Source organism: Rattus norvegicus, chromosome 9 (genome assembly GCF_036323735.1).
Source record: "Rattus norvegicus strain BN/NHsdMcwi chromosome 9, GRCr8, whole genome shotgun sequence".
In the NCBI taxonomy this organism is placed as follows: domain Eukaryota; kingdom Metazoa; phylum Chordata; class Mammalia; order Rodentia; family Muridae; genus Rattus; species Rattus norvegicus.
Window position 1 is genome coordinate 61429661 of NC_086027.1, and position 72089 is coordinate 61501749.

The 72089-nt window shown below is 36.9% G+C and overlaps 1 long non-coding RNA gene across 2 annotated transcripts; it reads left to right on the top strand.

Annotated features, from left to right (window-relative positions):
* The first annotated feature begins 2240 nt into the window (after positions 1 to 2240).
* LOC120094847 (uncharacterized) lies at positions 2241 to 58563 on the top strand. Of its 2 annotated transcripts, none has more exons than XR_010054660.1 (5): positions 2241 to 2297; positions 2491 to 2672; positions 23256 to 23330; positions 53495 to 53591; positions 58357 to 58563. It is a non-coding gene; the product is annotated as an uncharacterized LOC120094847 (long non-coding RNA). The 2 variants fall into 2 exon arrangements; XR_005489543.2 differs by lacking the exon at positions 2241 to 2297 and adding an exon at positions 55699 to 55979 and having other exon boundaries at positions 2309 to 2672.
* Positions 58564 to 72089: the final 13526 nt, after the last annotated feature.

A 72089-nucleotide genomic window follows, 5' to 3' on the forward strand; every position in this document is an offset into this window, starting at 1 on the left:
TAGGATACAGTCGTTAACCGTTAATTGCATTTTAGTTTCCCCCCACCCTTAACAAACCTTCTTAGTTTAAATAAGACATGTTTTAACATTGCAAGTTTGAATAAAGTGGTGTATTATTACTATTGTATTGAGTCAAATATTTAATTATGAGAATATTCCTTTTGTTATTGAGTATTTATAATGTTGCTACCTATGGGAAAAATAATCTTTATTATACCTCAATTAAATACTTTTACAATACAAAACACTCACAGGAAGATAATCAACTCACTTCTGATAGATATACCTTGCACTTTATTTTAAGAAAATATGGCTCTAACTTAGATGCAACTGATGGGACCAATTAGTTTGGTAAAATGCATATTGCAATAGCCTCAGTTCAAGGTTATTTCCTTCCCTCTATCCTTTGCATCTTCCTTTACCTGGGAAGAGAATGAAAAGGCATTCTATGATTAGCTGGTATGTCTTTGTCTGTGTGTGTGTGTGTGTGTGTGTGTGTGTGTGTGTGTGTGTGTGTGTTGCTTTTTATCCGTGGATCCAAGGGAATCTGTGTGGGAGCTTGTAGCAAGCTCTGTCCAGAACTTAAAGCAGGGTAGCAAAAACTACACGCTACAAGGTAGGTCTGCTGTGGATTGCCCTTTGCTTTCAAGTTTTAAAATCCTACTATGTGAAAATATTCTTTTTCTTTGCTAAAAACTTCTTATTCTTCTGAATGCCTTTTTTGAAATCTGCATTGCCTAGAAAAACCCTTCAAAAGCTAAACAGTGACGCAGGCAGTTGGTATCTTTACTTTCTCTCACATGTTGATTAGGGGCTGAGAATGGGGCAATTTGTTACATCGTCTTCTTTAAAGTGCACAAAATATATAGTAATTAAACTGTGTCTTATTCTTTTTGTATTACTTTAATCATCACTAGTTTCTCAAAGATAAGAAAGAGAAACTAGCTTACTATATTGCAAACTATTATTATTGTTTTATATAATGCACTCTTAATTTATTTCCTCCTGGAGTTTTTTTTTTAAGTTTTTTGTCTATTATCCCGAAGATGTTCTACTGTACTAAATGTGCCATTGTGTTTTATCTGACCATTTAAAACACTCTGAGATGCCATTTGAGAAAATTTTAAGCGCACAAACATTAGTTTGTTAACAGAACATTTTATCTCATACTTTAGCTATTAAACATTGTCTTCTTAAAAGTTTTCAGTCTTATTGAGCCCCCATTTAGACTATATTAACACTGTCTTGATGTTTTCAAAGCATATACCAAATAATTTTATTGAAAGAGTGTTATTTCAGTAACAAAAACTTACTTCCTTGTATTTTACTTTTTCTGCCTTGTTTGAGAAATTTACAGTCAGATGCTGATAAATATCATGCTTTATAAATAAAAACAGGCTAAAAGTCTATAGAGAAATGACACACCTTACTGGCCAAAGTGTTTTTATTTCAATTAAAAGTAAATGTTTTTCAAAGAATGAGTTTTCCAAACTTCCTGGCTCTATCAAACTGCTGAGTTTTCCTAATGGTTACACTACATGTATCACTTGTGAAAAGCCTTGAGTTTTAATATTCATTCCGTAAGTAAAGTATTATATTTTATTTTTCAGAATTGTTTTGCTTCTTTTTTCTGCTGAATTTCTTTTCCATACTCAAAGAAACTTCCCATCCTCTCGAAAGAAATGTCCCATTGGCACGTACAGTGAAGGTGCTCTCCTGTTGCTTGGCTTTGCTTTATTTCTGTCCTGAATGCTTCTTGTGAACAAACTGAACGATTTATACTTTGTGGATATTGTGTTTATCTTTGCTTATATTTATTCTTTCATTATTTTTGATATAGTTTTACAGTTGCCATTGAAGTTTTTGATTCATCTGAGTGATAGAGCATAAACTGGTAAGATGAGGCAAGATGTTTTATTCACATGTTCTACTCTCTTCTTTGTATGCTGCATTTTTGTCTTGCTGGTGTGTGTGTGTGTGTGTGTGTGTGTGTGTGTGTGTGTGTGTGCCTGCACATGTGCATGTGTGGTGTGTATGTGTATTCTAAGAAAAATATTTATTTTTCCATGTGAGTTATAATTCAATTCCTTTGTAGACTCTTGCGTTAAATAACCACAGAGAACATTGGCCCAGTCAGGACTTGCCCTGTGCTATAAAGGGAGAGAATGAAAGCTCTCAACTCTCTGTTCCGTAGCCACACTCAGAGGATTCTAAACATTCTACAAAGGACAAGTGATGGTCTTTTGGAAGGTAGAACACCAGGTTGGAATCAAGGGAGACATTACCAACACTCTCAAGTAAATGCTGAATCAAGACTTCAACACAACCAACAAAACATCATAGAGCTGAGACTCTGAACCAGTTGGTTCTGTATAGCACACCTGCTAACAGAGAGTCACTCATTTATTGATCACAATGGCAAACACTGATTATAGATGTTCTTCTGCTGGCATCAATGAGAAGAACCAATTATGCTTCTTTATTTTTCAGATCACCAGAGACATGACATTTTCAGAGGACTGAATCTTCCTCAGCCATGACCCAGAGACATCTGTGGCTAGAAAACAGAAACTTACTAGGGAGTTAAAGGTTACCCTTTCTCACTGGATGAAGGCAGATATCTGTTCAAGAAGTGAATATTTTTAAAAAATTGCCTGAATGAAGTTTAAATTGTAAGTTTTGTTTACATATTTTATTTGGCAATATATTCTTTACATGTGTGAATCATCTCTTCATAATCTCAGACTGTGTGTACTGCTCAGATGTATATATTTGAAAAGATAGGTAATTTTTAACATTTTACTTCAACTATAACTTTATGCTAACCCTTATTATATGTTAATGTATATATGGTATGTGTCACATATATCATTATATAATATATATTTCTATTTCTATGTGAATGTAAATATGATATATGCATAATTCTACACATATGCATAAAATTTAACTTTCATATTTTCTGACTTGCTCTTTTTATATTTCTTGTATTCTTATCCTTTATTTTTGTTTATTTTAAAAGTAACTGATCCAAAATATTGTATAATATCCAAGTTATTTATCTCAATAATGTTGACATTGGAGGTTATTTAAGATCTTATTAGGGAAGGGATAAGATTAACCTATATTTAAATACATGCAAAATAAAGTAAATGGTCTTCAATAATATGGGATTTAATTAAAGCACAGTTATAGATGTTTTAAATTGGAGTTTCTCCCCTCCATCTTTCTCCACTTTTTCATACACATTTATACACATAAATAATATATTCTATCACACATAATTATATTGCATCTAAGTATTATACTGATTTCATAATTCTTATTAGCTTTTGATTTTTAATGTAATATTTAGTGGTCCTTATGTAAAAGCTCACTTGGATATTCTATTAGGACAAATTTATATTTAATAAAGTCATTTTTGTTGATATTTAGATATATCACATAATTACAAGTCTAAATATATTGAGAGAATATCTTACTGTTGGTTTGAAAGGATTGTTTCTCTTTTGGCTCTCATATTTCTAATTTCTAACTTGCAGCTTATCAATTTTGGCATTGTCTTCAGGTTTATTTTTTTCTGTTCAAACCGAGCTCCAGATGTGTAATGGTATTGGACATGTGGTACCGTTAGCCACCATGTTGTTGATGTGTATAACCCACATCTTTGCTCCTAGACTTCCTCTGAGCTGCACAGTTATATACAGTGAAAAACTGCAGCAACTTCAAGAGTCCAGTTATAGGATGCTGTTTTTTCCACCCACTCCACCTTTTTCAGTTTTCAGCTTCAGCCATTTCAGTGTTAGTGTTCCTCCTTCTAAGATTAGATGTCTGGCTAGAAAGCTTAGAGGACTCAAATGTTCAACTGGCCTTACTATTTACAAACCTGATTTAGAAGCATCTTCATACTCCAGCCTTTGCTGAACTCTGGTCATACCTTTTCCATAATCAACATGATCCATGAGCTATGTCTGGCCGCCCTGGGATTTATTTCATTATTTGTAATGTAGCTCAGAAACACTACCTCAGAAACAGATGATTATGAAATGAGTATCACTGACATACTCAAAATGAGTTAAAATGAATGCATAATAAGTAAATAAACGAACATGATCACATTTGCACTTTATAGTTGTTAAGAGAGAGGATGATGGGATACAGTAGGGAGTGAGAAATCATTATAATTTGACAGCTACATAGGATATGTTTTACTCTGGTGTGTTTAAAGAAGAATTAGTGCAGAATGTGGGATTTATGAGCTATGTGAAGCAGTGAAAAAGAGGAATGGAAGGATGATAAGAAAGCAGAGCTCCTTTTACTATATTTACTGTTTATATTAGTATATATTTATTATGTAGCTTTGTAAAAGTTTGCTATGTGAAGATTTGCTTAGGTAGGTATTTCTGAAGTTATAAAGCCTGTATTTTGACAATGGGAAAAATGTTTTTTCTAAATTAGAGATTTGGACTTGTTTTATAGTAATTGATTTTCTTTTCCTACTTCCAAAGAAAAGACTGGAAATACTATCTAGGATGAGACATTTATATCATATTGATATTAGCACCTTCCAGAGAAAATTAAAAGAGATGTCATTCACACCCTTCAGACTTGGAAATAAATGCTTTCTAAGCATTAGGTTGTCATGAAACCATTATAAACTTATTAGTTATGAGAAGATAAAAGCAAACAATAAGCATCTTATATATCGTTGTCTTTGTATTCCTATTTTCTCCAGAAATATGTACCTCCTGAAAGTAGAGAAGGTTAAATATTTGACAGAATGAAAAGTTGCATGACTGATTCTTCCGGTTTTCATCTGCACTCAGGGCTAACCCTGTGCCACAACTCTTTGCACCCCAATCCAGTCCAGAGAGAGCTTGATGCCCAGGACTGCTGACACACCTAAGATCACAGGCTCACAGGCTCATAGACTCACAAGAGGGACAGGCTCCAGTCAGAGACAGCAAGACCAGATAACAACAGATAACCAGGTGGCTAGGGGCAAGCTTAAGAAGGAATCAGAGAAAGGACTGAGAGAGCTGAAGGGGCTTGAGACCCCATATGAACAACAATGCCAACCAACCAGAGCTTCCAGGGACTAAGCCACTACCCAAAGACTATACATGGACTGACCCTGGGCTCCAGCTGCATAGGTAACAATGAATAGCCTAGTAAGGGCACCAGTGGAAGGGATAGCCCTTGACCCTGCCAAGGCTGGACCGCCAGTGAACGGGATTCTTGGGGGGAGGGTGGTAATGGGGGAGGATGGGGAGGGGAACACATATATTGAAGGAGAGGGGGAGTTAGGGAGATGTTGGCCTGGAAACCAGGAAAGGGAATAACATTTGAAATGTAAATAAGAAGTACTCAATTAAATAAAGATGAAAAAAAATAAGCTACAGAAGCCAAGGCTGCTTGACATTCTCAGAACCTATCACAGCAAGCCCCTGGATACCACAACACTCCTGAATGCCTCCAAAAAAAAAAAAAAAACAACCAACCAAACAAACAAACAAAAAACCTGGAGAGAGCATACACTACCAACACATCTGGTAGTTTTAGAACAAAAGGAAGAAAATACTCCCAAGAGGAGTAGATGGCAGGAAATAATCCAACTCAGGACTGGAATCAATCAAGTAGAAACAAAGAACTATACAAAGAATCAACAAAACTAGGACAAAACTGTCAACAGGACAAAATGGCAACCTACAGATTTGGAGAAGATCATTAACAACCCCACATCCAAGAGAGGACAATATACTATATATACAAAGAACTCAAGTAGTTGAACCTCTAACATGTCCAGAATCACGGGTGAGGAGGCCACAACTTCCGCCCCAACAACCAGAATAACTGAGACCCCTGGGATCCAGGGACACTGGAACCCTTGCCCAGCCAGTGACAAGGGTTCCTTCCAGTTTGAACCTGCACTCAGAGCAGACCTGGGGTACTGGTTCTGTATCCAGTCCTATAACACCAGAGGGAGCCTGACTCCCACGTGCTCTAACATACTAAGGATCACAGGAGAGGCCACAATATCTACCCCAACACCTGGAGTAACTGGATGGCCCAGCATACAGGAAGTCAAGGGCATAGGTTCCTTCTGGTCTAAATCTGCACCCTGAGCAGACTTGGGCTGCAACCTCTGCATCCACTCTTACAACATCCAGAGAAAACCAGACTCCCAGGTGCTCCAAAATGCCCAGAATCATAGGACCACAGGCTTACAGTGGAAGCTCAATTCCCAAAAGATTGGACACATCCAGGAGCACTGGAGCTCTGACACATTCAAAATCACAGTTGAGGTCACAACATATTTCCCAACACCCAGAGTAATGGGGATCCCCACAGGAACCAGGGAAACACCATCTGCCAAGCCAGAGCACAGGTTCCTTCTAGCTTGCACCTTTGCCAGGAGCAAACGCAGGCCTCTGACTCCCCATCCAGTCCTGTAAAACACAAAGAAAGTTTGACTCCTAGGAGTTAAGACACACACAGAATCTCAGGATCACAGGATACCAGAATCACAGTATAACAGAAACAACTGGACTCGAAGGTATTCTGACACAATCAGCATCACAAGAGGGACAGGCTCCAGTGAGAGACAGTGAGGGTAGGTAGCACTAGATATAACCAGATATGTGGCATCATCAAAACCCAGTTTTCCCAGTACAGCAAGTCCTGGATACACCATCACATCAGAAGAGCAAGATTCAGTGTTAAAATCACATATCATGATGAAGATAGAGGACTTTAGGAAGGACATAAATAACTCCCTTAAAGAAATACCAGAGAACATAGGTAAATAGATAGAAGCCGTTAAAGAAACACAAACATCTTTAAAGAATTACAGGAAAGCACAACAAGACAAGTGAAAGAATTGAACAAAACCATCCACAATCTAAATATGCAAATAAAATCAATAAAGGACTCAAAGGAAGACAAAATACTGGAGACAGAAAATCTGGGGAAGAGATCAGGAGTCATAGATGCAAGCATCACCAACAGAATACAAGAGATAGAAGAGAGAATCTCATGTGCAAATACTATAGAAAACATTGACACAGCAGTCAAAAAAAATGAAAAATGCAAACGATCCTAACCTTAAATATTAAAGAAATCCAGGACACAATGAGAAGATTAAACCTAAAGATGATTGGTACAGAAGAGAGGGAAGATTCCCAACTTAAAGTGCCAGTAAATATCTTCAACAAAATTATAGATCGCTCCTGAGAGACACAGCCAGAATACAGCAAACACAGAGGTGAATGCCAGCAGCAAACCACTGAACTGAGAATAGGACCCCCGTTGAAGGAATCAGAGAAAGAACTGGAAGAGCTTGAAGGGGCTCGAGACCCCATATGTACAACAATGCCAAGCAACCAGAGCTTCCAGGGACTAAGCCACTACCCAAAGACTATACATGGACTGACCCTGGACTCTGACCTCATAGGTAGCAATGAATATCCTAGTAAGAGCACCAGTGGAAGGGGAAGCCCTAGGTCCTGCTAAGACTGAACCCCCAGTGAACTAGATTGTTGGGGAGAGGGCAGCAATGGGGGGAGGATGGGGAGGGGAACACCCATAAGGAAGGGGAGGGGGAGGGGGATGTTTGCCCGGAATCCGGGAAAGGGAATAACTCTGGAAATGTATATAAGAAATACTCAAGTTAATAAAAAAAATTATAGAAGAAAATTTCACTAACCTTAAGAAAGAGATAACTATAAACATACAAGAAGCCTATAGAACTCCAAATACACTGGAACAGAAAAGAAACTCCTCCTATCACATAATAATAAAAACACTAAATGCACAAAACAAAGACAGAATATTAAAAGCAGTAAGGAAAAATGATGAAGTAAAATAAAAAGGCAGACCTATCAGAATTACACGAGATTTCTCACTAAAGACTCTAAAATAAGACCCTGAGCAGATGTCACACAGACCCTACGAGAACACAAATGCCAGCCCAGGGCTACTATACCCTCCAACACTCTCAACTAACATAGATGGACAAACCAAGGTATCACATGAAAAAAATTTACACAATATCTTTCCACAAATCCAGCCACACAGAGGGTAATAGATAGAAACCTCCAACACAAAGAGAGGAACAACACACAAGAGAAAGCAAAAAAGTAATCTCCTTTCAACAACCCCCCCCAAAAATATAGCTACGCAAGCATAATTTCACGTCTAACAACAAAAAAACGAAAAGCAACAATCACTTTTCCTTAATATTTCTTAATATCAATAGACTCAACTCTCCAATAAACATAGCTTAACTGACTGGATACATACACAGGACCAAGCATTTTGCTGCATACAGGAAATGCACCACAGTGACAAAGACAGACATTACCTCAGAGTAAAAGGCTGGAAAAATTTTCCAAGCAAATGATGCTAAGAAACGAGCCAGAGAATCCATTCTAATACTGAATAAAATCGACTTTTAAGCGAAAGTTATTTTAAAAAAGATAAAGAAGAACACAATGCTCAACAAAGGAAAAATCTACAAAGAAGAACTCTCAATTTGGGACATCTATGCTCCAAATGCAAGGGCACTCACATTCATTAAAAAAACTTCACTACGGTTCACAGCACACATTGCACCTCACACAACAATAATGGGAAACTTCAACACATCACTCTCTCTGATGGACAGACCAATGAAACACGAATTAAACAGAGATACAGTGAAACTAACAGAAGTTATGAACCCAATGGATTTAACAGATATCTATACAAAAATTCATCCTAAAACAAAAGAATATACATTTTTCTCAGCACCACATGCACCATCTTCAAAATTGACATAAAATTGGTCACAAAACTGGCCATAACAGATACAAGGTGATACAAATAATCCCATGTATGCTATCAGATCACCACAGACTAAGGCTGGTCTTCAATAACAATAAAAACAACAGAAAGCCCTCATATACATGGAAGCTGAACAATGCTCTACTCAATGATAATTTTCTCAAGGAAGAAATAAAGAAAAAAAAGAAACTTTTAGAATTTAATGAAAATGAAGGTAAAATATAACCAAACTTATGGGACACAATGAAAGCAATGATAAGAGGAAAACTCATAGCTCTGAGTGCCCCCAGAAGAAACTGGAGAGAACATACACTAACAGGTTGACAGAAACCCTGAAAGCTCAAGAACAAAAAGAAACAAATACACACCCAAGAGGAACAAAAGTCAGGAAATAATCAAGCTGAGGGGTGAAATCAACCAGGTCGAAACAAAAAGAACTATACAAAGAATCAACAAAACATAGAGCATGTTCTTTGAAAAAAGTCAACAAAATAGATAAACACTTAGCCAGATTAACCAGAGGGGACATTGAAAGTTTCAAAATTAACAAAATCAGAAATGAAAATGGAGACATAAAAAGAGAAACTGGGGAAATTCAAAAAGTTACCAGATCCTACTACAAAAGCCTTAACTCAACAAAACTGTAAAATCTGGAGGAAATGGATCACTTTCTAGACAGATACCTGGTACTAAAGTTAAATCAGGATCATATAAGCCATCTAAATAGTCCCATAACCCCTAAAGAAATAGAAGCAGTCATTAAAAGTCTCCCAACCAAAAATAGCCCAAGACTAGATGGGTTTAGTGGAGAATTCTATGAGACATTCAAAGGAGACCTAACAACAATATTCTTGTAAACTATTCCACAAAATAGAAACAGAAGGAACACTACCCAATGTGTTATATGCACCCTCAATTAAGCTTCTTCCTAAACCACACAAAGACCCTACAAAGAAAGAGAATTTCAGACCAATTTCCCTTATGAATATTGATGTAAAAATACTCAATAAAAGTGTCACAAACCAAATTCAAGAACACCTCAAAAGTATCATCTGTCATAATCAAGTAGACTTCATCTCAGCAATGTCCAGATGGTTTAATAAAAGGAAATCCATTAACATAGTCCACTGTATAAAAAAACTCAAAAAAAGAAAAAGAAAGGGGTTGGGGATTTAGCTCAGTGGTAGAGCGCTTGCCTAGCAAGCGCAAGGCCCTGGGTTCTGTCCCCAGCTCCGGAAAAAAAAAAAGAAAAGAAAAAGAAAGAAGAAAGAAGAAAAGTACATGTTCATCTCATTAGATGCTCAGAAAGCATTTCAAGAAATGTTTTCACCCCTTCATGGTGAAAGTCTTGAAAAAATTAGGAATTCAAGGCCCATACTTAAATATAATAAAAGCAATTTACAGCAAACCAGTAGCCAACATCAAACCAAATGGAGAGAAACTTGAAACAATCCCACTAAAATCAGGGACTAGAAAATGCTGCCCACTCTTTCCAGAACTATTCATTATAGTACTCAAAGTCCTATCCAAATCAATTTGATAACAAAAGGAGGCCAAATGGATATAAATTGGAAAGGGAGAAGTCAAAATATCACTATTTGTAAATGATATGATACTAAAAATACCCCCAAAATTCCACTGTAGAAACCCTAAATCTGATAAAGAACTACTGAAAAGTGGCTGGATATAAAATTAACTCACACAAATTAGTAGCCTTCCTCTACTCAAAGGATAAACAGGCTGAGAAAGAAATTAGGGAAATGACACCCTTCATAATAGTCACAAATATCATAAAACACCTTGGTGTGACCCTAAGCAAGAAAGTGAAATATCTGTATGACAAGAACTTCAGTTCTCTGAAGAAAAAAATTGAAGAAGGTCTCAGAAGATGAAAAGATCTCTCATGTTCACTGATTGGCAGGATTATTATAGTAAAAGTGACCATCTTGCTGAAAGCAATCTACAGACTCAGTGCAATACCCATCAAGATTCCAAATCAATTCTTCAAAGAGCTTGAAAGAGAAATTTGCAAATTCATTTGGAATAGTAAAAAACACAGGAAAGCAAAAGCTAGCCTCAACAGTAAAAGAACTTCTTGGGGTATCCTAACCCCAAGCTGTGTAACAGAGCAACAGTGATAAAAACTGTATGGTATTGGCACAGAGACAGGCAGGTAGATTAATAAAATAAAATTGAAGATCCAGAAACGAACCCACACACCTATGGTCACTTGATCTTTGACAAAGGAGTTAAAAAGTGGAAAAAAGATCACATTTTCAACAAATGGTGCTGATTCAACTGGTAGACAGTATGTAGAGAAATGCAGATTGATCCATTCTTACCTCCTTGTAGAAAGCTCAAATCCAAGTGGATCAAAAACCTCCACATAAAACCAGATATTCTGAAACTAATGGGAAAAAAAGTGGGGAAGAGCCTGAAACACATGAGCACTGGGGAAAATTTCCTGAACAGAACACATATACTTTATGCTTTAAGATCAACAATAGGCAAATTGGGACCTCATAAATTTGCAAAGCTTCTGTAAGGCAAAAGACACAGTCAATAGGACAAAATGGTAACCAGAAGACTGGGAAAAGATCATTACCAATCCTACTACAGATGGAGGGCTAATATCCAATATATACAAAGAACTCAAGAAGTTAAACTCCAAAGAATCAAACAACCCTATATAAAATATGGGCTACAGAGCTAATAAAGAATTATCAGCTGAGGAATATTGAATGGTTGAGAAGCACCTAAAGAAATGTTCAACATCCTTTGTCATCAGGGAAATACAAATCAAAACAACCCTGAGATTCCACATCATACAAGTCAGAATGGCTAAGATCAATACCACAGGTGACAGAAGATTTTGGCAAGGATGTGGAGAAAGAGAAACACTCCTCCATTGTTGGTGGAATTGCAGACTGGTACAACCATTCTGGAAATCAGTCTGGAGGTTCCTCAGAAAATTGGACATAGTACTACTTGAGAACCCAGCTACACCACTCCTGGACATATACCCAAAGATTCTCCAACATATAACACCTGCTCCTCTATGTTCATAGCAGCCTTATTTATAATAGCCAGAAGCTGGAAAGAACCCAGATGTCCTTTAACTGAGGAATGATACAGAAAATGTGGTACATTTACACATGGAATATTACTCAGCTATTAAAAACAATGACTACGTGAAATTCTTAAGCAAATGTATGGAACTAGAAAATATCATTGTGAGTGAGGTAACCCAGTCACAAAAGAACACACATGGTATGTATTAAGTGGGTATTAGCTTAAAAGCTTGGAATACCTAAGAAATAATTCACAGATCATACGAAGCCCAAAATGACAGAAGACCAAAATGTGGATGCTTCATTCCTTCATAGAAAGGAGAACAAAATATTCATGGGAGGAAATACAAGGACAAAGAGTGGAGCAGGGACTGAAGAAAAGGTCTTCCAGAGACTGCCTACCTGAGTACGCAGTCACCAAACCTAGTCACTACTGCTGATGCCAAGAAATGCTTGCTGACACTAGCCAGATATGGGTGTCCCCTGAGAAGCTCTGCCAGGTCGCTAATGATACAGAGAAGGATGTTTGCTGCTAACCTTTGACTGAACAAGGGGATCCCAATGGAGGAGTTAGATAAAATACTCAAGGAGCTGAAGGTGTTTGCATGGATGGTCCCATGACTTCAGTGACATACGTAGCAGAGGATGGCATTGTCCAGCATCGATAGGAGGAAAAGCCCTTTGTCCTGTGAAGGCTCATTTCCCCAATGTAGGGGAATGCCAGGGCATTGAGGTAGGAGTGGGTGGGTGGGAGTAGGAGCATTGTCATAGAAGAAGGGGGAGGCAGTATGGGAGAGGAGGAAAAGGGGATAGCATTTGAAATGTAAATACATAAAATATCCAAGGAAACTAAAATTTAAAAATGAAGAACCACTATAGAAATCAATCTGGCAGTTCCTCAGATTATTGGACATAGTTCTATCTGAGGGCCTAGCTTTTCTACTCTTGGTCATATACCCAAATGATGTACCAACATATATCAAGGACAGATGCTCCTGAACATGATATGCTAATATCAGTCTTGTTTATAATAGCCAGACCATAGAAACAGCCCAGATGTTCCCCAACAGAAGACTGGACACAGAAAATGTCCTACATTTAGACAATAGAGTAGTACTCAGATATTAAAAACAGTGGCTTCATGAAATTTGCAGACAAATGGATGGAACTAGAAAATGTCATTCTGACTGAGGTAACCCAGTCACAAAAGAACACACATGGTATGTACTCACTGATAAATAGATATTAAGCAAAAAGCTCTGAATACCTATGATAAAATTCACAGACCATATGAAGTTCAAGAAAAGGGAAGACCAAAGTGTCGCTGTTTCAGTCCTACTTAGTAGGGGGGTCAAAACAATTTCAAGAGGTAGACTTGGGAAGATGAAAAGAGGGGGAGGGGAAAAAGAGAGGCAGGATCATGTGTGGGAGGAGACAGGGGAGATCTACAGAGGGTCAGGAAACTGAACAGATGATTATATCAATGATGTATGGAGAACTGATGGTAGCCTCCAGATAGTCCAATATGCCAGGAAAGCAAGAGTTTTTCAGGACCCAATGTGCATGACATTATCTGAAATATCCAACAAAGGAGAGGAAGAACCTGAAGAGACTATATCCAAAAGTTAGTCATAGCAATGATTGAGTGATGGGGCCACCCACCCATCTCAAAAATTTTAACCCAGAATTGCTCCATTCTAAAGGAAATACAGGGACAAAGAATGGAGCAGAGACTGAAGGAATTTCCATCTAGAGACTGCCCCAGCTGGGGACCTATCCCATATGTAGACATCAAACCCTGACACTATTGCTGATGCCAAAAGTACTTGCTGACAGAATCCCGATAGAGCTTTCTCAGAGGTTATCAGAGCCTGACCAATACAAATTCCAATGCTCACAGTCAACCATTGGACTGAGACCAGGGACCCCAATAGATGAATTAGTGGAAACACTGAAGGAACTGAAGGGGTTTGAAACCCTTTAAGAAGAATGACAACAGCAACTACCCAGACCCCACAGAGCTCCCAGGGACTAAACCACCAACCAAAGAGTGCATATGGAATGACGAATGGCACTAGCTTCATATGTAGCTAAGGATGGCTTTATCTAGAATCAATGCAAGGGATGGCCTTTGGTCCTGTGAAGACTCCATGCCCCATTGTAGGGGAGTGCTAGGGTGTTGAGGCAGGAGTTGGTGAGTGGACGGGGGAACTCCCTCAAAGGGCAGGTGAGATGGGATAGGGAGTTTGTGGAAGGAAAATATGTAAATAAATAAGATAACCAATAAAAAATAAATTAAAAATTCAGAAAAAAACTTTCATGGCTTAGATATTGAAACGGACATCAAAAGGATGACTTAATTAGATAGTAATGAATCTATAAATCCATGACATCATATGACACTTTGAAGGATCAGACCTTGTAATGAGGTAGGAAGAATAAGAGATTTTAAATTGTGCTGCACTGATTTTATTCCTCGTGTTGAGTAGTTACTGTACAAACCCCAAATCAGTGCAGCTCCGTCTTCTATAAAGCTTGCTTCTCTGTATATATGAATACTGAGGAAAACAAAGGTATCATTATTAATTATTAAATTTGTTTATATTTCAGACTCATACAAAACCAAGCTTAATTTAATGTTATGAATTGGTCCATGAAAGTTATTAGGAGTAGAAATAAATTTTATAGATTATAAAAGACATTGGGAGAAAATCATTTAGTGAACATATAGATGGTTGAAGACTTCTCAGTTCTGGTACAAAGGGAAAAAAAATCTTAGCTAACATTACCCATTGTTCTAACAAGGAAAACAATCTGAGCAAGCTATCCTTCAGCTACAGAAAATTAATGTCATGGAGCAAACTAGCCAAAACTAGACAGAGAAATGTAGGCAGAGACCCAGCTTTTATCTGGAGCAGAAGCTAATGAAAATTATGGAAGAGTTGGTATTGGAAAAAACCCACATCCAAAACACAAAATAATGTATTACTGTGGATTCAGGGAAAAGTGGAATAAAATTCTGAAAAGATCCAGAGTATGGGGAACGCATAATGTTCTTACTTTTCACATCAGAAAATTTAATGGGCTTTCTACAGCAATAATAGAGAAGAATACTTTCACACTCTGGTGTATGGGAAGGAAATATGATCATTAAAAACAGTATCCAGGGCTGTCTCTTCTCTCTAGCACAACTAGCCTCAGGGAAACAATTTGATTAGAAACTAACCTATTGAGGGTGTTTTTTTCCCACAGACTAAGCAAACTAAAAAATAGAAAATGTACAATTTGAACTCATTTTAAATTAACCTTAAAGACCAGAGTCCACCCTCATCTCCATACACTAACAGCATATCAGGAGAGCACCAGGATAGTAACACAACTTTGGGGTTAAAGATGCAGAGACACTTGAGGAAAACCCCAAGACAGCAGTATAGCAGTATAGTCACAAACACACACACACACACACACACACACACACACACACACACACACAAAATCATAGGCTGTTACAGAAAACCTGCAGTAATCAGCAGAGTCATTTCTACCCAAATAAAGGAAAGCTTCACATGGCAAAACTATTCTCATTCATCTACATAACTTAGAATTATAAATACAGGGTAAGTCAATCACTTTAAATGCAAATCCTCTAAACATATCAAAGAACATGGACTCATAGTATACAGAGTCACGTTTAACTATAAATTTTCTAGAAAAAATGTAGAGCTCAAAGTATGAAAGGAAAACTTCATTTCTTAATATTTCTCTTATTAGCTAATGAGAGATACAATAACTCAACTACAGATATGTCATGCCATCCACTAAAACCTCCAGTGTAAAGAATAAGCTTGTTGAATCATTGGACAAGGGGTCTCATGGAAAGTTTCTGTCAAAGATCATAGGCTATTTTCAAGGCTACTGATTGCTTTTCACATCCTAAGGTTGGGCTCAATGACAAAGGCAACACTTACTTATGTCACCAAATACAAAGAAGTTAAACTAATGCCTAACTACAATAACAGATGAGGGTTGAGTGAAATGCTGATCAATAGATATTGGAATATACCATCATTTTTCTTGCTATACTCCTTTATCACTAAAACAGTAATAGTATTTCCTTCAGGCCAATCAGGTGCCTAACTTTAAGACCTTGACAAGCATTCATGATATTGGAAGATCCTTATCAATATCATCCAGCTGCAAGCACTATAACCTATGATAATGACCTTCCTAAGATATAATAGTAGATTTTCCAGTACAATAGTGACACAGATGCAATGGTAGTAACTAATCACTACAGTTGAATTTAAGGTCTACATCATGTGACACTGCAAAAGTGACCAAGATCTTAAAATTAGGCACATGATTGACCTAAGGGAATCTTATTACTATTTTACTGATAAAGGAATATAGCAAGAAAATGATGGCATTTTGCAATATTTATTGATCAGTATTTCACTTAACCCTCATTAGAAAAGATTCTTCTTGCAGTAGGTTAAGAATTACACAAAAACCCGCAACATGCCAATGTACAGGGAATGATCAACTAGGAATTCTCCATACCAAATGGGATGTCTTTATCAAAACTCTTAAGGATCAGTTATCTCCATAGAGAAGAAGGCAGAAAGATCATAAGAGCTAGGAGTGAGGGACAGATGACTTGGAGCAGTGTCTCCTAAATACAATAAAACTGATGCATATATAAACTCACAAACACTATGGCAGCATAAACAAGACTTGCAGAGATTCAAATATATTTGCAACTGACAACTGTTTGCAAAGGAAAAATCAGTTTTCTCCAGTAGAAGGTCAAGTAACCTTTAATCTTCTCCTTCCAATACCAATCCATGAGTATTATCCCCAATTATGTATGAAAGAACTTGCTGTAGCTGCTCCTTTCTCTCTATTCACATTCCTAGGGGTTATTAAATATCCTGGTGGCATACCTAGCTTTCTTCCCTCTTGAAGACATCTCAAGCTCTGTTCTAGACAACTCCACTCCTTAGTGTCAGCTCCTAATGCCTAGAAACACATTACACTTATGACTCCCAGTGAAACAGAAGCAGTAATTAAAAATCTCCCTATCAAAATAAAATTCCAGTGCTAGCTGTTTTAACACAGAATTCTACCAGACTTTCAACAAATAGTTAACATCAATACTTCACAAAGCATTCAATAAAATATAAACAGAAGGAATCTTCTCAAATACTTTTTGTAAGGACAGAACTACACTGATAGTTCAACCACATAAAGACCCCCATAAGAAAGAGAATTACAGATCAATTTCCCTTGTGAACATAGATGTAAAAATAAATAAAAACAATAAATATAACCTATCATATAAAAAGACTGAAATAGAAAAACACATGATCATCTCAAGAAAAGCACAACAGGATTTTGAAAAACTCCAATGCACTACATATAAAAGTCTAGGAGAGATTAGGCATATAGGTGAATTGTATAATAAAGGCAATTTATAGCAAGAACATATCTAACGTTATGGAGAGAAACTCAAAACATTAACCCTAAAATCAGAAAAAAAGGCAAGGTTGTGCTCTTGCTCCATACTTAATCCATATAGTATTTGAAGTCTTAGCTGGAGCAATAAGACAACAAAAGGAGATAAAGTGTATAGAAATAGAGAGGGAAAAAGTCAACATACCTTATTTAAAGAGGATGTGATTGTATACATATGTGACTCTAACATTTCTACTTGGAAATATCTACAGCTGATAAATGTTCAGCATTGTACCAGAAAAAAAGTCAACAAACAATATTGATAGCCTTCCTATAGTACAGTCAAATGACTAAATTAAAAATAAGAGCAACAACACATTTTAAAATAGTCTTGCTTATTATAAAATATCTTGGGGGTAACTCAAATCAAACAAATAAACCTCTTGCATGATAGAAATTAAAAGACATTGAATTCAAGAATATATCAGAAGATGAAAAGTTTTCCCGTGGAAAGTTTTCCCATACACATGGATTATTTGAATTAATATAGGAAAAATGGCCATACTACCAAAAGCAATATACAAATCAATGAAATCCCTATCAAAATTCCAACACAATTAATCACAGAATTTGAGAAAACAATTTTCCATTTCATATAAGGACACACACACACACACACACACACACACATAGACACACACACACCTGGGTAGATAAAACATGCTTAAATAATAAAAAGAGGGGCTGGAGAGATAGCTCAGCAATTAAAAGTACTGACTGCTCTTCCAGAGGTCCTGAGTTCAATTCCCAGCAACCACATGGTGGCTCACAACCATCATTAATGGGATTTGAAGCCCTATTCTGGTGTGTCTGAAGACAAGAGACAGTGTACTCACATACATAAAATGAATAAATAAATAAATATTTAAAAAATAAAAAAACAGCAGGAGGTATCACTGTCCCTGCTAGTAAATTATACTACGGAGAAATAATAATTAAAAACAGTGAGGTATTGACACAAGAACAGCCATATTTAATAGTGGAATCCAACTGAAACCTGGACATAAGTCTACTCACCTATGGACAATAAATTTTAATAAAGAAATCAGACAAACACGCTGGAAAAATACAGCATCATCAACAAATGGTGCTTGTCAAACTGGATGACTTCATGTAGAAATATGTAAATAGATTAATACCTATCCATCACCCCACACAAACTCCAAATGGATCAAAGGCCTAAACAAAAAACTAGAGATACTGAACCAGATAAAAGAGAAATTGGACAACAGTCTCCATTACATTGGTACATGAACAAAATACTAATAGTGTAGGTACAAATATTACCTACTAATAAATGGAATTTCATTAAACTGAAAAGCTTCTGTAAGGCAAAGAATACCATCATTAATACAAAGTGGAATGCTACAGAATGAGAAAAGATTTCTGACAATTATATATTTGATAGGCAGCTAATATATATGTATCATATATAATATATATGTATTATATATAATATATATGTATTATATAATGCATATATTTCACAGATAAGCAAGATATAATCCACAAAGCCAGAGATTAATATAGAGTAAGAGATAATTTTGTGGAGAGGGATGGATATCCCTAGGAAGGGTTGAATAGACAGTTAAGAATGGATGGGTGTGAGGGCTACAGGTATGGGAAGATCAAATCAGAGTGGGAAAGAGTGGAGCACATGAATGAAACTAAAGGCCATTTAAGAGGTTTTGTTGAAACATAAATCAGTAGAAACTTTCTAAAATAGATGCCTATCTTAAGTTAATCTAAATGAAATCACCTAATAAGAGGGGCAGTATGTAAATAAGAAATACTCAAGTTAATAAAAAAAAAAAAGAGGGGCGGTAGATCTCCAACTGGACATCTCTCATCTCCAAATGAAGCTTCCTACAATTACATCTAAAGGAGTTGTTGCCAAAGTGGTTTCATGAACCTTCCTCACCAAAACAAACAAAGCCAATGGTGTTAGTTCTTCTCCAAAAATGTGTAAGACCTTATTGTTGAAGATAACATCTGTGCAACTCATTGACAAAGAGAACTTGACTAGTGCTTACGTAGAGTCTTTTCCTCTATGGACTAATGTTCCTGGTAATGGACAGTACACTGTATGCTTTCAGCCATTAAAGATAAATACTGACCCAACTGCAGACTCTTCAATCTACAATGATGGCCGCCATCTGCAAGACGTACTAGTGTAATAGTGCCACAGAGATGGTGTGTCTACCTAACCATGATCTGATTTGACTGAGGCCCACTTCATGAGATGGAACTCATACCCAATACTGCTTGGGTGGCCAAAAACTTGAGACCAAATAAGCCAAGGACCTAGGGGAAAACAAATGCTGCTGTTCTGCTAAAGGCAATTAGCAACAGAATTATTCCTAATGATACTCTACAATACTCATCAGTGCCTTGCTCAGCCATCATCAGACTTCTCTCCTGCAACAGATGGGAACAAATACAGACACACAGCTGAACACTGCGGAGAATGTGAGTAACTTTGGAGCACTCAAAACTAAATGGAATGTCTCCATCAAATCCTTCCTCTCATCACTTAGGTAACCCTGTAGATGAGGGTGAGAAAATACTGTAAGATTCATAGGGGATGAAGAACACCAAGGAAATGCAGTCTTTTAAACACAGCAGGACTCACAGAGACTGTGGCAGCAGCATGCATAGGGCCCACTCAGGTCTGTGACAGATGAGGTCTCAGTGCTGAGAGATATGAACACACACTCCTAACTCTAACTCTGAAGTTATCTCCAGTTGATAACCACTCACAAAATAATTATTTCTCTCCAGCATATTCTCACTGAGGATGCAAATCACACTTAAGGGCAGGACTCATGCCCAGGAATAAATAGTGAACACAAACCAAACTCAATGACCTCTTTAGAAGTCCTTTGTCTCATAATGTTTGCCCAGGGCATTTTTTTAACCTTACACTTCTGTTACATACAGATTGTAGCCTGTATTTTTGTGTTTTTATTGTATTTCTACGTATGAATGTGTAAGACTCCATATCTATATATGTTTCTTGGGCTTTTGTGGGGGGATCCTTTTGTTCTGTTTTGTATGTGTTTGTCTTATTCTGATTTGCTTTGCTTTTTTATTTATCTTATTTCATAATTATTCCTTAGATGTCTGTTTGGTTTTTTTATTGAGTGACAACAGGGGTGTGGATCGAGATATGAGGGGAGAAAGAGAGGATCTTGGAGCAGTTTGGGAGATGAATCCATAATCAGAATATTTTTCTGAAAAAAAAACTATTTTTCCAAAACAATAAAAATAGAAAAATGATTTAAATATTTAAATGTTAGAACTTCATCTACCTGAGTGATTACATAAACAATGACATGAGAGAAGACTAAGGGACACTAACCATCCTTTTATTAACTACTCCTGTGAGAAATCAATATGAGTTTAAATGAGAAGATACACAAAATCAAGGGTACTCCTCAAAATTTTCTTAATATCTAATTTTTGCCATCAGCAAATGAATAGCTTTCATCAGTATTTTAGTATAATACTGCCATGTGTGCTGTTAAAGTTATATTAATAATAATAAAGCTTCACAAACAAAATGTGAAGAACAATTATAAGCAATTAAAACAATAGAAACATCTCTTGACATTTTTAGAATAAGAATCATGTTTTCATCCTCTTCTCCATTTTCATACAAAGAAGTTAAATCAGATTGGTTACTACACTTCAGAGATGGTTAATTAAAACATCTTGCAAAAGCAAAAATAGACAAATATATATGAAAAGAAAAATGGAAGGTAAACATGTTTTGTCATCTATATTCTTTGATCAAATTAATTGACTTCTTAGAAGACCTTCTTTGTACCTAAAAGGAAGGAGAACCTGGTTTTATACTCTAGACCTCCACCATTAAGGGGGGAGGGAGAAAAAGTTAGTTAAACAAAATATCCTGAAAACTCTTTAACTCAGAATAATACCCAGATATATGAAAAATGTGTATCCTTCCCAAAGCCTGTGTTGCCTAAGCATATATAAACTTTGGAGAAAAAACAACATTTTACTTCAAACAGTTATGTTATCAAAAATTTTTAAATAACCAAATCTTTCCTATGAGGATATGATGTAAAAGACTTGCTGGTTCTTTGCATACGTGTTGAGAATTAAACTCCATTCCTCAGGCTTATAAGGCAAACATTTTACTGACAGAGCTACCTTCCTAGTCATTCTGTCTTTGTATTTTATTCCTGGCTTCTGAATAAATCCTAGCAGTGGCAACAATTTAAGTTTTAGAAATTTATATTTAATATTCAATATATTATAACTAGTGTTTAGCTTCCAAGACCTTAGTCTATGTCTTACAAAGATCTCAAACTAGATTTCGATTGCTCATTGAGAGTTTGGACTTAGTGATTGCCAGTGGTCTGGACACAGGATATAATTTATTGTTTCACAGAGAGCACCATGGGTGCTGTTTTCTTCATTTATACTCTCTCCTACTCTCAATTATTTTAATAGTTGCCCTCTATGATTCATAATTATTAAAACAATATTAACAATCTTCTGGGGTGTCGGAAGATAACTGACAAGTATGTTGCTGTCTTCTAGTAAAACAGATAAAATGGTTATCCTGCAAAATATGGCTTTCAGGAATCTAATGCTAGTGGAGAATGGTAATACAAAGCAGAACAGAGGAAGCACTTCATTAATCCCATATGTTCTTTGTCTTGCCAGTTTTAGTAAAATTTTTTTAAAGTGGTATAAGGTATAAGGTACATCAGAACACAACTTCAGTTTATAATTATATTCAGTAAGCTCAGAAATTAATACCCATGTCATGACATCTTAACCCCTAACAAGGTATGACAGGTAAAGGAGTAAAGTGATGAGTAGTAGAGGTGGTCTTCTGGAAGGAAGGGCACACCAATGGGCTATCCAGTGCCAAATGGTGAATTTTGAAACTATGTCTATGAGTTGCATTATATGAACTCAGCAGGTATTATTTACAAATGTGTGTGTGTGTGTGTGTGTGTGTGTGTGTGTGTGTGTGTGTATGCAGTAACAATTGATGAAAAGAGAGGACATGAAATTGAAGGAGAGTTGGCGTGGTTATATGAGAGGATTTGAAGGGAGAAGATAGAGGCAAAAATGTAATTAAGTTGTAATCTCAGAGATAAACATAGAAATAATTTTATGTAAGTACTATATTTATATCACCATTTCTTCCTTCCTTCTCCCACCTGTAACTAGGTCCATGCACCCATTCTTAAATTCATGATGCTGTCTTCTACAATTATTTTTATTGCATATACTAACACACCCAGACACAGAGCTCATCTGCATTTTTGTAATGTACAAGTGTCATGGCTGAGCCTTTGGAATTGGATTTTTTCTCAGAGGTCTAGTCTTTGGGGAAGGCTGATTTTTTTGATATCTCAATAGCCACTGATTTCGTTTAAGTTCCTCTTAGGACTAAGACCCTGTGGAATGTACCCTATTACATTGTCATGTCAACTGCTTTGTCATTATGCAGGTCTTGCTTCTAAAAAAAAAAAAAAAAAAAAAAAAAAAAAAAAAAAAAAGGTCATATTGCTGAGATTTCATGGGCCCATGACATTTTCTGTAAGGTCAAGAAGATATTTTTTAGAAGCAGGTATCCTTGTGCTTCTGACTCTTCTGCTCTTCTATGATGTTCCCTGAACCTTAGTCAAATAATCTCCAGTCAAGCCGACCATATCATTAAAAGTATATTTTTATTTTGGCGATGAGTAAACAATGGGAAAGTTGTGTTACTTAGAACTATATTTTTTCCGTAATGGGAGAAAGGCATATACCTTTATATTGATACCCATGAGGGAAGTAAAATTAAAACAATTTTCTCGGCAGATCTTCCTGGTTGCTGCCGCCACAGAGAGCCCGAGGGCAGCACCCCGAGAGTGAACTTGAGCCTCGGGACCACAGGTAAGACCAACTTTTCTGCTGCAAGAAAGCTGCCTGGTGAGCTCAGGACACACGGAGGCAGAAATCCTCTAGGACCGGGCACTTCCTGTGTTTACTGGGAGTCCCACACCAGCGGATCCCGGCCCGCAGCAGCTCTCTGCTCCCAGACCCGGTGACAGAGAGACCCAACCGCCTGGTCAGGTGGGCACTCCTGAGGCTGCAGAGTGGAAGAGACCACCAACACTGCCCACCCCTGCCCACATCCCTGGCCCAAGAGGAAACTGTATAAGGCCTCTGGGTTCCCGTGGGGGAGGGCCCAGGAGCGGCAGGACCCCTGCCTGAGACACCGCCAGAACCTGAAGGAAACAGACCAGATAAACAGTTCTCTGCACCCAAATCCCGTGGGAGGGAGAGCTAAACCTTCAGAGAGGCAGACAAGCCTGGGAAACCAGAAGAGACTGCTCTCTGCACACACATCTCGGACGCCAGAGGAAAACACCAAAGGCCATCTGGAACCCTGATGCACTGAAGCTCCCGGAAAGGGCAGCGCAGATCTTCCTGGTTGCTGCCGCCACAGAGAGCCCGAGGGCAGCACCCCACGAGCGAACTTGAGCCTCAGGACCACAGGTAAGACCAACTTTTCTGCTGCAAGTGACCTGCCTGTTGAACTCAAGACACAGGCACACAGGAACAGCTGAAGACCTGTAGAGAGGAAAAACTACACGCCCGAAAGCAGAACACTCTGTCCCCATAATTGACTGAAAGAGAGGAAAACAGGTCTACAGCACTCCTGACACACAGGCTTATAGGACAGTCTAGCCACTGTCAGAAATAGCAGAACAAAGTAACACTAGAGATAATCTGATGGCGAGAGGCAAGCGCAGGAACCTAAGCAACAGAAACCAAGACTACATGGCATCATCGGATCCCAATTCTCCCACCAAAACAAACATGGAATATCCAAACACACCAGAAAAGCAAGATCTAGTTTCAAAATCATATTTGATCATGATGCTGGAGGACTTCAAGAAAGACGTGAAGAACTCCCTTAGAAAAACACAGGAAAACATTAATAAACAAATAGAAGCCTACAGAAAGGAATCGCAAAAATCCCTGAAAGAATTCCAGGAAAACACAATCAAACAGTTGAAGGAATTAAAAATGGAAATAGAAGCAATCAAGAAAGAACACATGGAAAAAACCCTGGATATAGACAACCAAAAGAAGTGACAAGGAGCTGTAGATACAAGCTTCACCAACAGAATACAAGAGATGGAAGAGAGAATCTCAGGAGCAGAAGATTCCATAGAAATAATTGACTCAACTGTCAAAGATAATGTAAAGCAGAAAAAGCTACTGGTCCAAAACATACAGGAAATCCAGGACTCAATGAGAAGATCAAACCTAAGGATAATAGGTATAGAAGAGAGTGAAGACTCCCAGCTCAAAGGACCAGTAAATATCTTCAACAAAATCATAGAAGAAAACTTCCCTAACCTAAAAAAAGAGATACCCATTGGCATACAAGAAGCCTACAGAACTCCAAATAGATTGGACCAGAAAAGAAACACCTCCTGTAACATAATAGTCAAAACACCAAACGCACAAAATAAAGAAAGAATATTAAAAGCAGTAAGGGAAAAAGATCAAGTAACATATAAAGGGAGACCTATCAGAATCACACCAGACTTCTCGCCAGAAACTATGAAGGCCAGCAGATCCTGGACTGAAGTCATACAGACCCTAAGAGAACACAAATACCAGCCCAGGTTACTGTATCCTGCAAAACTCTCAATTAGCATAGACGGAGAAACCAAGATATTCCATGAAAAACCAAATTTACACAATATCTTTCTATAAATCCAGCACTACAAAGGATAATACATGGTAAAGCCCAACATAAGGAGGCAAGCTATACCCTAGAAGAAGCAAGAAACTAATCGTCTTGGCAACAAAACAAAGAGAATGAAAGCACACAAACATAACCTCACATCCAAATATGAATATAAAGGGAAGCAATAATCACTATTCCTTAATATCTCTCAACATCAATGGCCTCAACTCCCCAATAAAAAGACATAGATTAACAAACTGGATACGCAACGAGGACCCTGCATTCTGCTGCCTACAGGAAATACACCTCAGACACAAAGACAGACACTACCTCAGAATGAAAGGCTGGAAAACAACTTTCCAAGCAAATGGTCAGAAGAAGCAAGCTGGAGTAGCCCATTCTAATATCAAATAAAATCAATTTTCAACTAAAATTCATCAAAAAAGATAAGGAAGGACACTTCATATTCATCAAAGGAAAAATCCACCAAGATGAACTCTCAATCCTAAATATCTATGCCCCAAATACAAGGGCACCTACATATGTAAAAGAAACCTTACTAAAGCTCAAAACACACATGGCACCTCACACAATAATAGTGGGAGATTTCAACACCCCACTCTCATCAATGGACAGATCATGGAAACAGAAATTAAACAGTGATGTTGACAGACTAAGAGAAGTCATGAGCCAAATGGTCTTAACGGATATTTATAGAACATTCTATCGTAAAGCAAAAGGATATACCTTCTTCTCAGCTCCTCATGGTACTTTCTCCAAAATTGACCATATAATTGGTCAAAAAACGGGCCTCAACAGGTACAGAAAGATAGAAATAATCCCATGCGTGCTATCGGACCACCACGGCCTAAAACTGGTCTTCAATAACAAGAAGGGAAGAATGCCCACATATACGTGGAAATTGAACAATGCTCTACTCAATGATAACCTGGTCAAGGAAGAAATAAAGAAAGAAATTAAAAACTTTTTAGAATGAAAATGAAGGTACAACCCAAACTTATGGGACACAATGAAAGCTGTGCTAAGAGGAAAACTCATAGCGATGAGTGCCTGCAGAAAGAAACAGGAAAGAGCATATGTCAGCAGCTTGACAGCACACCTAAAAGCTCTAGAACAAGAAGAAGCAAATACACCCAGGAGGAGTAGAAGGCAGGAAATAATCAAACTCAGAGCTGAAATCAACCAAGTAGAAACAAAAAGGACCATAGAAAGAATCAACAGAACCAAAAGTTGGTTCTTTGAGAAAATCAACAAGATAGATAAACCCTTAGCCAGACTAACAAGAGGACACAGAGAGTGCGTCCAAATTAACAAAATCAGAAATGAAAAGGGAGACATAACTACAGATTCAGAGGAAATTCAAAAAATCATCAGATCTTACTATAAAAACCTATATTCAACAAAACTTGAAAATCTTCAGGAAATGGACAATTTCCTAGACAGATACCAGGTATCGAAGTTAAATCAGGAACAGATAAACCAGTTAAACAACCCCATAACTCCTAAGGAAATAGAAGCAGTCATTAAAGGTCTCCCAAGCAAAAAGAGCCCAGGTCCAGACGGGTTTAGTGCAGAATTCTATCAAACCTTCATAGAAGACCTCATACCAATATTATCCAAACTATTCCACAAAATTGAAACAGATGGAGCCCTACCGAATTCCTTCTACGAAGCCACAATTACTCTTATACCTAAACCACATAAAGACACAACAAAGAAAGAGAACTTCAGACCAATTTCCCTTATGAATATCGACGCAAAAATACTCAATAAAATTCTGGCAAACCGAATTCAAGAGCACATCAAAACAATCATCCACCATGATCAAGTAAGCTTCATCCCAGGCATGCAGGGATGGTTTAATATACGGAAAACCATCAACGTGATCCATTATATAAACAAACTGAAAGAACAGAACCACATGATCATTTCATTAGATGCTGAGAAAGCATTTGACAAAATTCAACACCCCTTCATGATAAAAGTCCTGGAAAGAATAGGAATTCAAGGCCCATACCTAAACATAGTAAAAGTCATATACAGCAAACCAGTTGCTAACATTAAAATAAATGGAGAGAAACTTGAAGCAATCCCACCAAAATCAGGGACTAGACAAGGCTGCCCACTCTCTGCCTACTTATTCAATATAGTTCTTGAAGTTCTAGCCAGAGCAATCAGACAACAAAAGGAGATCAAGGGGATACAGATCGGAAAAAAGAGGTCAAAATATCACTATTTGCAGATGACATGATAGTATATTTAAGTGATCCCAAAAGTTCCACCAGAGAACTACTAAAGCTGGTAAACAACTTCAGCAATGTGGCTGGGTATAAAATTAACTCAAATAAATCAGTTGCCTTCCTCTACACAAAAGAGAAACAAGCCGAGAAAGAAATTAGGGAAACGACACCCTTCATAATAGACCCAAATAATATAAAGTACCTCGGTGTGACTTTAACCAAGCAAGTAAAAGATCTGTACAATAAGAACTTCAAGACACTGAGGAAAGAAATTGAAGAAGACCTCAGAAGATGGAAAGATCTCCCATGCTCATGGATTGGCAGGTTTAATATAGTAAAAATGGCCATTTTACCAAAAGCAATCTACAGATTCAATGCAATCCCCATCAAAATACCAATCCAATTCTTCAAAGAGTTAGACAGAACAATTTGCAAATTCATCTGGAATAACAAAAAACCCAGGATAGCTAAAACTATCCTCAACAATAAAAGGACTTCAGGGGGAATCACTGTCCCTGAACTCAAGCAGTATTACAGAGCAGTAGTGATAAAAACTGCATGGTATTGGTACAGAGACAGACAGATAGACCAGTGGAATAGAATTGAAGACCCAGAAATGAACCCACACACCTATGGTCACTTGATTTTTGACAAAGGAGCCAAAACCATCCAATGGAAAAAAGATAGCATTTTCAGCAAATGGTGCTGGTTCAACTGGAGGGCAACATGTAGAAGAATGCAGATCGATCCATCCTTATCACCCTGTACAAAGCTTAAGTCCAAGTGGATCAAGGACCTCCACATCAAACCAGACACACTCAAACTAATAGAAGAAAAACTAGGGAAGCATCTGGAACTCATGGGCACTGGAAAAAATTTCCTGAACAAAACACCAATGGCTTATGCTCTAAGATCAAGAATCGACAAATGGGATCTCATAAAACTGCAAAGCTTTTGTAAGGCAAAGGACACTGTGGTTAGGACAAAACGGCAACCAACAGATTGGGAAAAGATCTTTACGAATCCTACAACAGATAGAGGCCTTATATCCAAAATATACAAAGAACCCAAGAAGTTAGACCGCAGGGAAACAAATAACCCTATTAAAAATTGGGTTCAGAGCTAAACAAAGAATTCACAGCTGAGGAATGCCAAAGGGCTGAGAAACACCTAAAGAAATGTTCAACATCTTTAGTCATAAGGGAAATGCAAGTCAAAACAACCCTGAGATTTCACCTCACACCAGTGAGAATGGCTAAGATCAAAAACTCAGGTGACAGCAGATGCTGGCGAGGATGTGGAGAAAGAGGAACACTCCTCCATTGTTGGTGGGATTGCAGACTGGTAAAACCATTCTGGAAATCAGTCTGGAGGTTCCTCAGAAAGTTGGACATTGAACTGCCTGAGGATCCAGCTATACTTCTCTTTGGCATATACCCAAAAGATGCCTCAACATATAAAAGAGACACGTGCTCCACTATGTTCATCGCAGCCTTATTTATAATAGCCAGAAACTGGAAAGAATCCAGATGCCCTTCAACAGAGGAATGGATACAGAAAATTTGGTACATCTATACAATGGAATATTACTCAGCTATCAAAAACAACAAGTTTATGAAATTCGTAGGCAAATGGTTGGAACTGGAAAATATCATCCTGAGTGAGCTAACCCAATCACAGAAAGACATATATGGTATGCACTCATTGATAAGTGGCTATTAGCCCAAATGCTTGAAGTACCCTAGATCCCTAGAACAAATGAAACTCAAGACGGATGATCAAAATGTGAATGCTTCACTCCTTCTTTAAATGAGGAAAAAGAATACCCTTGGCAAGGAAGGGAGAGGCAAAGATTAAAACAGAGACTGATGGAACACCCATTCAGAGCCTTCCCCACATGTGTCCCATACTTATACAGCCACCCAATTAGACGAGATGGATGAAGCAAAGAAGTGCAGACTGACAGGAGCCGGATGTAGATCGCTCCTGAGAGACACAGCCAGAATACAGCAAATACAGAGGCGAATGCCAGCAGCAAACCACTGAACTGAGAATAGGACCCCCGTTGAAGGAATCAGAGAAAGAACTGGAAGAGCTTGAAGGGGCTCGAGACCCCATATGTACAACAATGGCAAGCAACCAGAGCTTCCAGGGACTAAGCCACTACCCAAAGACTATACATGGACTGACCCTGGACTCTGACCTCATAGGTAGCAATGCATATCCTAGTAAGAGCACCAGTGGAAGGGGAAGCCCTGGGTCCTGCTAAGACTGAACCCCCAGTGAACTAGATTGTTGGGGGGAGGGCGGCAAGGGGGGGAGGGTTCGGAGGGGAACACCCATAAGGAAGAGGAGGGGGGAGGGAGATGTTTGCCCGGATACCGGGAAAGGGAATAACACTCGAAATGTATATAAGAAATACTCAAGTTAATAAAAAAAAAAAGACTGAAAAACAAGTAAAAAAAACAATTTTCTCTTAATTTTAATTTTGTAACATCTTACACACATTACTTATACAGTCATTGTCTCTGATAGCTGTTTCCATATTAACATGGTCCTTATATTGCTATTTAATTTCCTTCATGCATTCATCTAATTTATTTATTTATTTACTTGAGCCAATGCCTCATGCAAGGTAAGCATCTACTCATCCATTAAGCTGTATCTGAAGCCTTTAAATTTTTGCCAATTGGAAATGCCTCACTCTATTGTCCAGGCAGGACTGCAGCTTTCTGACCACATACTCAATCTCTCTAGATGCTGAGATTACAAACATGCAGAGTTTTGTCACTTTTTGCAAATATGTTTTCACTCACCATGTCTGAAAATTGGCAATAATCTTTTAAAAATTTCTATTTGCAATTTATTCATTCATTTATTCTGTGGTGACTGGAAGTATAATAGCTCTGTAGAACAGATCAAGCAGTGTTGATCGTGTGCAAAAATTTAGTTCTAGTGATTTTTATATGCTTGGCCCAGGGAGTGACTCTATTCTATTAGAATGTGTGGCCTTGTTGCAGTAGGTATGTCGCTGTGGGTGTGGAGTCAAGACCCTCACTCTAGCTGCCAGGAAGTTTGTCTTCAGTTAGAACCTTTAGATGAAGATGTAGGATTCTCATGGTTTATTAGATGCTTCCATATTTCTGCCTTGATGATACAGGACTGAGTCTCTGAAACTGTAAGCCAGCCCCAATTAAATATTTTCTTGTATAAGATTTGCCTTGGTCATAGTGTCTGTTCACAGAAGTAAAACCCTAATTAAGACAGAAGTTGGTACCAGGATTGGGGTATTACTGTGATAAGCTTGGCCATGCTTTTGTTTAAAAGAATGCGGATTTGGGAATGTTGGATTTAGAGAGCAATGGAATGCTTTAAAATGGGGCTTAATGGGCTATCCTAATAGGAATATGCAAGACTTTGTTACTGAGAGTGATTTGAATTGTAAAGACCTGGCCCAAGAGGTTTCAGTGGAGAAAAATTTCAGAATGTGGCCTAGAGACTTGGTTTTGTGGTATTTTGGTGAATAATGTAGCTTTTCTTTGACTTTCCCTGGAGAGTCTGCCTGAGGCTAAGGTGAAGAGATACAGATTAATTGCATTGATGAAGTAAGTGTCAGAAATGTCCGTCATAGATTTTGTTCTCTGGTCAAAACTCATGAAGAACATTTTGAACAAGCATAGTAAGCTTCGAAAAGAAAAACATAAAATATATGGTTCGGGTATTAAAGGGACACCCTGAAGTGAAATGGAGCTGAATCCTGTGTTCTAGGAGATTGCAGATTAAGAGAATGGGACTTTGGGGCAGGATCCTACACACCTGTTAATCCCAGGAGATAAAGTCAAACAGATCCCCAAGTTCAAGGCCATCCTGAAAGAGAAGAACAAGTTCTATGTAAGGAAAAGCTTAAGTCCACGTGTGATGGTACACACCTTTATTGCAAGGAGACAGGCATGCAGAACTCTGAGTTAAAGGTCAATTTACAAAGCAAGATCTAAGACAGCCAAGCTTAGGCAGTGAAAGAGTTGGAAAAAAATGGTACTGATGACATGATAGAACAAGGGGACCATATTCCAGCTCCTGCAAACGTCAGAGCTCAGCAAATTTGGCCATGTAGCTGTGGCTTTAGAGTGAAAAATAGAAGGGACTACTGGCATAATTGATGTTTCTTAGCTCAAGCTAAGAAATTAGTGATGATTAAGAAGAGACCAGCATCACTGAGGTGAAACCTTCTGAGAAGTGTTTTCTGAAAGCACAAACAAGTTGTGTTCCAGAGATAGCCAAGGTTGTACTTGTGCTGCAGCTGTACTTGATAATGTGTAAGAGTCACCCAGGTGGCACTGGTTTTGAAGGCATGAAGGAGTCATGAAATGCAGCTGACGCTTGGCACTGTGAGAGGCCATGGAAGGACATTGGTGAAGGTTTAATCTCAGTTGCAGTTGATCTCAGTTGCAGTTGATGGCCCAGGACTGAAGAAGTCATGCAAAGGAGTTGAGGTTTGGCACTAAAAAGACAGTGCTTGAGAAGCTATTGATGAAGCCTAGTTGCAACTGAAGACTTAGTGTATTGGAGATGCCAGCACCAAGGGATGATCATCAAGAGCAGCAGCAACAGTGAAGTGGATCCATCTGAGCTTAGAGTGCTAAAGTGGGCAGGGCTGGAGAAGTGACACCAGCACTTTGGAAGAGCCCAGAAGATCACGTGTGAATCCAAGACATTGAAACAAGAAGCTGTAAAACTGAAGTTGCCTTAGAGACCCAAGATGTTTGAGATGCCAGAGACATAGGACATCTGCTGAGGAATTCTGCTAAGAGGGAGGGGAACCAGCCCAGGAAAAAGAACTTTGCTGGAGTCAACAAGGGTGAAAAAAGAGTTGGAGATCTGAGGACCACTTTGACATCAGACATGGAGATGCAGAGTTTGGAGTTTGCCCAGCTGGTATCCTGTCTTGATTTGGGGATTACAATTAAGTGATCGGATGTATTTCAGAAGAGAGTTTTAATGTTGTTGAGACTGCTATAGACTGTGGGGACTTTGGAAGTTGGACTAAATGTACTTTCTTATGCTATGGCTAGGTATGGCCCCCATAGACTCATGTGTTTGAAAAGTCTATAGGGGCCATGGAGTGAAATGTGATGGTTTTATATGCTTGGCCCAGGGAGTGACTCTATTATAATGTGTGGCCTTGTTGGAGTAGTTATGTCACTGTACGTGTGGGGTTAAAACCCTCACCCTATCTGTCTAGAAGTCATTCTTCCACTAGCAGCCTTCAGATGAAGATGCAGAACTCTCAGCTCCTCCTGCACCATGCCTGCCTGGATGCTGCCATGCTCCTACCTTGATGATACTGGACTGATCTTCTGAACCTGTAAGCCAGTCCCAATTAAATATTGTCTTTTCTATAACTTGCCTTGGTCATGGTGTCTGTTCAGAACAGTAGACATTTGCAAATACCAATTTTTTACAACTTACTTTCAGAAAAGGATAACACACAGCAAGATCATTAAAGTTTGAATGGGAATTTTAATCACAGGATTTTCTTTTCAATCAAAATTCAAAAAATATAAAAGTCAGTGAAAATCTTCAATAGTCTTTCCAGTTTTCTTTCAGATAAAAACCACCTCAGAACCAGGCAGAACAAGTCAGAGTATGAAATAGCAATTCTCGAATCCTACAAAGCTCTTGGGGCAGTTTTCTTCCAAAACTGTTCCCTAGGTGAGAAGCCTCATGTCTCTCACAATGACAGTGTGCAACACACAACATTCACTTCAGTTGGTCAACAATTCTGGTAAATTCAAAATATCTTAAAGCTGCTGTAATCCACAGCTTCTAAGCAATACTACCTTGAGTAGATTATTTTCTTTTTATGCCCTAAGAGTAACCATTAAAAAGCTGTCCTCCATTTCTAATTTCAGTTTGTATTCGGCTAAGACTAACACACACACACACACACACACACACACACACACACACACACACTCTATCTATATGCACATATGTGTGTTCATGTTTGTTTTGTCAAATATTAACTACTGCTAGTGTTTATATTATGATGGAAGGGATAACTCTTCCGGAAACATTTGTTTTCTCTGACTGTATACAGATACAAAAATGGCAAAAATTGAGTATCTCATAAGCAACAGAGTCTTATTTCTCACTGCTCTGGAGTCTGAGATGTACAAGACCAGGTCTCAAGCATATGGGATACTTAGCATATCCTGGTTCATGGATAGTAACTTTTCCAGGCCTTCACAAGATAGAAGCTTTAAGGCCCATGGGCTTCTTAAATAAGGCCATTCATTCCCTTTAGGAGAACCATGACATTATTACCTGATATCTCCCAAAGAACATAATGACCTAATCCCATCAATAAGGGGTAGAATTCATTGTGCAAATGGAGGTTGAGTGAAGATATTCAGAGAATAACACTCATAGAACTTTCTAGGAAGCAGCTGTCCAGACAAGATATACTTTCCTTAACCCTCATTAGAAAAATGTGAAAGAAAATAATTGGGTTTTTCTAGGCTGAGATGATTGATAATCAGTCATAGCTTCTCATGCACTTCCATCCACAATAATTATGTTAGAAACCCCCAGGACCCTGAGACCCCAGAAGATTGTTAACTCACACAGCAGAAGATGATAGTTTCCTTAGCTTTCACACTGATTCTATAGATATAAAATATAAATTTGTATTAGGTTATGCTACTGAGCCTCGGAGTTTATTATTAGTGACAGTCAACACCAGTTCTGCAAAGAAGATGATACAAGTAAAACTACTATTAGATAAACATGTGCATATATGAATAACTTTAAAACATGTCTTGTTAAATGTCTAGTACTTAAACTATTTCAATATTCTAATGCAATTAACATATAACACTTTTTATCTAGTAGCTGAGATTTAAATTCAGGTATCTATTTTTACACAAAGGATTTGTTTATATGAGCACAAGTTGAATATGATAGTTTTGATATGATTTATTTTATTTATTTAGGAGCATAATGTTGAATGATTGCTTATTTAATGGTTACTGATGAATTCAAGATCCAATCAGGAAAGCAATATCAAACTTATTGAAATTCTATGCTTTGAATGAAGTCTACAAATAAGATATTAAAATGAATTTTTAATTTTTTCAAAGCAAATTTCACTTTGGAATTCTTTCTTCTCCCAATTCTGAATTTTAACTTTATGTTATATCAATTTATAATGCATTTATAACATGTGTTATATTTTTCTCCTCAAATATAATATAATTATTACATATCTTAAACTAATATTAAACTTTGGTTGATTTGTATAGGTTTTCTTGCTACATAGTTATAATTTATAATTATTACTATTTTAATTAAATGTATATACTATTTTATCAATTGTGTGTAAACACAGACATATCTAATAATAATAAGCTTGAGATTTATTATAATTAAACTTCAATATCATATTCTGGTACCACTACTTTTTATAGTAATTTGTTCTGTATATTATAGTATACTTGGTGATACAAACATATGCAACAAATTGTCTTGAATTATCTGTCTTTAAACAACTTTTTTGTGTTCAGATGTTTCTTCCAAATTTTTTTATAAGAAGCTAACAATCTTTGTAATATAAAGTCCATTGGATGACTCTAGAACTACTTTATTTCTCTAAAATTAGTACAGTGATTTGATGCATATAACTTATTCACTTGGATAAAACTACCTGTTTAATAGTCTGTCAAAAGCAATGTAAATGCATAATTCATAAAAGTTTTAAGTAGTCCCCTAAACAGTCTTTTAATAGAATTAAAAAAGCCTTTAGAGCTATTCCTTGTATTATTTTAAAAATGTGTTCATAGTCTTTTCATTTTATTCCCATGTGCTTCAGTTTCCCAAAGGCACTAAGTGATGAGATTCATTTAACACTAGTATAAAATTATTTCTGCTAAAGAATAGCAATCAAAATTTTGTACATGAATTCTAGACTCAAAAATTTCTTTTCAGATAAAATTGTAACCCTGATAAATCTAGGCATTAAAAAAAATGTTTCAGCCATGTAAACACTCTGTGGTCCGCTTCATTTGGGATCAGTCATTTCACTCTGGATTGGATCGGGAGAACTGCTATGTAATACCAGGACCCCATTCCTTCCTGTTTTTGGATATTCCTATCATACTTAGAGAAACTGATTTTGTGAACAGATATCAAAAATATGAATGCACTAGGGCTGGTAACATCTTAATAAATCACAAATTGCATTGAAGGACAGTAAAAAAAATCAGATGTTTAAATGACATTTGGAAACTAAATGGCAGTTATAAAGCTTTGTATGTGAGTTAAATATACAAAGGAGTACGGGGCTGGGAGAGGGGAAGTCTCAGACACAACTTTTTATTTCTTCAATTATGAAAATGGCTTAGCTCTAACCTGACGGGATGAAGTTGGTACTATCCTTTCTCTCAGAAACAGACAGAAATGTTCGTTAGTTGCTGCATTATGGTCTGTGAAACCTACAGAAGCAGATCAAAGTAAATCTCGGCAACTTGAGTCTGATATTAATACAATATATGGTTCATGTTTTGTAAATAATTTATAGAATGCTGTCATGTTGGTTGTAGTGTAGAGCAAGATTTCAGAGAGAAATCAATTATTGATCATCTATATAAGTGATAAAATCAGGAAATAAATACCAGTTATCCTCATTGTCTGCTCTCATCTGTCCTTTCCACCTCTACTTCCTAGTTAGGGTTTTACTCATCAAAAGTCCTTGGCTAGCTGTTACATTTGTTACTTTACTCATATTTCTGATAAAATTTGAGGTATTTTTTTTCTACCAGTAGACTAACTTCAAAAAACACAGAGGTGCAACTGCTTTACACCTGGATGATACCAGTCTTCTAGTCAGTCTTTCTGCATTGCATTGTCTTCTTGTTGAAGGGCAAAGGACTAAAAGTCACAGACTATGAATCTGGTTTTTAATTGTAAAGGCTTTACAATTAAATCCAATACATTTGGAGGCATGTTTTTTCCTCAGTTCAAAATGAAGTGTGTTGCTTTGTTTTGAATGTGGATTGTGATCCCCAGGGCATACCTGAACTCAAGGTAGTACTTGTAGAGAAGTGAGTCTTTACAAAGTAAAGTACAGAGTATAGACTACTTTACTATGCAGGCTGCCCTCCAGAGGTTGATGGTGTGAAATCTGTCTCTCTCATTTCCTTAGCAATTCACATTTAATCCACTGGTAGTTTTCATAAGAAAGTCATAGAAAGAAAGGAATGCGAGGCTCTGCCTACATTCTTTCTCCCTGCTCCTAAGTTATAACCAATCACCTCCTAAAATTCCAACCATTGTTACCGGTCAGGTACAATTCAAGCATGAACTAAGGCACACAGAACTTCAGCCACATTGATTCAAAACATGAGCAAAATTACATTTTAAAAAATTAGAGAGCTATAAAACTCAGCTATTCCCTTGTAATACTGAAAAGCCGACTCCCACATTTTGATAGAAAGATTCTGAATAACTCCACTGCAAAGTTCATAATAGAGTACAGATAGTTCAGACCTGGTATAAAGTTCATTATAGTGACTTCATGATAGTGCATGGGTGTTTACAGCCTGGTGCACAGCTTACAACAGTGCATGGGTGGTTAAATCTGGTGCACGGTTCACAAAATTCATGGAGACTTAGAACCTGGTGCACAGTTCCCAATTGCATTAGAACCGAATTACACTATGTGAACCAAATCAAAGAAACTAGCACAGAAAAGGATACCAATGAAGTATCAAATGTACTTAGGGCTTGTTGATGATGTATTTGCCTAACAGCTTTTTATTTATTAATTGCCTTGCTGTCAGGTTACATAAAATTCTGTATAAAAATAAGCTCTATTATCCATCACATCCTAAGTTATACAACAACAAAATTTGCTTTGCTTTTGCTAAACAACAATGAATCAAGATGCAGGTCAAAGTGATACATAATGTGTTAAAGATACTGCATGGGCACTGTGGCCAAGACACCCATTTTGTGAAGTAAAGTATATTTTCCCAAAGAAGTAGCACTTTTCTGATCTCAGCGGAAAACAAGTCATAGTGTCAACGCAGAAGATGGCACTATCAGACTACATTGTAGAAATTACACATTTGCAAATACATATTAAAAGCAATTGCTCAGTGCTATGTTTCTGGGAAACAATCTGCCTTAAAAATTGAAATTAATGAACTTGCAGTTTTGTACTTTCCCATCAACTAGCTTACTTCTTTTCTTCTTTGTTTAGAAGTTCTATTGATTTTTTAATCTACAGTATTTATATGTCCACCATCATTCTTCTACAATCTTGCTATACACACTGAAATTATATCACCAAAGATATAAGAGGAACATAATATTTCTCAAATTTTACCTAAATAGATTTTCCCTTCCAGGTAGGCTGCCTTCTAGTGTAGTGTTGCTGTCTCTTTATGACAAAGGGCTTCTCATCAGGACCAGGTTTTTCTGTTTTTGCTAAAATTTTCAATAAGTCCTCATCAGTACTAAGTTATGTGGGGTTTGAGATGTAGTTGTTTTCTGTTCCTCTGTTTTATCTTGCAAATATTTATTTGTATGTATTTTTCTAATAGAACAAGCCACTCTGCCTTCTATCAAATTATTTTACTGAGAACTCATCTGCCCTTCTAGTGGGAGTGACGTATCTGTGGTTGTGCATTCTGTTTCAGGTGTACCTTTGCTTTAGTACAACTAACATTTGCATTTTCTGAGTACCTGAGTTTCATACATCTTCATGATAGCTAACTTGAATGTCCCAAGGCCTTGCTTTATTAACTATAACACTTCAATTTCATAGGTTTGTAGGATCCTCTTATTCGTTATAAACAATATCTCTAATTATGCACCCTCTAATATATTAGGGATTATAGATTTAAAAAATTAAAACATCTCAAATCTCAATTTCAATAATCAAGAGCTATTATTGTCAGAAAATTCTCTAAATTACATTATTCATTACACTGTTGCCACCATAGATAGGAAAATATATGTAAGTATATAAATTAAAATAGATTTATTCTATTGCAGTTTCTCATTTTTCTAAATTTATTATGATTTTCAGCTTTATGTATGTTATCAGATGTTACTTTTTAAATATAACATAACACATGCTATATGTGCTCATAAATACATGGAAATATAAATATGTTCTACAAATATTGTTAAATATATATTTTATAAATATTCATCCAATAATAATAATAATAATAATAATAATAATATTTAACTGGGAATCCTTCCATCATCTTGATAGCTAATTTGTATGAAGTAAAGACTTTGGGTAGCCTTTGTCCTTGGTTTCTGGAAAATAGCTAATAAATCCTAAATGTTCCTCATGTGACAGGATTATATTTGTTATTCAAGGAGGATCCTGAAAGTCCCTATTAATTAGATGATTCAGGACAACTACTGATCTTGGCAGAAAGACCATGCTGCAATTAAAATGCTGAGATCCTGAGACACATTATCCTACTCTGACCTTTAGGAACAAATAGTGGCTGGGGATAAAGTCTAATAGAATAGCTAATGATTCAGTGATGTATGCCTCTGTAATGAAGCAACTCCTGGACGCCAGAATCCATGGGAGATTCCATGTTTTGCAATGGGCTAGTTTGGGTTACCTGTCTTAGTTATTTTTCCATTGCTGTGATAATACACTATGACTAAAATAATAAGTAAAAGAAGGTGTTTAATTTGCTCTATCAGTTTCAGAAGAATAGAGTTCATATGGTGGGACAAAGGTATTGGGGCGAGAACAGCAAGGATCTTACATCTTGATCCACAGTAGAATTCAAAGAGAAAGAAACACTGGGAATGACATGGGCTTTTGAAACTCGAAGGGAATACACACACACACACACACACACACACACACACACACACACACACACTCACACACCCCTCATCCTAAAAAGCAAACCTCTTGGTCCTTCCTCCAATTTTCCACCTACAGAAAAACAAATGTTCAAATATATAAACACATCTATTAGGGACATCATCCACAGACTGTTCCCACCTGGGGAGGCATCCCATATGCATCTACCAAACCCAGTTACTATTGCTGATACCAAGAAGTACTTGCTGACCAGAGCTGGACATGGAGGTTCCCTGAGAAACTCTGCCAGCGCCTTACTGATACAGATGAGGAGGCTTACAGCTAACTGGACTGAGCATGGAGACACCAAGGGAGGAGTTAAAGAAAGGACTGAAAAAGCTGAAGGGGTTTGCAACGCCATAGGAAGAACAACATTATCAACAAACCAGACCCCCCAGAGCTCCCAGGACTAAACCACGAACCAAAGAGTACACATGGACAGACCAATGGCTACAACCTCATATGTAGCAGAGAACAGTTTGTCTGGTATCAATAGGACAAGAAGCCCTTGGTCATGTGAAGGCTATTGTCCCCAGTATAGGGTTGCCAGGGTGTTGAGGTTGGAATGTATGGATGGGAGTGGAAGCATCTTCATAGAAACAGGGAAAGGGGGAAGAGGGTTAGGAAAGGGCAGAAAGGGAATAACATTTTAAATGTAAATACATAAAATAGCCAATAAAATAATCAATCAATCAATCAAAGCGCCATATAACTCACTTACCACTGTGTTAGGACAGATGTATGCTCACTCTACAATCTTAATGCTGCTCAAAGATGAGTTTTTATAACATCATTAAATTATATACAAATGCCTTAAAAGTAGATATAGGTTTTGTTGAGTATCGGCTTTTGTAGTAGGATCTGATATTTATTTTGAGTTTCCTCAGTTTCTGTTGTTATGTTTCCATTTTCATTTCTGATTTTGTTAATTTGGTTAGTCTCTCTGTGCCCTCTGGCTAGTCTGACTAAGGGTTTATCTATCTTGTTGATTTCTCAAAGAATTAACACCTGGTTTTGTTGATTCTTTGTTTAGTCTTTTTGTTTCTATTTGGTTGAGTTAAACCTGGAGTTTGATTATTTCCTGCTGTCTATTCCTTTTTTGTGTATTTGCTTCTTTTTGTTCTAGACCTTTCAGGTGTGCTGTCAAGTTGCTAGTGTGTGATCTCTCCAGTTTCTTTTTGGAGGCATTCAGGGTTATGAGTTATCCTCATAGCACTGCTCTCATTGGGCCCCATGAGTTTTGGTATGTTGTACCTTTGCTTTCATTAAATTCTAGAAAGTCATTAATTTCTTTCTCTATTTTTTCTTTGAGTAGAGAATTGAGTTATCATTGAATAGAGAATTGCTCAGTTTCCATTTTTTATGTGGGCTTTGTGCGGGGTTTTTTGTTTGTTTGTTTGTTATTGAAGACCAGCCTTGGCTTCTATAAGGCAAAGGATACTGTCATTAGTTCAAAATGGCAACCAACAGATTGGGAAAAGATCTTTATCAATCCTACATTCAATAGAGGACTAATATCTAATATATAGAAAGAACTCAAGAGTTAGACTCCAGAGAACCAAATAATCCTATTTAAAAATGGGGTACAGAATTAAACAATTCTCAACTGAGGAATATCAAATGACTGGGAAGTACTTAAAGAAATGTTCAACATCCTTAGTCATCTGTGAAATGCAAATCAAACAACCTGATATTCTACCTCACACCAGTTAGAATCACTAAGATTAAAAACTCAGGTGATCGCAGATGCCAGTGCAGATATGGAGAAAGAGAATCACTCCTCCATTGTTAGTGGGATTGTAGGCTGGTACAGCCACTCTGGAAAATAGTCTGGTGGTTCCTCAGAAAATTGGACATAGTACTACTTGAGGACCCCACTATTCCACTCCTGGGCATATACCCAAAAGATGCTCCAATGTATAACAAGGAAACATGTTCCACTATGTTCATAGCAGCCTTGTTTATAAGAGACGGAAGCTAGAACTAACACAGATGCCCTTCAACAGAGGAATGGATACAGAAAATGTGGTACATTTACACAACGGAGTACTACTCATCTATTAAAAAATGACTTCTTAAATATTTTAGGCAAATGTATGGAACTAGAATATATCGTGAGTGAGGTAACCCGATCACAAAAGAAAACACACGGTATGCACTCACTGATAAGTAGATGTTAGATTAAAAGCTTGGAATACTCAGGATACAATTTACTGGCTACGTGAAGCTCAGGAAGAAGGAAGTCCAAAGTGTGAATGCTTCAGTCCATTTTAGAAGGGGAAACAAAATACTCACACGAGGAAATAAGGAGACAAAGTGTAGAGCAGAGACTGAAGGAAAGGCCATCCAGAGACTGCCACACTTGGGTATCCATCCCACATGCATTCACCAAACCTAGACATTATTGGCTCCTGCTGACAGAAGCCTGATATTTTTTTTCTCCTGACAGACTTTGCTAGATTCTGACAAATACAGAGCTGGATGCTTACATCCCACCATTGGACTGAGAACAGGCTCTCCAATGAAGTAGTTTGACAAAGGACTGAGGTAGCTTAGGGAGTTTGTAACCCCACAGGAAGAAAAACAATATCAACTACCTAGGCGCCCCAGAGCTCCCATGGAATAAACCACCAACCAAACAGTATACATGGAGTGACCCCTAGCTCCATCCACATATGTACCAGATGATGGCCATGTCGGGCATCAATGATAGGAGAGCCCCTTTGTCCTATGAAGGCTTGATTCCCTGGTGTAGGGAAATGTCAAGGCAGGGAGACATGAGGGAATGGGTGGGTGGGTGGGGTAGCACCCACATTGAGGCAGGGGATGGGGTAATGGGATAGAGTGTTTCCAGAGGGAATTCAAGCAAGCTGATAATATTTGAAATGTATATTTTTTTAAAAATCCAATAAAAATGAAAAATACAGAAATTTGTATATATTCTTTATATATGCTATATACATTTTCAACATTTCTTTTTTTAACTTTTTGTATAGTAATATTTTGTGTGCATCATGTTTTAGCCATGTACCACATATGTATCTGGTGCCTACACAGATTAGAAAATGTCTTCTGATCTCTTAGAACAGGAACCCACAGTTGTTACACTGAACATATGTCTTAAGGAAGAATAACCAATGTTCTTAAACACTGAGCCATATCTCCTACCTGTTTATCATTTCTTTAAAATCACTTTTTTGCCTTAAATCACAAAGGCAAACAAATAAAATAAAGTAAAAATAAAATAAAATAAATAAGTATTTATTCACTTAATGAGTTTTTAAATGGTGTTGGTTAAATAATATTGACCTTCAGAAACTAATAGTGAGAAATGTCAATACCCAACTCTCACCAATAGACAAGCTGTCCAGACAAAAATTTAATGAAGCAGTATTGAAGCTAACTGATGTTTGAACCAAATGGACATGACAGATATTTACAGAACATTTTATCCAAACACAATAAAGGCTACTCTACAAGGCAAGTTCATAGCACACACATAGACACACACACACACACACACACACACACACACACACACACAGTGAGAGAGAGAGAGAGAGAGAGAGAGAGAGAGAGAGAGAAGAAAAAAGAATAGAAGAGTAGAAATCTTAATTGGAATATAAGAGCACTCTGAAAAAAATAATAAAACAATACAAAGTATAAATGAAACAAAAAGTTGATTTTTTTTGAGGAAAATCAATGAACTAGACACAGTCTATCTAATCCAACTAAAAAGCACAGAGAATATCCATATTAACAAAGTCAGAAATAAAAAGGAGGACATAACAGCAGATACTGAGGAAATGCAGAGAATCATAAACACGTACTATAAAAACTGAAGTTCGCAAAATGGGAAGATCTAAATAATAATAATAATAATAATAATAATAATAATAATTTTTATTAATAAGCACCAGTTACAAAAGTTGAATCAGTACATGATAAGCAATTTAAACATTGAAATGAAAATAGTCATTAAAACTCTCACAACCACAAAAGAACAGGACTAGATGCTTTTAGTGCAGAATTCTACTAACATTTCAAAGAATGTTGATGCCAATACTATTTAATTTTTTTCACAAAACAGAAACAGAAGGAACAGTGCCTAATTCACTTAATGGTGCTATACCCTAAAAACCAAACCACATAAAGACCGAACAAAGAAAGAGAATTACTGACTAATTTTCTTGTCAACATAGATTTGCACTTTATCAGAAAAGAAACACAAACACCAACTAGCAAGTAACACTTTATCTGAAATTGTGTACTACCCCCAAGATACACTATGCCCATAATGGCAAAAAGCTTATGGGAATCAGTCAGTAACTGATTAGACTTGAGACCCACTCCACAGCATAGAACCCACACCCAACACTGCTTTTGTGACCAAGAACCTGAGCCTAGATAGCCCAGGAACCTAGGGTAAAACCAAATAATACTGGTCTTAAAAACATAAAAATAATGTAGAAATAAAGTGACTGGTAATTATATGATGCAAATTCAGAAAATAGGTAGAGAGTAAGAAACTTAGGAGCACTCAGTCCTAAATGGAAAATCTTCATTCAATCCCTCCTCTCAGAGCTCAGTGAATCAATTGAAAGAGGTGGGAGACAAGGAGTAAGAACCAGAGAGGGTAGAGGACACCAAAACCAACATCTTCTACATCAACCTGAAAAAAGTTCATATGCACTCACAGAGACTGGAGAAGCAACCATGGGGCCTGTATATGTCTGCGCCATGTCCAATGCAAATATATGATGGCTGCCAGTTCAGTGTTTATATGAAATTCCTGAGTGTACACATAAGTGAACCTCTGATTCTCATATCTTTTTGGGGGGCTCTATTTTCTTGTGTTTCTTTGTCTTGTCCAACTTTGATGTGATGGTGTTTGCTTAATATCCAATATCAAAAGAAAACTGAACCACACAGTTAATTTAATATACAAGCTATAATATTCAACATTTTAATGGAATAAAGTTTAGTGGTCTGGCACAGTATTTTTACATTTTTTAAGAGGAGGTTAAATTCAGTTAAGAGTAAAGAAAGAGTAGATGAATATAAATGCCCTCATGTAAGCATGTGCAACAAATTATATATTATACTTATGTTACATTATGTTATTATGTATTACTCTTAATACTTCTAATTAACTAACTACACACTAATATTACTTTAAAAAATTCAAGTAAACTTTGGACCTCACTGTGTTTATTGAGGTTTTTCATATCCCAGGACTTTCCTTATTTTTCTTCTGAGATATTAAACTCACACATCCATAGTACTGTCCCTGTTGCATTAATGGCTACAGTATCTTAGTCAATCTTTGAGAATTTTCTCTGATTTGTTTTCTTATCTCATAATTTTTGTACAATGGGAAAAGACAACAAACTAACAAAAAAATCTAAAAGCATGTCAGCCAATATTGTTCAAAAGAGAGTGCTGACAACTGGTAAGATCACTGTTCTTCTCATTGATTGTTTGAAAATAAGCAGGGCAGGTTCTCAGGGTCCAATTTTCTCTTCCTTTCAAGTCCTTCAATCTTGTGTCAATGCCTTGAAAGCTTCAAGTTCATAGCAATTGTTCTGCAAGTCACTCTTTTCAAGCTGAGTGATGCTAGGTATAAGAGGCCCTTTCTAAAAGCAAATGTTGACTGTGATTTATTTTGCTTTTGTCTGCCTCAAAAAGTAACAAAAAGTAAGTTATAGTATACTTATTGTTAAGAAATACAAACAGTGAAAGTGAAAAACTGAAGTTTAAACATCCAAAAATCAATAAGTTAAAATCAAGAAAAATATAGAGAGTTGTTCTAGCATACTAGCATGTCCTACATTCTCACCCATCCATAATACTTATTACGTTGGAATACCACTTGCTACATGTATCATTTGGGACTATGACATTGTCAAAAGAATAATGAACAGATAAGGGTATTTTGAAGCAGAAGAAAATAATCTGAAATGATTTAACATTATTTCCCGTCTACCCAAGGTTCAACTAGCTTTGCCACACACTCACCATAAAGAAAATGTAGAGTATGAGATGAAAAATTCACATATTTAAATGTATTAACTGGGAACTAAATGCTTGATTTTATAATTACTATCCACTATCCTGATGACATGAATTGTAAACTCTCAATATATATATATATATGTATATATATACATATATATATATACATATATATATATAATATTTTTCTTGTTGAAGGACTGGAAGCTTCTCAGAAAGCCCAACCATTCCTAATTAATACAGTCAACATATCTGAAATGATTACACAATAGTACAGCAACAACTGGAGGGGTACAAATAAAATATTTAATTTAATTCAAAGGGAGACAGACACAAATTGATATTTTCTTTCATTAGAGAATCTCATATCTCATATCTGCTGTTGTGCCCTTTTACATTTTTGAAAAATTCTTCTGACAAGAAAAATTGAAATTCTTTGGGCCAGAGTGATGGGCCATTGGGTAAGAACACTTGCGGCTCTTCCACGGAACCCAAGTCCGAATCCAGCACCCATGTTGGGCAGCTCACTCCTGCTTGTTATACCAGCTGTACTGAATCCATAGCCCATGTCTAGTCTCTGAAGGTGTTTGTATACAGGTTCTAGACGTGAACACATACACATATCCATAACATTAACAATTATACAATTATGACTTCTATAGGAATATAAGGCAGGAAGTTTAGTCATGTACACATAATATTTTGGTCACTGAAAGACCTCAAATATATCACATATGCAAATATGCCATGTACATTTGGGTTCCCATAAAAATGGGTTGAGGATGCAAATATGTAGGATGCTTGTTTAGTGTGTGCGAGTTTGATCTCCAATACTAGAAAAATGAAACCATTTTTTGGTCTTGTTATTTATATGGACGTAAACATTTCATGTTCTATGTATCTGTTTAACCACACCTTTCTATATTTATATACACAAATACCATTTGTAATACATTTCTCTATAATACTTAATATGACACCATAGAATGGTTGTAGCCTTGAAGCATTAAAACGTACAATGTACCCTAGGCATTCAGCAGGCTACACTGTCTAGGTTTGTGTATGTATGTTCTGTAATATTTACTTAAAGATGAAATATACATTTCTCAGAAAATATTTCTGTCATTTTAACAACACATGATTGACATTTTACAGAACAGATTTGAAATATCAATAAATTTCCTTGTCATCATTCATATTGCCAAGGCTTGTATGCTGATGCCAACTCTTGCACCTGTGCAGAGGCTGGGATGGACCCAGGATTTTCAGCTACCCAGAACTTAAAATGTGACAAATTGAAATATTATTTCTGTTAGGCAGTTTCAAATAACCAACTCTTGTATGAGTACAACTTTAGCACATCAGAGATCCTTTCTTTTATTTTATTTCTTCTTATCAGGTGTCTTAGTTAGGGTTTTACTGCTGTGAACAGACACCATGACCATGACAACTCTTATAAAGACATTTAATTGGGGCTGCTTAGAGGTTCAGAGGTTCAAACCAATATCATGAAGGCAGGAGCATGGTACCTCTTAGGCAGGCATAGTGCTGGAGGAGTTAAGAGTTCTATATTTTTATCTAAAGGCAACTAGGAGAAGACTGGCTTTCAGGCAGATATAGAAATATTGACACATTCAATCTTAAAAACATTAAATTGAAGACAGGGAGTAGGAAACGTAGCCTATCTCAGGATGAAGGTCTTAAAGCCCACGTCCTCAGTGACATATATAACATGTAATGTATATTACCCCATTTTAAGGTCCAGGCACACCACACTACCATATTCCACCCTGGTTCCCTTGGATCCTTGGATATGCAGATGAAAGACACACACACATACACACACACACACACACACACACACACACACACACACACACACACAGAGTGCAAGGCTATTAATTTAGTAATTCTTGGATGGTATATATATACACACAAAAATGGTAAAAGTCTGGGGGTGGGGGTGAAGTTTGTTCTCAGTCTATTGAGAGTCACATGACTCCAGCTCCTGAAAGCTAGAGCAAAGTAATAGGAACACTGCTAGCAAGTGCTTAAGCCAAGAGACTGGGAACTTCTGCTGAGCAGCAGGCTGACTATTTCCCTTTATGCTAGGAGGGAGGCCATAAGAAACAAATAATAAAGCTACCTGTCTCTAGCCAGCAAAATACCAAAGGATAGGTTTTAAATTTTGATGTAACTGTTTTTAAGGACAGTAGTAAGTATAATGCTAATTGTTTAAATGTTCTTAAATATGCAGATGTTAAGATTTGCAGAAGAGGGAAGTTAAGGGAGAGTGATACAGTAAGGAGGAGGAAATTTAAATAAGTTAATTACAGAGAAATAGAAATATTGACACATTCAATCTTAAAAACATTAAATTGAAGACAGGGGGTAGGAAGTCTAGCCTATCTCAGACAATAAAAATTTAGGCCTCGAGAATTATATAAAGAGAGAGACTGGAAATGGGCTTATACCATAATCAGAAGGGAATTTAAATTTAAATTTATAAATAATTTAATTTAGTCCATGATCTCATGAAGGTCAGGACAGGGGAAAGCAGAAGCACTGTCTCATCAGTTAGTATTTGTTTAGACTGATTTATTACTTTGAATTGTTTTAGGTATCAAAATGAGTATGATTATGAGTTTGGTGGTTATATTAAAATTCATCTAGGAATTCCTCAAGGTAAGCATTTAATGATTTTCAGTTACTGGACCAAGGATAGATTATTTTGGGGGAGTGACTCTGTGTTTATGCTAACAGAATAAGAGAGAGGGCATTGCAGTCATGTGGATCAGATATGCCATGGAGAGACCCCCACAAAAAAGTAGAAAACTTCAAGAAAATCCAACAAGGCAGTTTAAGATTAATCATGTCATTCTTCACATGATATGAATTAAGACTTATTAAAATGAGTTATTGATGAAACTAACTCATAAAAAAATGCTATCTTTTACCTGCTCAAACAAAGAGCAAAATTTCATCCTTAACTAAAATGTGAACCCTACACAATCCATACGAATATCTTTTATCCATTTTTTATTCGATATTTTCTTTATTTACATTTCAAATTTTATCCACTTTCCTGGTTTCCCCTCCAGAAACCCTCTATTGCACCCCCTTCCCCCTGCTTCATGAGAATGCTCCCCCACCCATCCAGTCATTCCTTCTAGTCTCCCCACCCTGGTATTAACCTACACTGGAGCATCCAGACTTCACAGGCCTTTGATACACAAGGGTGCTACATATGCAGCTGGAGCCATGGGTCACTCTATATAAACTCTTTGGTTGGTTGTTTAGTTCCTGGGAGCTCTGAGGGATCTGGTTAGTTGATATTGTTGTTTTCTTCCTATAGGATTGCAAAACCCTTCAGTTCCTTCAGTCCTTTCTCTAATTACTCCATTGGGGACCCCATTCTCAGTCCATTTGTTGGCGGCCAGCACACAGCTCTGTATTTGTCAGGCTCTGGAAGAGCCTCTCAGGAGAAAATTATTTCAGGTTCCTATCAGCATGTACTTCTTGGCATCCATAATAGTGTCTGGGTTTTGTAACTGTAAATGGGATGGACCCCAGGTGGGTCAGTCTTTGGATGGCGTTTCCTTCCGTCCCTGCCCCACACTTTGTCTCCATATTTCCTCCCATGACTATATTTTTCCCCTTCTAAGAAGGACTGAAAGCATTCACATGTTGGGCTTCTTTCTTCATGTGCTTCATGTGGCCTGTGAATTATGTCTTGGGTATCCCAAGCATTTAATCTAGTATCCACTTGAGTGCCTACTATGTGTGGTCTTTTGTGATTGGGTTAGCTCACTTAGTATGATTTTATCTAGTTCCATCCATTTGCCTAAAAAATTTATGAAGTCATTGTTTTTAGAGATGCTGAACAGATCTGATTAGCCCCCTGCTTCCAATAATTGCCCAAAACATTTTGGAACACTGCAACTGTTTACAAGTCATCTTGCTTCATCCAACCTGGCAGACAGATCTGGCAAAAACTTCAGTCAAGCTCTGAATCTTCCAAACATGCAGAGACTGGATAACAGATGCTAAAGCTAGCTTTCTCAAGTCTAACCAAATTTTCTAATATTCCCACGCTTACCCTCCGCTTTAGAGAATTTCTTGTCACACCTATTCAGCAGGAAGAAGCTATGGAGAGACATCAGCCCAATTACCTGGGTTTGGCTGTCTATAAACAGTTATTTTACCAATTAAAGAAGGTTGTCATGTTAAAGAATAATCTGGAAATAATCATAAGTTTGAACATGGAGGAAAAAGAAGGGAAGGATTACTAAATTTTATCCTGAACAAAGCATTGTGTAACCATAGCCTTATATTGATCAAAATCTTTGAAATTGGTGCAAAATTGAAGTTAAAATTTCTTATATTGGTATAGAAATTATATACTGATAAAATTAAAGTTTTCATTGGTATAAATCTATATATTGATACAAAATTTGAAATTAACATTGCTACTCCTAGGTAGGCATTGTGCCTATGCAACTTATTTAGGAATAAAGGGCTTTGGCTCAGTCCTTCTAGTAGCTGCTTTACAAATAATTTAAGATGATTAAGTAACACAGGTGTAAGGGCCAGATAACAAAATCATGGTTATGATAGATTTGATTAAATTATAGTAAAGTGTTTCCAGTTTACTCAATAGAAATGGCTAAGAATGTTAGGGTTTAACAGTTCAGAGATAAGTTAGTCTTCAAAAGCATCAGAAATCTACAGAATGTAGCATTTAATTTTATTTCATTATTATGGATCTTTTGACCATGAGACATGCCTATCTCTTAGCAACTTACCATTCCTCTTCAAAAAAGAAAAGAGCACCTTTACCTCTGGACAAGGTTGCTCTTATTGTGGCTTGGTAGCCTCTAGAAAGAAATTGCTTATATCATCTGCAGACAATATACTGTCCAAAATGACAACAACAACAACAACAACAACAACAACAACAAAAACAACAAACTCATTGGTGGGATAGTTTACTACTAAGCTCTGCCAACACAGGGTAGGCTAGTCCTTCATATTTCTTGCCCTATAAAAAGTCTGCCAGGTGGTTCTCGGCCAGAAGGCTGAAGACAGATATCCCAGTATTATAAGAAATTAAGGGCTTTCCAGCTAGTCAGCTGTCTCTATAACTGTTTAAGTTTTGGAAACTATGTTTGGAGGTGCCTATATACTCAGGCAATATGTAAATCATTATTAGATTTCTGATGGGGTTGAAGACTATAGTTCCATAATCAAGCTCAAGTTGTTTACCATTGAAAGACATTTTATAGAGTAAAAGACATGGTATTCAGATGGTGTTACAGGCTAAAATCTAAACAAAATTCAGGGATAGAATTATAACTCTTTAAGTTAGGAATGATGGAAAAGTACTTTATCTAATTGAAAAATATGATGGACTGGATGTTAATTGTATATCATACTTTGTAATTTCCATGATTGTTATAGATTTGTTCAATTTGTGTGTGAGAGAAGAGTTTGTTTTTATGTTTTATTTTCTTTTAATTGGACATAAAAAGTGAGATGTAGGAGGTAGTTCTGATGGTTTGATCAGGAATCTGCATGTGAACACCAAGGGTTCTGTTTTCCAATTGGTTCTTGTTTGATCAGTAAAGATGCTAGTGGCTAATGGATAGGTGGAAGAGGTGGGACTTCCAGGTTCCAGCTAGCTAGGGGATGCAGAAGGGGAAAGAAAATTCACCATGCATCAGAGGGAAAGTCACCATCAATGTGAGATCTCAGGTGGAGTGGCCACTGGCTGTTTCCCCAGGTGTGGGATTAGAAGTGCAACAAAGGTGAGGCCAGATGTAGGATATTGAACAAAGGGAAGGTAGCTGGGCAACTAAGTTAAGGGCAGATTTTGAGTGTTGAGATAGGAGTAAAGAAAATGCTAGCCATAAGATTCTTAAAATATCCTAGCCATTGGCCACTCTCATCTTTTTGATTGATCAAGAACCAATTGGGAAACAGGACATTCAATGTTCACAGACAGATTCTTATCAAAGCATCAGAACCCCTCCCTATAAACATACTTCTACCAGCAAGGCCATAACTCCAAATAGTGCCATTCATGGGCCAAACATAGTCAAACCACAACATCAGGCTTCAAATTAATTTAGGAATTCATACTACATTTTGAGAGTTGTGATCTGACTGGTACCCAGTCACTCACCTATCGCCCATACCACTAGGTTTGATTTTGTTTTCTGAAACCATATATGACACCTCTTTAATTTGAAGTAGATAATTTCTTTACTCAGAGATAGCATAATTTGCTAACGAGCAGACTAATTCTACTCTGTTATTTCTGTAGCTTCTACTGAAAATATGACCTCTTTGGAATTAGAACTATGAAGGTAGAATAGACACATAGTATGGAAACGTAAGTTTGCTGTTGTAGACACAAAATATGTATGACTTTCAAACCAGAATAATATCTAATTAAACTTAACTAGTTTCTTTTATTTTGATATTTTTATTCACAAATCTTTATGATGTTCAAAAGAGAAGGGAACATTGATACAATGAGAAAAGTAATTTCCAAACTAGGTCCTTTTTAAAAATCATTCATTATTATCACTATGGCTTTAATGCTTTACCAATGCTAAAATTAATCACACTCTATATACAATGATTGCATGTTTATAAAATAAAATTTTGTGTTCTGTGAACCACTTTTCCAATAAAATTCCAATCAATGCAAACTTATTGGAGTGAGTAAGCTAGCAGTATAATTCTCCTTCAGTGAGAAAATTTCTATCATGAATTCTTCACAGTAAATATTTTTATTTAGTTAACCTTATCTTGTTCTTACCTTTTTAGAATTAGTTTGTGTGTTAACTTTCTAAATGATTTTGCTAAAATTTAAGTTTTCTTAAAAAGTATAATCTGGTAAGAAATTCCATGTAGTATTGTTTTATTAGTAATCTGATTTTTATTTTACCTGATTTCAATATAAACATCTAGAAACTTATGCATCCTGAGTGGGGTTGTAGCAGTCAGCCGTAAGCTGATGGTGCTGTGTTCAGAGTGCTGAGACCAGTGTGATAACTTACCACAACTCCCCCCATGATGGCTAAAGAAAGTTAATAAGGTATCAGGCATCCCTAAAGTACTGTTGACCTTTGTTGTGGAATGCCTGTAAGATCCCTATGGCTTGAAGTGAGATAAAAATAAGATAGTGATGTTCTTAGTCTGAAATATTTAATCATTTTCTTTCTGCTTTGAAAGACCTGCTTATTGCTGTGGACTGAGGAGGAATGGTCTTTTTATTGCTATCCAAAGAGAAACAACTTAGGGAAATAAAACAATTTTCTTGCTCTGCAGCAAATTTCATAGATAATTATAATGTTCACCTTTGATGTTCACCTTTATAAACCTTCCTTTAGTCTTTTCAGCACTGGTCTGCTGTCTGGCTCTAAGGCTGCTATCCTGCTGGTAGTTAAGAATAAATTTATTTAATCTAAATTTGAATTGAGCCTAAGTCGTTGATCTTTCCCAGTAGATTCAAGCACCACAATGCCTAGCTCTTTATTCTCTGCTCTTTTCTTCTTCTTTCTCTCTCTCTCCCTCTCTCTCTCTTTCTCTTTCCTTCTTTTTATTTATTTATTCCCAGAAATTCAAGTTCTATATGACAAAAATTTCTTAAAAATATTTCTTGAGCAAAGAGGAGGGGAATGGGATGAAGAACTCATAGAGAAGGAGACTTGGAAGGGGGCAACATTTGGAATGTAAATAAATAAAATAAATTAATAAAACATATTCCTCGAATCTTTCTAACCTGAAAACGATATTTTTTTTGGTCATAATCATTTCTCTAAAGCACCCTATTACAAAGAATCAAACCTGCTCCTTGCCTCCCAAACTTATCTCTTTTCTCTCTTAGGGAGATTTTGTTTATTCAACAGTTCCTTCCTAATTATGTTCTATGTAAACTATTGTATGCCATCCTGGGGGTGCAACTTTGGTGACACATTTTCATTATGACAGATCTTTCCAAGGTTTGTGCCAGGTGCTTATAAATACAAATTAATAAATATACTCCGAAAAGAAAAATTAAGCAATGATTAAAAGGATAAATAAAAAGCTTCCTGGAAAATATAAAATTTCATTCCATTTCTTTCTCTCCTTCTTTCTATCATTCTTTCTTTCCACTTAGGAAATGTGATGGGAAAGATCATCTATTCGGGACAGCAGGACCACCATTTGTAGACGCTTGGGTGTGGACATCACTAGTGTTGCAGTAGAAGATTCACGTAAGTGCTTCCAGTCTGAGAAAGGCACTTTCATATTTTATCCTGGGTCATAGTACACTAGGGCTTTGAGACAGAATAATGAAAATTATTTTTGATTTGTATATAATTAGCGTTTACATAATGAAAATAATATATCTAAGAAGAAGTTAAGGAGTAGAGATTTATTGGGTATTTCTCGGTTTGAGAGAAGATGGTATCGGATGTCAAAAGACAGCAGGAGAGTAAGAGGCTCATTCAACCCTCCAAAAGGGCCATGACTCACAGGTTGAAAATTACTTATTTATTTATTTAGTAATATATATTCACACATATGAATATATAAAGTCCTAAATGAATATATACTCCTAAATATATGTACATATATGTATCATATATTGTATATTAATTACATTATATTCTGAACAAATATTTTAGAAAAACACATAATAGGAAAAGATTGTGAAAGTGTCAGTATAGTTAGAAGAAAGGGATCCAAAAGCAGGCAATGTAGTCCGAGACCCCTGCTCCCACCTTAGGAGTCCCACATGAAAACCCAGCTGCCCAAAATGTTACTTACGCACAGAGGGCCTAGGTCTATCCCAAGCATGTTTTCTGGTTGGTAGTTTAGCCTCTATGAGCTCCTTTGGGCCCAAATATTTCACTCTATAGGGTTGCTTATGGTGTCCTTGACCCCTCTGGCTCCTTCAATTCTTCCTCCCCTGTGGGACAGTAAAAGGTAGCCTGGTTCCTGATTGAGCTAAGACTACAGACTATGGTGACTCAGAAGAGACAGGATGGTAGGCATTTCACCTGACTCACGGGGAACCAGGCCCTGTCATAAGTCACAGCCCTCCATAGATTTATGGCCATCAGTCTTGTAAGGGCAACTCCCCGAGCCCCTCCACAGGTAGAGGATGTAACCACAGGTACCTAAAAGCATGGAGACATAGCCAATAAACGTTCCTTCCCAGACACTCCTCTCTACAAAAGTATTTAATCTCAGGCCCACGTTGAGAAGTGGAGTACAGTTTTATTCATCCACCTTCTGCCATGACAGTAAATGTCTTAAAACCATGGACTGCCTCCTTTCATTGCGATCAGCCGTGGGAAACCACAAAGAAGGGCTTCACCTACAGAGCTGCTGTCTAATCTGCTGTAGAAGGCCTATCTGTGCTCCCAGCCACAGCAGCCACCAAGCCACCACCACGCATTCACCAAGCCTTCAACCTATACTCAAAATGTCAAGGACTCCCCACAGGACCAGCTAGAGTCTCCCTTCTTTTTCCCCTGAGGTCCAGGCTAGATGAAGTCCACAGCCCCAATTCTGTCATTCTCAGTTCTTCCGAGCCTTTCAGTGGTACCTAGATGCCCTAGAGCCTGAAAATCTGACAGCCTGGCCTTGCTGCAAGCCCCAGGGACTGCTTAGGCAGCTCAGGCAGTCTGTGCCTCAGACCACACTTCAGCACTCCCAGAGCAGTGTCCTGAAGCTTCCCTATAACCTGACACCTGCCTGGTGAGAACTTGTTGGGGTAAGAGTGGTCAAACTTCCTGTGTCCTGCCTCCCTGAGCGGCTAAGCCCTGTGTCAGAGCAGTCATGGGACCCCATGACCCTATAGTCTCCGTCTTCCATATGATTCAGTGTCTTCCACTGAATGTTTGGCTGGGTGTCTTTGCCACAGTGTCTGTCAGTTATGAGTGAAACCTTTCTGATAACAGTTAAGATAGGTCCCTATTTGCAAGAATAGAAAGTATAGTGTCAGAGGTAAGCTCCCTCTCATGGCATGAGTCTCAAGTGGACGAGTCATTGGTTGGCCTGTTCCCTAGATTCCTGCTCTATCTTTACCCCTGCATATCTTTTAAGCTGAGTAAACTGTAGGTCTAAGTCTCATTTGCCTGCTTGCAGGGTATGGTCAGTTCAGAGTCTAGATCCCCCATGGCTAGGACTCTTAGCTAAGTTTACCCTAATAGATTCCTAGTTTTCATTGTCCTAGGTTGCTAGCTCCTCCCAGAAATGCCCACACCCAGTACTCTCTCCTTCGGTTACCTCATCTCTCCTGTTCCCATCCCCATGCCCTCTCCATCCAGTCACCTCCAGCAAACCCCTGTCTAATATGTTTCCTCTTCTCAGTAGATCTACCTCAAAAAACAGCTATACCACTCCTGAGCATATACCCAAAAGAAGCTTGTCTATGCTCATCTATGATCATATCAGCTTTATTTATAATAGTCAGAAACTGGAAACAACCTAGATGTCCCTCAGCCAAAGGATTGATAAAGACAATATGGCACATTTACACATGGAGTACTACTCAGCTACAAAAACCAATGACATCATGAAATTTAGAAGCAAATGATGAACTAGAAAAGATTGTCCTGAGTGAGGTAACCTAAGCCCAGAGAGAAAACATGGTGAGTATTCAGCTAAGTGGATATTAGTCATAAAGCACAGGAAACCATGACATATGCCACAGACATAAATAAGCTAAGTTATGAGGAACACCCAAAGGGAGATGCTTGACTGTTATGTTCTCTTTGGTTGATTGTGCTTTGTCACATCTTGGCTACTTCTTAATGACTCTGTTTGGCTCTTTAAAACCAGGTTTTATTTTTGTTTTGTGTGTACATGTATGTGCAAGAATATAATGTATGTGCAGATATATAATCCAGAGTCAGAGATTTGATCTTTCTGCTTATCATTCTGTGCTGTATTTTGTAAGATAGGGTCTCTCATTGAACTTGCAGCTTACCAATTTGTTGAGGCTGGCTGGGTTGTGAGCTCCAGAGAAATGCTCTAGCACTAGGTTTATAGAACTACAATGCTACACTCATCTTGTAGATGGGATCTAGGAATCTGAACTCAAATCCTCAGGTTAACATAGCAAACACTTTATCCACTTACTCCATCTCCACAGGTCCCAAGGCTCCAACTATGTTTATTTTTGTTTCATACACACATTTGCAGTGTCTACACCTTTACATATACATGTACATATACATATATTTCATATACAAACATACAGAAACGCACACACACACACACACACATATTCTGGGATTTAAACTCGAACTCTGCATGTTACACAAATGAGTTTTACAATATAACATGGTGGGTTGGTTTATAACCTAAACACAAATATATATATATTTTTTTTGGTTCTTTTTTTCGGAGCTGGGGACCGAACCCCGGGCCTTGCGCTTCCTAGCACAAATATATTTTTAATTTAATGCCATGCTATATTTTTATCATTAGTGAAGAAAATGAATTAATCTTCCTTTATCTGGCAAACAAGTCAGTAAGTGAGCTACTGAATATGTATCCTATGGTCCTACAGAAGAATCTGTGAAATAGCACATCTACCTCATCTAATCCCAGATGCTGATGATGTAGAGAAATCTACAATATTACTTCTTGTCAGGAAAGAAGAAAAAGATATAAGAGCATTCATTTCCATATTTATTACAAAGTAATAACTTAGGGATAGTTACATCTCCTATGAGACCCTCTAGAGAGCTATTGAACTTTAAAAATTAGCTGTCTACTATAATAAATATCCAATTTCAATGTAAATGACTCCTTCACAGACTATCATTTTGAAAATTTAAAGAGTCCTAAAGTCCTGGAACAAGAAATGTGTTAACAGTCAATGTAACAGGATCAGTATCTACAGAAGAGGTAGTATATCCACGTGATCTGGACTTCATTATCTAATAGGAGCTATTTAGAACTGAGACCACTCACTGCAAAAATGTACCAATACTGAATTCTAACTTGGAAATTAGAATTTAGCATTTTGGGAACACTAAATGTAAGATGATGGGGTCATGGCTCAGTCAGCAAAGGTGAAGTGTTCTCTACATAAGCATAATTAGCTGAGATTGGATCCCCAGCACAAATGTACAAGTTAAAAATCCAATAGCTAAAAGACATTCTCAAAGTAAGATAGAAGGTTTTCATCTCAGTTTTTGACTATGAATATATATATATACATATATATATACATACTGGTACCTAATTATTTCAATCTATCATATAGTATGAATGTTTATTAAATTAGGTATGTCAAAATACAGGCTATTGAATTGTTTCAGTGTTCACTCACATTTGTTTAAAGTCAGTAGGAGTAATGTATGTATAGAACTGTTTAAAGAAAAGTATATTTATATTCTATCATATGTTCACAAATTCAAAAATACTTAATCTTAAGGAAATTTTTATACATAGAATATGTTGAATAAATTTCTAGGAAATGTGGCCAACTAAGGTGATGGAGACAAATATACCCTCAAACACAAGTCAATGTGACAGACTAGGTTCATTTTTTTAAATTAGCTATAAAGTAAGAATATAGTAGCCCTACAAAATGAGATAAATCAAACCCCGATCATTGAGGATCATCTCTTCCTAATACTTATGAGATATGAGAGGTAAAAATAATCATAGGAGAGGTTAATGTGTTCACCATAGCCAATAACTATACTTCCTTATGCAGAATTAGGGTCCACACTTAGATTACACGTGTGTCACACTTATCTAAACTTAAGAATGAGAAATCATTTCTCATTGTCTTTCTTGCTTTATTCTGTCATTAATATAACTGGGTGTATATGTGTTTTACATATAAATTTGTGTATAAAGTAATCTAACAAATCAGTAGAAATAGAATTTGAATATTTCACATGAAATTCTTACAAGTATAAATAATTATGCAAGGATTTGTGCCTTTAAAAAGAATAATATGGACAGGCGAGATGACTCAGCAATTAAGAGCACTGTCTTTTCTTGCAGAGGATTCAAGATCAGTTCCTGGTACCCACATCTTGGCTCGCAGCTGTCTATAAGTCCAGTTTAAAAAAGTCTGATGCCCTCCTCTGACTTCCGTTGTCACCAATCATGGATGTAATAGATGCACATACCTTCAGATAAAATATTATACCTATAAAATTGAATGAATAAATCTTTAAAATGGGGAATAATATAACATAATACAATTAATTGATGTGTTTATAATGGCAATATTGATTGTGATTAGAAGTGCATTATACTATCAAAATTCATAGTTACTGTAAGACATTCAATACTGACCATTAGTTAAAATAAAGATATAAAATATATTAAAGATTTCTAAAAATAACATGGACATTTAACAAGATCAGAGGCAGAAGTAACATCCCCACCTTTGTAGGTCTCACGACTCTTGGCTATGATACTCACTCAATATTTCACTTTCATTAATTGACTTTGTTTTGATATAAAGAGGTAATATTTATACAACAGTGGGTTTCAAATAATTTCCAATCCTTAAGATAAAAGCAGTGCGGTTAGAGAAATGACTTAACAGTTAAGACTGTTTAATGCTTTTCCACAGGGCCTGAATTCATTTTCCTGTGCCCACATCAGCCTCTGAAAATGATATCAAAATCCAGCTTAAGTGGTTCTAAAATTCAATTCTGGCCAGTGAGAGCATTACAAACGTGTTCTCTACATGCTCACAGTCACACATATACACATAAATCTAAAAACCTTTAAAAATAACTTACTGTAATTTTCATATGTGATACGTTATTTGTTGCTTTCAAAACAAGTAAATTAAGGAATTACAATGAGCAAAAGGAGCTCAGTGGTAACTATCTGGAAATTCCTAGACTGCATAAAATCCATATTTCTTTTGCATATGACATCATTCATAATCGACTAACCAAAAAACAATGATTGAAATACCATAGAAACATGAGTAATAATCCCGATTCATTTGTGGAAAAGTAGCCATGTCACATAATCTTAATTACTTTCTCCATTGAATTAGATAATTCATGGTCTAAGTGAATAAACTAGAAGCTATAGATTTGTATTTTATAGAGTTGAAATAACGACTAAGAATTTATATTTGAAAAAATGGATTAAATTTTGAACTAATATTTCTTTTTTTACAGTCTTTTTTTTTCTTCCTGAGCTGAGGACTGAACCCAGGGCCTTGCCCTTGCTAGGCAAGCACTCTACCACTGAGCTAAGTCCCCAACCCCCTAACATTTCTTATTGAAAGTGAAATAACCAATTAAATCTCGATACAACGGATAAGATCTACAAATTAGCAATCAAAGAGATTCATAAATTTCTTCTTTTATGAACTTTCAATAAATATTGACAGACAGTGCTCAGCTTCTGCAGACAGAACCAAGCAATCAGCCAAATTGACGTATGCCACATAGAAGAATAAAATTATGCTAACTCCCTGAACTCTAGAATCTCCTTTCTCTGATTATTTCTGTCCTATAATCTATAATTTGAAAATAGAGTGGTACTTTATCAAGGAGAGTATGTGTTGAGATCTCTACTAGTCACCAGAAACAGTTCAAACAGGGTAATTTATTCCTTTTCCATCTGAACTAAGAATACACACACACACACACACACACATATATGTATATATGTACATATGTATACATATGTATGTATATATATAATCAGTTATGCCTTCTGCAGTGTGATAGAAACTTAGCACAACTTTCATCTTTCTAATTCACAATTCTTCATACAGATTTATGAATGTAGCAAGCTGAGTATAGGTCTCCATTTTCTTTCCTTAGGTGAAGTACTTTTTCTTATTTTCTGAAAGGAAGATATTAATAGCTTCTCTTTTGCATATTTAAATTAACAATATCAGTTTGAGGCTAGTATTGGATAAAATAACACAAGGATTGCAACATTAGGATAATGTTTATAGTAACTAAATTGATCACTAAGTGATGTAGTATAGTATAGAATGAGGTAGTACAGCACACTAAACAAAGTAACCACTTACCTTAGTGTTAAAGAACATTGCACTACCTGAGGACCCAGCTATACCTCTCCTGGGCATATACCCAAAAGATGCTCCCACATACAACAAAGACACATGCTCCACTATGTTCATAGCAGCCTAAATTATGATAGCCAGAAGGTAGAAAGAACCCAGATGCCCTTCAACAGAGGAATGGATTCAAAAAATGTAGTACATCTACACAATGGAGTACTACTCAGCTATCAAAAACAATGACTTCATGAAATTCATAGGCAAATGAAATGAATTAGAAAATTTCATTCTGTGTGAGGTCACCCAATCACAGAAAAACACAATTGGTATGCACTCATTGATAAGTGGATATTAGCCCAAGAGCTCGAATTGCCCTAGATGTAATCCACAGACCACAGGAAGCTCAAGAAAAAGGATGGCCAAAATGGGGATCCTCCCACTCCTTCTTAAAAGGGGGAAAATATCCATAGGAGGGGATATGGAAGCAAAGTTTAGAGCAGCAACTCTAAATGGCCATTCAGAGCCTGCCCCACATGTAGCCCATGTATACACAGCCACCAAAACTAGATAAGATTGATGAAGCTAAAAAATGCATGCGGAAAGGGACTGGGTATGGATCTTTCCTAAGAGACACAACCAGTGCATGTCCAATACAGAAGTCAATGCTAGCAGCAAATCACTGTACTGAGAACAGGACCCCGTTTAGGGGCATTAGAGGAAGGATTGAAGGAGCTGAAGTGGCTGGCAACCCCATAAGAACAATGCCAAACAACCAGAGCTTCCAGGGACTAAACCACTACTGAAAAAGTATACATGGACTGAGCCAAGGCTCCAACTGAGTATGCAGCAGAGAATAGCCTTGTTGGGGCACCAGGGGAAGGGGAAGTCCTTGGTTCTGCCATGGTTGGAAAGCCAGTATAGGGGGAGGGGGGATTAAGGGAGGTGAATGGGGAGAACACCCATATGGGGGAGGCGGTGGGGATGCAGGCTTATGGACAGGAAACCGGCAAAGGGAATACCATTTGAAATTTAAGTAAAGAAACATATCTAATAAAAAATATTTAGTAATAAAAGGAAGTGAATGTAGTCTATTTTATCAAGCTTCTCATAATAGTATTGAATTTAATTCTTATGAATTGCTTTTTTGTTGTTGTTTGGGCTTGCTTTGTTTTTGTTTTTGTTTTTGTTTTTGCTTGTTTGGTTGGTTGGTTAGTTGGTTGGTTTGCTTCGTTTCTGTTTTTTAAAGACAGGATTTTCTGTGTAGTCATAACTGTGCTGAAACTCACTCTGTAAAACAGGCTGAACTCAAACTCGGAGCCTCTATCTCCTGAATGCTGGGATTCAAGACATGTGCTATCACTGCCTGGTTATGAATTGTTTCTTTCTGGAATATACACAATAATTTTAGAACATGGCTGACTTCATGTTACAGAAACCATAGATAATAAATTTTCAGAAGAATGACTCCTGTGTCAGGCATTATTTCCCTCTTGTTGAGGAGGTCTTAAACTCCATTGCAGAACAGTTGGAAAGTGCCAAGTTGGAAAGTGTGTGCTACCACTGCCCCCTTAATACTTGTTATTATGCAAGTAGCCTTTGAGGTTCATACATGCTGTAGCTGGATATGGGTGTAGGTTTCCTTCCTCCTTTGGAAATCTATGTGGAAATGTCTAATACCCTGAAAAGTATCTGTCATAAAGGAGGCTCTCAAGTTAGTTCCAGCTTAGGGGCCTTTGGGTCCCGTGTCTGAAGTGCATGGTATCTTCAATTATAAGAATTTACCTTCAACCTCTGGGGAGAAACCATTAGTCCCTGCTTGGGAATCTTTTGGACAACCCTGGCAAACAACTCGAAAGTATGTTTCTCATGACCGCTGTTTGAGTTTTTGGTAGACTATTTATTGCTCTTGGAAGAAGCATTTTAAGCCCAGAAGGGAAATTTTCATTTAAACAATGTATAGATATTTATACAGTAATTTACAAATATTTTAGGTATTTTTAGGCACATGGTTAATCATATGATTTATTGTGCCCTTACTGTTGTGGTACTGGAAACCTAGCCAAATACCCAGGGTGTCTTGGAGAAGAAGCTAAAGTCACCAATTCATTAAACCAGCACAATCCGTAACTACATTTGTAGATGTTTGTCCTTATACTCACGTATAAGGTCAACATTTTCTATTTAAGGAAAAGTTTCCTTGTAACAGAGTAAGGGCTACACAACCAAACTACAGAGTTAGAATTGTGGATCTCAGTCCCAATAGTACAAGTGCAGGTAAGCTACCGGGCCAAAGGGAAAAGGATAACTTTGAAAGAGAAGATGAGAAGACTGTAAGACCCAGAGGATTAGAGACTTCGTTTCAGATTTTTGTCCACTAGGAATGTTAGAATCTACATCCATATAATCTCATGACTCCCAGAACATAAGCTGAGCAAAGATGACTCCAATAGAAAGGCTAACGTAGACTGGGGAAAGTTCCCAAAGCTTCAACCCTAATAATTTTAGGTTGACTTCATGTTACTGAAACCATAGATAGTACATTTTCAGAAGGACTGTAGCAATCCATGGATGCTGAGACTCAGAAAATAGCCTTTTCCATGGAAGAGCAAAGCAATTCGTTTTCAATACTAATCATCCATGAAAATGTATAAACACAAGTTATGTTACACAGAAGGAGAAGTTTGTATTTATGTACTTAGGATCCAAGATACACATTCTCACCAGCACTTCGGAATTATTAAATGAGTATGGAAAATACAACTCCAATTCAATATTTTAACTGTTCTATTTTTTTACAGTAAACAAGAAAAAAAATAAGATCACAATAGCATTGAAACTCATAAAGTAGTTAAGAATAAGAATTAAAAGGTTAAAATAAATGTACATGAAACTACAAAACATTGTTTAAAGAAATTTAAAAATTCTTTAAAAACGGAAAGGTGCCCCATGTATGGGGATGTATATGACAAATAAATATTCTATCACCATGAGAATGCAAATTTCTGAGATCAGGGATTTTATTTAGCAAATATCCACACTTAACTCAAAAAGGCCCTTTCCTAAGCATTTAGAGAATACTTGTTAAGTGGTTTAAAACCTGACAGAACGCAGTAGGCACAAATATGCAAGGTTTGTTCAAGGAAATTCCTTTTTTAATTTAATAAATTCCTTGATAGAACTGTCATTTTTCTATCCAGTTTATGTAAGAACCTAAAATAATAAAAAAGAAAAAAACACTGCCCAGTGCCATTGAGCTGACAATTTTGGTTTTAGGCTGAGGACTATGACTGGTAGCTATTCAGAAATGCTATAAACTGCTTTGTGTTTAGCCTTGTGACCATTTATGACAAGTGTGCTGCACAAGAGGTTGAGGGAATTCATAAAAGGTAAATGAAAATACCATTACTGCATTGTCCTGCCTACGCTGTTACCATGGAAAAATATAAGTGATGAACTAACAGACAAGGTGATCTAGTGAATAAAGATAGAAGCCTCCAAACCTGATGGCCTACATATGGTTTCCAGAATCCACAGGGTGGAGGAAAAAACAAATCCCTAAAAAAAACAGTCCTCTGATTTCTATATAAGTACCATGGCATGTGTGCTTACATATGAATACTAATACACACAGGAATCTCTCCATAAAATATAACCAACCAAACAAAAATACAAAATCTGCTGTAGAAAAAATGATTGGTTGCAAAAAAAATCATACATTATCCAATTTACTAGACTACTGGTTCCTATAAAGTGAACTGATTTAGTTAATTTAAATCTTGAAGCAAGCAATGAATGGTGGTACCTCCCTATAACTCCAGCACACTAGAATATAATGCAGGTAGATCAGTAGTTCAAATCCAGCCTATGACATACAGTAAGATCCTACCTAAATATAACAAATGATTTGAAAAATAGAAATATCTGTTAGACAGAATTTGAATTTTCTTTTCAGATGCTTAAAAAACAATCCCCCTTTTCTCTAATTCAATAATAAATGTATCGTGTACTTATTTTAAAATATTCTATTCCCACACAATGTACAGCATATTTAGGGTTTTCAAATATGTCAGTTTGATTCTCCAAACAAGTCTGACATTTTTTCTAATTTTATTATAAAACACATAATACTTATTTTAAGTGAAGCTGTTGAGAAATGTTAGGGCCCCCATCCCATGGTGAGGTTTGATTGTGTGTTTAAGATTTTGAACTCTTACACAGCTTACAAATCCTAACTACTGACTTAGTTGACATCATTTATATTACTAACATTGCAACACTAGAAAGGGACCTTGAGAAGTCATTCAAGCATCCATCTCAGCATCTACCTTCACTGTCCCCAGCAAAAATGCATGCATTCTACTTTCAAAACCATGCCAGAAAGGAAGTTCTCATAAATCAATGACAAACGTAGCTCTAGAAAGTGGAGCACTAAAGATGACACTCTTGACAGAACCAATCTGACTCCAACTGCTTCTTCCTTGTAAATCAGTACTATGTTAAGGAATCAGAATTATCATACACTTGTGAAGATATACACGTCTCCTCGCAGTTTTTTTTCCCTAAGCAAAACCACTGAGGAGCCCAGGTAAACACAGTGGCATAGAAGATAAGTGAGCATTGAGTATACAATAGACCTAATGCCCAGTGATTCCTTAAAATAGAAATCTATAAAAGCTGCAGCATGTGGGCACACACAGATGCATTCTGCTATATGTGAGCAAACACTGATAAAGACTTTCCCTACTGTAATTTTATGTGGTCTTTCACTGTGGCCTTCTCCTGCTGCACACATCACTCATTAGATTATAAAAACCATTAATGTCAAGGAGCAGAACAAAATGAATTCACTAAGGGACTGCTATTAGCATATCAAGCAGCTATTTCTCACTAAATATTCTTGACAGCTCTCATTACAGATGATGGATGAGCTTTCTATGTAGTAGTAGTTTTCGAGGAAAATAGAATCCTTAAGTGCACTGTTATGCACGGCTGAGGAACTGGATAACTGGATATCTTTGTTCAGGAGTTTATACTTCTGTTTTTTAATGATAAAATGTTATAAAATACACAGGTAAGTTAAGGCCAGAGTCAAAATTCTGCTGGGCACTGAAAGTATAATTTATGATCTAATATCACAAGAGTTTTAGTTAAGATATATTAGGGCTGGTTTTCCAAATAATCCTCAAACATAAGACACCAAACTGACGGCATCAGAACATGGAGAACTCCAACCAAAGGAAATAAAATGCAAACATATAACATTAAGTGCTCTAAAAAATACTATAAGCCTTAAAAGATGTCAAAACAGAAGGGAAATAATAATAATTTAAAAATGAATATCTAGGAACAAAGAAAATAACTGTGTTATGAACAATTAAATACTTTCAAAACCACACTTCAAAACCTACAGCAAAATTTAAACTAGCTTGCAGAGTTATTTTGTCTTTACAGTATATTTTCAAAAATTGAATTAATATTACCATTTAAAAGTAAAGGAAGGCTAGGGAGGTATTACACAAAGTGATGGTTGTGTATACATTAGATCCTGGGTTCAGATGCCCAGAACCTAGGAGAAAGGTGAATCGAAACATAAGAATTAATCTCTCCTTTTGAATTCAACTTCTTATCTCTATAAATGAAAATGTAAATATAATTTGCTTATCTACTTTGGGAAATTATCAAAAGTAAAACATTTAGAAATAGTATAATTCTTTACTAATACTAATACTTTATGAATTATTTTCATTTTTACTTTTTTCATTTCCAAACCACATCACTCAGAAAATTTAATGATTTCCACTTTTTCATATTATAAATCAAATCATGAATTGGTGTATTATATAACAAAAATAGCTTCTATTAGCCAATATCTGAACATCTAGGATAGATTTTATTTGTGTATCCAATATAATATTAGTTATTTTGACATTTTATTCAAACTTTATGATCTGCATTTGGGAAGTCATCTTACCTTAGCAATAGCCTGAGACAATAGCCCATCTGACAGTCGTAGAGCTGCTTTTACTCTGAGTATGGTTTTCTCCTAAGTTTCTTTTTTGCTGAAACTTTCCCACAAATCCAATCCTTCATTATTCATTCATCAAGTGCAAAATGAATGACATACAGATGATACCACAGGAGTTAAAAACACACCTGAGTTATTCTTCCTGCACTCAGGAAGATGACATATGCACACAGGTTAGCCTAATGTGAGACCCAGACCATTAAAGGCATGAAAGGAGTCTAGGAGTTCATCCACCCAGGAGGCAGTTCAAACAGCAGGAAGTTGGATCACAGCAGTGTGTAAAAGCAGGTGTTCTGCTTTATCCAAAGGCTCTGTTCTTCTCTGACCTTAGAAAAATCATTCTTCTGTGTGGTATTCGTTCACCTACGCTGGGAACCAAGAATAGTGCCAGTGTGCCTAGTTGAGGTTACTGAAAGAAAATATTGCATGTAAACATTTAAAATATTACCATAGTTTAGATTTTGAACAAGGTTGGGTGTTTTTTTTCAAATGACAAATATTTGTATGGATTTTCTGTTAATGTAGAATTAGGAAAGAGATCTGGACAAGCCATATGTCTCAGTTCCTCTATCAAATATTACATGAAATTTATTAGTCTTTATTTACCCATGTACAGAACATAACCAAGAAGTTAAAATCATGTTGCAAGTCAAACCTGATAAACCCCGGCCAGGCATCCTAGCTGTGTGGGAAGGTAAGTGGGTTCACAGGTTTGTGACCTGAGAATTGTTTTGTATTCAAGGCCATCTTTTTGTTGTTGTTGTTTCTTTTTGTTTGTTTGTCTGTTTCTTAAATGCTTACAAAGGCATGCTGAATTCTTACAACTATTCTTTCCTGATAGTTCATTTTTAATTAATTTCATGGATAACATCAGATGACCTCTATAAACTAAACAAGACTAGGAGAAAAGGCATGAAGATGCTTGGAGCCCTCTGGGGTTTTTCTTGGTGCTGATAGTCCTAAAAATCTCTATTTGTCATGCCTTGAGAATCCTTTCCACTGTCACACACATGTGCACACCCTTTGTGGAGTGCAGGTGACTAAGTTGTGAGCATGGACAACTCCTAAGATGCTTCATCATCAATATTTGCTGAAACAGTTGATTGGAGTTTAACATCCAAAGACTCCTGTACTGAATCAAGGTTGACTCTCACCAATACACATCATCAGTTTGTGACTCTCTCCAATGTATGCCAGTTTGCTGTCATTTAATTCCCCACAAGGCCTTGATGATATTTCTTAAGAGAAAGTGAGGACAAAAGGATTGTTCATAAGAACATGTCCCCATGATATGCTGGTCTTAACTGAGCAGCTTGAAATTAGTAGAAGTATTGTACCTATTTTTTGGATCCTTACAAGCTCTGCTAACAGAACTGGGCTAAAAAAAATGTTGACTTGTAAAAACAGAGCCCATGAAGGCAGGAGGAATATATTGTGTTTGAGACTATCTGCATAGTGAGTTTATGTTTTAAGAAAAAGGGGAAGCATTTTTAAGATATTGGATTAAGGTAAGCATATTTATAATTGCTATATATAACAAAATACTTGACAGTCATTTGCTTTAAAATGTTGGGTTTTCCTTGCTTTAACTGATTTTAAAGACAACTTAATGGATTCTTTCCACCTGAGCAATTTCGAATGTCCTCAGTACTTTTCAACATATTTAGAAGCATATGCTTCAGAATCCATTGTAAGTTTATTGAGCAATTTAATAAAAATAAAGCAAGGAAAATAAACCAGTTGGAAGAGTTTTAGCTTAAAACATTATGTTTAAAGCATTATATCTGCAATAGCCATGCATATGTGATGGCTTATTCAGCTGTGCTCATAAATCTTAAGAGTCTAGGAAACTGAAAGGAAATGATATACTGCTGGTAATTACCTATAAGGGAGCTTTCTCTCTCTCTCTCTCTCTCTCTCTCTCTCTCTCTCAACTAACCAAACTGAAATTGATAACTGGAAAGTGTAGTATATAGGTAATTCACTCACTTATTCCTAACTTTTCCTGTGGTTTAGGTAATAATTTCATTTCATGACTTTCAGATGCCACAAATACCTTTTACTGTACCCTGAAACAAGTGTGTACCAAATATTGGACACTGATAATAATATATGAAATCAGTTCACCCTGTCTTGTTCTTAAACCAATCCAGGGAGAAACAAATCTCAAGGACCACTGTAGCAAGACTTTCAGACCATTTTATTGACAAGGAAGAACACCAATCTCTTCAATGGCCTCCTCCCCACCCTTACCCTTGTATTGCCTTCCTTCTTTTGGTATTCACATTCACATCAATAGATTTCCACTTTACTTCTATAGCTAGTGTAACATCAATAATTTGCATGACTGTTGCTTATAAAAATAGAGAATACAGTATATGTTGCCTCTGCCTGGGACACACAGAATTGTGTTACGCCAGCTGAAGGAATATAAACACACTTCTAAGTCTTTAAACCACATTACCCACAAAACTTCTCCTCTAGTTAAACTCAGTGATATAATGTAATTTGTCTAAAGTATCTGGTACTAAATGTATCATATACTAAATTAATATTCTTTCTCTTTAAACTTTCTCCTAATGACAGACACCCAATATAGAAATGTATAGTTAAGAGCATACACTAACATATATATGCTCAATACTAAATGCATAGATTTCAAAGTCCCTCCCTAACTTTACACTGAGTGTTCAGTCTGTAAATATATTTCTTGAACGTACTAAAAACTCGTATCTTATGTGTTCTAACTTAGAGCAGAGAAAACCCTGTGATGTGTGACCAGGGGATCTCTGTCTCAGTCCAAGTCCCATTTTCTAGCTGAACCAACTAAGTGTTCTTTTTTTATTTTTTTTTATTTTTTTTTTATTAACTTGAGTATTTCTTATATACATTTCGAGTGTTATTCCCTTTCCCGGTTTCCGGGCAAACATCCCCCTCCCCCCTCCCCTTCCTTATGGGTGTTCCCCTCCCAACCCTCCCCCCATTGCCGCCCTCCCCCCATAGACTAGTTCACTGGGGGTTCAGTCTTAGCAGGACCCAGGGCTTCCCCTTCCACTGGTGCTCTTACTAGGATATTCATTGCTACCTATGCGGTCAGAGTCCAGGGTCAGTCCATGTATAGTCTTTAGATAGTGGCTTAGTCCCTGGAAGCTCTGGTTGCTTGGCATTGTTGTACTTTTGGGGTCTCGAGCCCCTTCAAGCTCTTCCAGTTCTTTCTCTGATTCCTTCAATAGGGGACCTATTCTCAGTTCAGTGGTTTGCTGCTGGCATTCGCCTCTATATTTGCTGTATTCTGGCTGTGTCTCTCAGGAGCGATCTACATCCGGCTCCTGTCGGTCTGCACTTCTTTGCTTCATCCATCTTGTCTAATTGGGTGGCTGTATATGTATGGGCCACATGTGGGGCAGGCTCTGAATGGGTGTTCCTTCAGTCTCTGTTTTAATCTTTGCCTCTCCCTTCCCTGCCAAGGGTATTCTTTTTCCTCATTTAAAGAAGGAGTGAAGCATTCACATTTTGATCATCCGTCTTGAGTTTCGTTTGTTCTAGGGATCTAGGGTAATTCAAGCATTTGGGCTAATAGCCACTTATCAATGAGTGCATACCATGTATGTCTTTCTGTGATTGGGTTAGCTCACTCAGGATGATATTTTCCAGTTCCAACCATTTGCCTACGAATTTCATAAACTCGTTGTTTTTGATAGCTGAGTAATATTCCATTGTGTAGATGTACCACATTTTCTGTATCCATTCCTCTGTTGAAGGGCATCTGGGTTCTTTCCATTTTCTGGCTATTATAAATAAGGCTGCGATGAACATAGTGGAGCACGTGTCTCTTTTATATGTTGAGGCATCTTTTGGGTATATGCCCAAGAGAGGTATAGCTGGATCCTCAGGCAGTTCAATGTCCAATTTTCTGAGGAACCTCCAGACTGATTTCCAGAATGGTTTTACCAGTCTGCAATCCCACCAACAATGGAGGAGTGTTCCTCTTTCTCCACATCCTCGCCAGCATCTGCTGTCACCTGAGTTTTTGATCTTAGCCAATCGCACTGGTGTGAGGTGAAATCTCAGGGTTGTTTTGATTTGCATTTCCCTTATGACTAAAGATGTTGAACATTTCTTTAGGTGTTTCTCAGCCATTCGGCATTCCTCAGCTGTGAATTCTTTGTTTAGCTCTGAACCCCATTTTTTAATAGGGTTATTTGTTTCCCTGCGGTCTAACTTCTTGAGTTCTTTGTATATTTTGGAAATAAGGCCTCTATCTGTTGTAGGATTGGTAAAGATCTTTTCCCAATCTGTTGGTTGCCGTTTTGTCCTAACCACAGTGTCCTTTGCCTTACAGAAGCTTTGCAGTTTTATGAGATCCCATTTGTCGATTCTTGATCTTAGAGCATAAGCCATTGGTGTTTTGTTCAGGAAATTTTTTCCAGTGCCCATGTGTTCCAGATGCTTCCCTAGTTTTTCTTCTATTAGTTTGAGTGTGTCTGGTTTGATGTGGAGGTCCTTGATCCACTTGGACTTAAGCTTTGTACAGGGTGATAAGCATGGATCGATCTGCATTCTTCTACATGTTGCCCTCCAGTTGAACCAGCACCATTTGCTGAAAATGCTATCTTTTTTCCATTGGATGGTTTTCGCTCCTTTGTCAAAAATCAAGTGACCATAGGTGTGTGGGTTCATTTCTGGGTCTTCAATTCTATTCCATTGGTCTATCTGTCTGTCTCTGTACCAATACCATGCAGTTTTTATCACTATTGCTCTGTAATACTGCTTGAGTTCAGGGATAGTGATTCCCCCTGAAGTCCTTTTATTGTTGAGGATAGCTTTAGCTATCCTGGGTTTTTTGTTATTCCAGATGAATTTGCAAATTGTTCTGTCTAACTATTTGAAGAATTGGATTGGTATTTTGATGGGGATTGCATTGAATCTGTAGATTGCTTTTGGTAAAATGGCCATTTTTACCATATTAATCCTGCCAATCCATGAGCATGGGAGATCTTTCCATCTTCTGAGGTCTTCTTCAATTTCTTTCCTCAGTGTCTTGAAGTTCTTATTGTACAGATCTTTTACTTGCTTGGTTAAAGTCACACCGAGGTACTTTATATTATTTGGGTCTATTATGAAGGGTGTCGTTTCCCTAATTTCTTTCTCGGCTTGTTTCTCTTTTGTATAGAGGAAGGCAACTGATTTATTTGAGTTAATTTTATACCCAGCCACTTTGCTGAAGTTGTTTATCAGCTTTAGTAGTTCTCTGGTGGAACTATTGGGATCACTTAAATATACTATCATGTCATCTGCAAATAGTGATATTTTGACCTCTTCTTTTCCGATCTGTATCCCTTTGATCTCCTTTTGTTGTCTGATTGCTCTGGCTAGAACTTCAAGAACTATATTGAATAAGTAGGGAGAGAGTGGGCAGCCTTGTCTAGTCCCTGATTTTAGTGGGATTGCTTCAAGTTTCTCTCCATTTAGTTTAATGTTAGCAACTGGTTTGCTGTATATGGCTTTTACTATGTTTAGGTATGGGCCTTGAATTCCTATTCTTTCCAGGACTTTTATCATGAAGGGGTGTTGAATTTTGTCAAATGCTTTCTCAGCATCTAATGAAATGATCATGTGGTTCTGTTCTTTCAGTTTGTTTATATAATGGATCACGTTGATGGTTTTCCGTATATTAAACCATCCCTGCATGCCTGGGATGAA